Raw genomic sequence first — 72,089 nt, 5'->3', positions numbered from 1 at the left:
GCAACACTGCCTCTGTTGGTCATTCAATATATTCTGCAGATGAAAGGCTGATGAACTTTTTTTTTTGTCTCAGCAACGCAGAGAAATTCTCTTCTGCAACACTGCCTCTGTTGGTCAATTCAATGTATCCTGCAGATGAAAGGCTGATGAACGTTTTTTTTTTTGGAACGCAGACAAATTCTCCTCTGCAACACTTTCTCTGCTGGTCATTCAATATATTCTTCAGATGAAAGGCTGATTAAAATGTTTTTTTTGTCTCGGCAAAGGAGAGAAAATCTCTTCTGCAACACTGCCTCTGTTGATCATTCAATATATTCTGCAGATGAAAGGCTGATTAAAATGTTTTTTTTGTCTCGGCAAAGGAGAGAAAATCTCTTCTGCAACACTGCCTCTGTTGGTCATTCAATATATTCTGCAGATGAAAGGCTGATTAAAATGTTTTTTTTGTCTCAGCAACGCAGGAAAATTCTATTCCGCAACACTGCCTCTGCTGGTCATTCAGTATATTCTGCAGATGGAAAAGTCCACTGGTAGTACATTATAAGAACTTGAATATTTCCAAAATAATGCAACAAAATAAAAAACTTATTTTTACCAAGCATTATTAATTAGGACTATGGAGTCTATAATATTGTGAAAGTTTACAGCTCAAAAAAAATTCAAATCTCAATTTTTTTTCAACCTAGCATACTTCTCTCAATCCGGTCTTATTTGCTACCAATCTCGACACAACTCAAGCACCTATATTAGGACGTAGATAAAAAGATCTCATGGCCAGCCAACTGACATCATACCCTTCTCTCTGCAATTCTTATAGGTTATGGTACACCACTAGCAATTAAGTAAGCTGAAAAGTTGAGGGAGGAAGTTTCATGCTACAGTTATTGGGAATATTGAAAACTATGAATAACAGATTCTAACATCTTCATTTTAGCACATCCCTATCAGCTAACCCTATAGAGAAGGCAAGAATATTATGATCAACCACACCTTCAAAAAAATGTATAAGCCTCAAATAATGCCAGAGTTTCTTTCATCTCAACATCTCAGTCTTCATCTGGGTGTCCTGTCTACCCTGCTACCCATTTCAATATGATGATAAATAGATCCCATTGCTTGCTAGGCAATTGATTGGCCCTCATGTCAGATGGCATCCTCCTGTAGCTTTATCATGTTAGGGCACCACCTGACCAATCGCTCTGGGGGACTATTACACAAGAGGACGAGACATCAGCAATTACTCACTGGGTAATTCTCTGTAATTAACAATGCAAGAAAGTAGGCGGTGTAAGGGGAATGTACTTTGTACCATTGCAACCATCGGGCTCCTTTTCAATGTTGGCTGGAGTTACAAGAACAGACTATTCTAAATAGTAATACATCTTGAGTATCAGAGTCCCACAAACAGAGTGCAGGGAAACCGGTTAAATGAGCTTTCTTTCATGTCAAAGTCAATCACTCTAACTTAAGAAAACTCATTCCAGCCTCAAAGAGTAATTTCCTCTGAGGGAATATTGCTAGCAAAAGTATCTAAAGAAAGATTTGTCAGCCTTGTAGACGGCCAAAGTCTTTGATAAACTATCAAGACACTCATAGCATCATACACATTGCTACCGTCTTGACAAATTATATTGACGCGTAAGACCCCACTAAAAGGTACGGGGAGATGTCAGATGCTATGAACTTCTTTTAATGAGAAGCAAAATGATTAAATGCGAGTTGGACTTACCATATAAATGGATGAAGTGCAGCAGGCTCATGAATTTTTTTTTTTTGTTTCTCTCAGCATCGTAGAGAAATTCTCTTCTGCAACACTGCCTCTGTTGGTCAATTCAATGTATCCTGCAGATGAAAGGCTGATGAACTTTTTTTTTTTTTTTGAACGCAGACAAATTCTCCTCCGCAACACTTACTCTGCTGGTCATTCAATATATTCTTCAGATGAAAGGCTGATTAAAGTGTTTTTTTTGTCTCAGCAAAGGAGAGAAATTCTCTTCTGCAACACTGCCTCTGTTGGTCATTCAATATATTCTGCAGATGAAAGGCTGATGAACTTTTTTTTTTGTCTCAGCAACGCAGAGAAATTCTCTTCTGCAACACTGCCTCTGTTGGTCAATTCAATGTATCCTGCAGATGAAAGGCTGATGAACTTTTTTTTTTTTTTTGAACGCAGACAAATTCTCCTCCGCAACACTTACTCTGCTGGTCATTCAATATATTCTTCAGATGAAAGGCTGATTAAAGTGTTTTTTTTGTCTCAGCAAAGGAGAGAAATTCTCTTCTGCAACACTGCCTCTGTTGGTCATTCAATATATTCTGCAGATGAAAGGCTGGTGAACTTTTTTTTTTTGTCTCAGCAACGCAGAAAAATTCTATTCCGCAACACTGCCTCTGCTGGTCATTCAGTATATTCTGCAGATGGAAAAGTCCACTGTTAGTACATTATAAGAACTTGAATATTTCCAAAATAATGCAACAAAATAAAAAACTTATTTTTACCAAGCATTATTAATTAGGACTATGGAGTCTATAATATTGTGAAAGTTTACAGCTCAAAAAAAATTCAAATCTCAATTTTTTTTCAACCTAGCATACTTCTCTCAATCCGGTCTTATTTGCTACCAATCTCGACACAACTCAAGCACCTATATTAGGACTTAGATAAAAAGATCTCATGGCCAGCCAACTGACATCATACCCTTCTCTCTGCAATTCTTATAGGTTATGGTACACCACTAGCAATTAAGTAAGCTGAAAAGTTGAGGGAGGAAGTTTCATGCTACAGTTATTGGGAATATTGAAAACTATGAATAACAGATTCTAACATCTTCATTTTAGCACATCCCTATCAGCTAACCCTATAGAGAAGGCAAGAATATTATGATCAACCACACCTTCAAAAAATGTATAAGCCTCAAATAATGCCAGAGTTTCTTTCATCTCAACATCTCAGTCTTCATCTGGGTGTCCTGTCTACCCTGCTACCCATTTCAATATGATGATAAATAGATCCCATTGCTTGCTAGGCAATTGATTGGCCCTCATGTCAGATGGCATCCTCCTGTAGCTTTATCATGTTAGGGCACCACCTGACCAATCGCTCTGGGGGACTATTACACAAGAGGACGAGACATCAGCAATTACTCACTGGGTAATTCTCTGTAATTAACAATGCAAGAAAGTAGGCGGTGTAAGGGGAATGTACTTTGTACCATTGCAACCATCGGGCTCCTTTTCAATGTTGGCTGGAGTTACAAGAACAGACTATTCTAAATAGTAATACATCTTGAGTATCAAGACACTCATAGCATCATACACATTGCTACCATCTTGACAAATTATATTGACGCGTAAGACCCCACTAAAAGGTACGGGGAGATGTCAGATGCTATGAACATCTTTTAATGAGAAGCAAAATGATTAAATGCGAGTTGGACTTACCATATAAATGGATGAAGTGCAGCAGGCTCATGAATTCTTTTTTTTGTTTCTCTCAGCATCGTAGAGAAATTCTCTTCTGCAACACTGCCTCTGTTGGTCAATTCAATGTATCCTGCAGATGAAAGGCTGATGAACTTTTTTTGTTTTGAACGCAGACAAATTCTCCTCCGCAACACTTACTCTGCTGGTCATTCAATATATTCTTCAGATGAAAGGCTGATTAAAGTGTTTTTTTTGTCTCAGCAAAGGAGAGAAATTCTCTTCTGCAACACTGCCTCTGTTGGTCATTCAATATATTCTGCAGATGAAAGGCTGATGAACTTTTTTTTTTGTCTCAGCAACGCAGAGAAATTCTCTTCTGCAACACTGCCTCTGTTGGTCAATTCAATGTATCCTGCAGATGAAAGGCTGATGAACGTTTTTTTTTTTGGAACGCAGACAAATTCTCCTCTGCAACACTTTCTCTGCTGGTCATTCAATATATTCTTCAGATGAAAGGCTGATTAAAATGTTTTTTTTGTCTCGGCAAAGGAGAGAAAATCTCTTCTGCAACACTGCCTCTGTTGATCATTCAATATATTCTGCAGATGAAAGGCTGATTAAAATGTTTTTTTTGTCTCGGCAAAGGAGAGAAAATCTCTTCTGCAACACTGCCTCTGTTGGTCATTCAATATATTCTGCAGATGAAAGGCTGATTAAAATGTTTTTTTTGTCTCAGCAACGCAGAAAAATTCTATTCCGCAACACTGCCTCTGCTGGTCATTCAGTATATTCTGCAGATGGAAAAGTCCACTGTTAGTACATTATAAGAACTTGAATATTTCCAAAATAATGCAACAAAATAAAAAACTTATTTTTACCAAGCATTATTAATTAGGACTATGGAGTCTATAATATTGTGAAAGTTTACAGCTCAAAAAAAATTCAAATCTCAATTTTTTTTCAACCTAGCATACTTCTCTCAATCCGGTCTTATTTGCTACCAATCTCGACACAACTCAAGCACCTATATTAGGACTTAGATAAAAAGATCTCATGGCCAGCCAACTGACATCATACCCTTCTCTCTGCAATTCTTATAGGTTATGGTACACCACTAGCAATTAAGTAAGCTGAAAAGTTGAGGGAGGAAGTTTCATGCTACAGTTATTGGGAATATTGAAAACTATGAATAACAGATTCTAACATCTTCATTTTAGCACATCCCTATCAGCTAACCCTATAGAGAAGGCAAGAATATTATGATCAACCACACCTTCAAAAAAATGTATAAGCCTCAAATAATGCCAGAGTTTCTTTCATCTCAACATCTCAGTCTTCATCTGGGTGTCCTGTCTACCCTGCTACCCATTTCAATATGATGATAAATAGATCCCATTGCTTGCTAGGCAATTGATTGGCCCTCATGTCAGATGACATCCTCCTGTAGCTTTATCATGTTAGGGCACCACCTGACCAATCGCTCTGGGGAACTATTACACAAGAGGACGAGACATCAGCAATTACTCACTGGGTAATTCTCTGTAATTAACAATGCAAGAAAGTAGGCGGTGTAAGGGGAATGTACTTTGTACCATTGCAACCATCGGGCTCCTTTTCAACGTTGGCTGGAGTTACAAGAACAGACTATTCTAAATAGTAATACATCTTGAGTATCAGAGTCCCACAAACAGAGTGCAGGGAAACCGGTTAAATGAGCTTTCTTTCATGTCAAAGTCAATCACTCTAACTTAAGAAAACTCATTCCAGCCTCAAAGAGTAATTTCCTCTGAGGGAATATTGCTAGCAAAAGTATCTAAAGAAAGATTTGTCAGCCTTGTAGACGGCCAAAGTCTTTGATAAACTATCAAGACACTCATAGCATCATACACATTGCTACCGTCTTGACAAATTATATTGACGCGTAAGACCCCACTAAAAGGTACGGGGAGATGTCAGATGCTATGAACTTCTTTTAATGAGAAGCAAAATGATTAAATGCGAGTTGGACTTACCATATAAATGGATGAAGTGCAGCAGGCTCATGAATTTCTTTTTTTTGTTTCTCTCAGCATCGTAGAGAAATTCTCTTCTGCAACACTGCCTCTGTTGGTCAATTCAATGTATCCTGCAGATGAAAGGCTGATGAACTTTTTTTTTTTTTTTTGAACGCAGACAAATTCTCCTCCGCAACACTTACTCTGCTGGTCATTCAATATATTCTTCAGATGAAAGGCTGATTAAAGTGTTTTTTTTGTCTCAGCAAAGGAGAGAAATTCTCTTCTGCAACACTGCCTCTGTTGGTCATTCAATATATTCTGCAGATGAAAGGCTGATGAACTTTTTTTTTTGTCTCAGCAACGCAGAGAAATTCTCTTCTGCAACACTGCCTCTGTTGGTCAATTCAATGTATCCTGCAGATGAAAGGCTGATGAACTTTTTTTTTTTTTTTGAACGCAGACAAATTCTCCTCCGCAACACTTACTCTGCTGGTCATTCAATATATTCTTCAGATGAAAGGCTGATTAAAGTGTTTTTTTTGTCTCAGCAAAGGAGAGAAATTCTCTTCTGCAACACTGCCTCTGTTGGTCATTCAATATATTCTGCAGATGAAAGGCTGGTGAACTTTTTTTTTTTGTCTCAGCAACGCAGAAAAATTCTATTCCGCAACACTGCCTCTGCTGGTCATTCAGTATATTCTGCAGATGGAAAAGTCCACTGTTAGTACATTATAAGAACTTGAATATTTCCAAAATAATGCAACAAAATAAAAAACTTATTTTTACCAAGCATTATTAATTAGGACTATGGAGTCTATAATATTGTGAAAGTTTACAGCTCAAAAAAAATTCAAATCTCAATTTTTTTTCAACCTAGCATACTTCTCTCAATCCGGTCTTATTTGCTACCAATCTCGACACAACTCAAGCACCTATATTAGGACTTAGATAAAAAGATCTCATGGCCAGCCAACTGACATCATACCCTTCTCTCTGCAATTCTTATAGGTTATGGTACACCACTAGCAATTAAGTAAGCTGAAAAGTTGAGGGAGGAAGTTTCATGCTACAGTTATTGGGAATATTGAAAACTATGAATAACAGATTCTAACATCTTCATTTTAGCACATCCCTATCAGCTAACCCTATAGAGAAGGCAAGAATATTATGATCAACCACACCTTCAAAAACATGTAGAAGCCTCAAATAATGCCAGAGTTTCTTTCATCTCAACATCTCAGTCTTCATCTGGGTGTCCTGTCTACCCTGCTACCCATTTCAATATGATGATAAATAGATCCCATTGCTTGCTAGGCAATTGATTGGCCCTCATGTCAGATGACATCCTCCTGTAGCTTTATCATGTTAGGGCACCACCTGACCAATCGCTCTGGGGGACTATTACACAAGAGGACGAGACATCAGCAATTACTCACTGGGTAATTCTCTGTAATTAACAATGCAAGAAAGTAGGCGGTGTAAGGGGAATGTACTTTGTACCATTGCAACCATCGGGCTCCTTTTCAACGTTGGCTGGAGTTACAAGAACAGACTATTCTAAATAGTAATACATCTTGAGTATCAGAGTCCCACAAACAGAGTGCAGGGAAACCGGTTAAATGAGCTTTCTTTCATGTCAAAGTCAATCACTTTAACTTAAGAAAACTCATTCCAGCCTCAAAGAGTAATTTCCTCTGAGGGAATATTGCTAGCAAAAGTATCTAAAGAAAGATTTGTCAGCCTTGTAGACGGCCAAAGTCTTTGATAAACTATCAAGACACTCATAGCATCATACACATTGCTACCGTCTTGACAAATTATATTGACGCGTAAGACCCCACTAAAAGGTACGGGGAGATGTCAGATGCTATGAACTTCTTTTAATGAGAAGCAAAATGATTAAATGCGAGTTGGACTTACCATATAAATGGATGAAGTGCAGCAGGCTCATGAATTTTTTTTTTTTGTTTCTCTCAGCATCGTAGAGAAATTCTCTTCTGCAACACTGCCTCTGTTGGTCAATTCAATGTATCCTGCAGATGAAAGGCTGATGAACTTTTTTTTTTTTTTTTGAACGCAGACAAATTCTCCTCCGCAACACTTACTCTGCTGGTCATTCAATATATTCTTCAGATGAAAGGCTGATTAAAGTGTTTTTTTTGTCTCAGCAAAGGAGAGAAATTCTCTTCTGCAACACTGCCTCTGTTGGTCATTCAATATATTCTGCAGATGAAAGGCTGATGAACTTTTTTTATTGTCTCAGCAACGCAGAGAAATTCTCTTCTGCAACACTGCCTCTGTTGGTCAATTCAATGTATCCTGCAGATGAAAGGCTGATGAACGTTTTTTTTTTTTTTTGGACCGTAGACAAATTCTCCTCTGCAACACTTTCTCTGCTGGTCATTCAATATATTCTTCAGATGAAAGGCTGATTAAAGTGTTTTTTTTGTCTCAGCAAAGGAGAGAAATTCTCTTCTGCAACACTGCCTCTGTTGGTCAATTCAATGTATCCTGCAGATGAAAGGCTGATGAACTTTTTTTTTTTCGAACACAGACAAATTCTCCTCCGCAACACTTCCTCTGCTGGTCATTCAATATATTCTTCAGATGAAAGGCTGATTAAAGTTTTTTTTGTCTCAGCAAAGGAGAGAAATTCTCTTCTGCAACACTGCCTCTGTTGGTCATTCAATATATTCTGCAGATGAAAGGCTGGTGAACTTTTTTTTTTGTCTCAGCAACGCAGAAAAATTCTATTCCGCAACACTGCCTCTGCTGGTCATTCAGTATATTCTGCAGATGGAAAAGTCCACTGTTAGTACATTATAAGAACTTGAATATTTCCAAAATAATGCAACAAAATAAAAAACTTATTTTTACCAAGCATTATTAATTAGGACTATGGAGTCTATAATATTGTGAAAGTTTACAGCTCAAAAAAAATTCAAATCTCAATTTTTTTTCAACCTAGCATACTTCTCTCAATCCGGTCTTATTTGCTACCAATCTCGACACAACTCAAGCACCTATATTAGGACTTAGATAAAAAGATCTCATGGCCAGCCAACTGACATCATACCCTTCTCTCTGCAATTCTTATAGGTTATGGTACACCACTAGCAATTAAGTAAGCTGAAAAGTTGAGGGAGGAAGTTTCATGCTACAGTTATTGGGAATATTGAAAACTATGAATAACAGATTCTAACATCTTCATTTTAGCACATCCCTATCAGCTAACCCTATAGAGAAGGCAAGAATATTATGATCAACCACACCTTCAAAAAAATGTATAAGCCTCAAATAATGCCAGAGTTTCTTTCATCTCAACATCTCAGTCTTCATCTGGGTGTCCTGTCTACCCTGCTACCCATTTCAATATGATGATAAATAGATCCCATTGCTTGCTAGGCAATTGATTGGCCCTCATGTCAGATGGCATCCTCCTGTAGCTTTATCATGTTAGGGCACCACCTGACCAATCGCTCTGGGGGACTATTACACAAGAGGACGAGACATCAGCAATTACTCACTGGGTAATTCTCTGTAATTAACAATGCAAGAAAGTAGGCGGTGTAAGGGGAATGTACTTTGTACCATTGCAACCATCGGGCTCCTTTTCAACGTTGGCTGGAGTTACAAGAACAGACTATTCTAAATAGTAATACATCTTGAGTATCAGAGTCCCACAAACAGAGTGCAGGGAAACCGGTTAAATGAGCTTTCTTTCATGTCAAAGTCAATCACTCTAACTTAAGAAAACTCATTCCAGCCTCAAAGAGTAATTTCCTCTGAGGGAATATTGCTAGCAAAAGTATCTAAAGAAAGATTTGTCAGCCTTGTAGACGGCCAAAGTCTTTGATAAACTATCAAGACACTCATAGCATCATACACATTGCTACCGTCTTGACAAATTATATTGACGCGTAAGACCCCACTAAAAGGTACGGGGAGATGTCAGATGCTATGAACTTCTTTTAATGAGAAGCAAAATGATTAAATGCGAGTTGGACTTACCATATAAATGGATGAAGTGCAGCAGGCTCATGAATTATTTTTTTTTGTTTCTCTCAGCATCGTAGAGAAATTCTCTTCTGCAACACTGCCTCTGTTGGTCAATTCAATGTATCCTGCAGATGAAAGGCTGATGAACTTTTTTTGTTTTGAACGCAGACAAATTCTCCTCCGCAACACTTACTCTGCTGGTCATTCAATATATTCTTCAGATGAAAGGCTGATTAAAGTGTTTTTTTTGTCTCAGCAAAGGAGAGAAATTCTCTTCTGCAACACTGCCTCTGTTGGTCATTCAATATATTCTGCAGATGAAAGGCTGATGAACTTTTTTTTTTGTCTCAGCAACGCAGAGAAATTCTCTTCTGCAACACTGCCTCTGTTGGTCAATTCAATGTATCCTGCAGATGAAAGGCTGATGAACGTTTTTTTTTTTGGAACGCAGACAAATTCTCCTCTGCAACACTTTCTCTGCTGGTCATTCAATATATTCTTCAGATGAAAGGCTGATTAAAATGTTTTTTTTGTCTCGGCAAAGGAGAGAAAATCTCTTCTGCAACACTGCCTCTGTTGATCATTCAATATATTCTGCAGATGAAAGGCTGATTAAAATGTTTTTTTTGTCTCGGCAAAGGAGAGAAAATCTCTTCTGCAACACTGCCTCTGTTGGTCATTCAATATATTCTGCAGATGAAAGGCTGATTAAAATGTTTTTTTTGTCTCAGCAACGCAGGAAAATTCTATTCCGCAACACTGCCTCTGCTGGTCATTCAGTATATTCTGCAGATGGAAAAGTCCACTGGTAGTACATTATAAGAACTTGAATATTTCCAAAATAATGCAACAAAATAAAAAACTTATTTTTACCAAGCATTATTAATTAGGACTATGGAGTCTATAATATTGTGAAAGTTTACAGCTCAAAAAAAATTCAAATCTCAATTTTTTTTCAACCTAGCATACTTCTCTCAATCCGGTCTTATTTGCTACCAATCTCGACACAACTCAAGCACCTATATTAGGACGTAGATAAAAAGATCTCATGGCCAGCCAACTGACATCATACCCTTCTCTCTGCAATTCTTATAGGTTATGGTACACCACTAGCAATTAAGTAAGCTGAAAAGTTGAGGGAGGAAGTTTCATGCTACAGTTATTGGGAATATTGAAAACTATGAATAACAGATTCTAACATCTTCATTTTAGCACATCCCTATCAGCTAACCCTATAGAGAAGGCAAGAATATTATGATCAACCACACCTTCAAAAAAATGTATAAGCCTCAAATAATGCCAGAGTTTCTTTCATCTCAACATCTCAGTCTTCATCTGGGTGTCCTGTCTACCCTGCTACCCATTTCAATATGATGATAAATAGATCCCATTGCTTGCTAGGCAATTGATTGGCCCTCATGTCAGATGGCATCCTCCTGTAGCTTTATCATGTTAGGGCACCACCTGACCAATCGCTCTGGGGGACTATTACACAAGAGGACGAGACATCAGCAATTACTCACTGGGTAATTCTCTGTAATTAACAATGCAAGAAAGTAGGCGGTGTAAGGGGAATGTACTTTGTACCATTGCAACCATCGGGCTCCTTTTCAATGTTGGCTGGAGTTACAAGAACAGACTATTCTAAATAGTAATACATCTTGAGTATCAGAGTCCCACAAACAGAGTGCAGGGAAACCGGTTAAATGAGCTTTCTTTCATGTCAAAGTCAATCACTCTAACTTAAGAAAACTCATTCCAGCCTCAAAGAGTAATTTCCTCTGAGGGAATATTGCTAGCAAAAGTATCTAAAGAAAGATTTGTCAGCCTTGTAGACGGCCAAAGTCTTTGATAAACTATCAAGACACTCACAGCATCATACACATTGCTACCATCTTGACAAATTATATTGACGCGTAAGACCCCACTAAAAGGTACGGGGAGATGTCAGATGCTATGAACTTCTTTTAATGAGAAGCAAAATGATTAAATGCGAGTTGGACTTACCATATAAATGGATGAAGTGCAGCAGGCTCATGAATTCTTTTTTTTGTTTCTCTCAGCATCGTAGAGAAATTCTCTTCTGCAACACTGCCTCTGTTGGTCAATTCAATGTATCCTGCAGATGAAAGGCTGATGAACTTTTTTTGTTTTGAACGCAGACAAATTCTCCTCCGCAACACTTACTCTGCTGGTCATTCAATATATTCTTCAGATGAAAGGCTGATTAAAGTGTTTTTTTTGTCTCAGCAAAGGAGAGAAATTCTCTTCTGCAACACTGCCTCTGTTGGTCATTCAATATATTCTGCAGATGAAAGGCTGATGAACTTTTTTTTTTGTCTCAGCAACGCAGAGAAATTCTCTTCTGCAACACTGCCTCTGTTGGTCAATTGAATGTATCCTGCAGATGAAAGGCTGATGAACGTTTTTTTTTTTGGAACGCAGACAAATTCTCCTCTGCAACACTTTCTCTGCTGGTCATTCAATATATTCTTCAGATGAAAGGCTGATTAAAATGTTTTTTTTGTCTCGGCAAAGGAGAGAAAATCTCTTCTGCAACACTGCCTCTGTTGATCATTCAATATATTCTGCAGATGAAAGGCTGATTAAAATGTTTTTTTTGTCTCGGCAAAGGAGAGAAAATCTCTTCTGCAACACTGCCTCTGTTGGTCATTCAATATATTCTGCAGATGAAAGGCTGATTAAAATGTTTTTTTTGTCTCAGCAACGCAGAAAAATTCTATTCCGCAACACTGCCTCTGCTGGTCATTCAGTATATTCTGCAGATGGAAAAGTCCACTGTTAGTACATTATAAGAACTTGAATATTTCCAAAATAATGCAACAAAATAAAAAACTTATTTTTACCAAGCATTATTAATTAGGACTATGGAGTCTATAATATTGTGAAAGTTTACAGCTCAAAAAAAATTCAAATCTCAATTTTTTTTCAACCTAGCATACTTCTCTCAATCCGGTCTTATTTGCTACCAATCTCGACACAACTCAAGCACCTATATTAGGACTTAGATAAAAAGATCTCATGGCCAGCCAACTGACATCATACCCTTCTCTCTGCAATTCTTATAGGTTATGGTACACCACTAGCAATTAAGTAAGCTGAAAAGTTGAGGGAGGAAGTTTCATGCTACAGTTATTGGGAATATTGAAAACTATGAATAACAGATTCTAACATCTTCATTTTAGCACATCCCTATCAGCTAACCCTATAGAGAAGGCAAGAATATTATGATCAACCACACCTTCAAAAAAATGTATAAGCCTCAAATAATGCCAGAGTTTCTTTCATCTCAACATCTCAGTCTTCATCTGGGTGTCCTGTCTACCCTGCTACCCATTTCAATATGATGATAAATAGATCCCATTGCTTGCTAGGCAATTGATTGGCCCTCATGTCAGATGACATCCTCCTGTAGCTTTATCATGTTAGGGCACCACCTGACCAATCGCTCTGGGGAACTATTACACAAGAGGACGAGACATCAGCAATTACTCACTGGGTAATTCTCTGTAATTAACAATGCAAGAAAGTAGGCGGTGTAAGGGGAATGTACTTTGTACCATTGCAACCATCGGGCTCCTTTTCAACGTTGGCTGGAGTTACAAGAACAGACTATTCTAAATAGTAATACATCTTGAGTATCAGAGTCCCACAAACAGAGTGCAGGGAAACCGGTTAAATGAGCTTTCTTTCATGTCAAAGTCAATCACTCTAACTTAAGAAAACTCATTCCAGCCTCAAAGAGTAATTTCCTCTGAGGGAATATTGCTAGCAAAAGTATCTAAAGAAAGATTTGTCAGCCTTGTAGACGGCCAAAGTCTTTGATAAACTATCAAGACACTCATAGCATCATACACATTGCTACCGTCTTGACAAATTATATTGACGCGTAAGACCCCACTAAAAGGTACGGGGAGATGTCAGATGCTATGAACTTCTTTTAATGAGAAGCAAAATGATTAAATGCGAGTTGGACTTACCATATAAATGGATGAAGTGCAGCAGGCTCATGAATTTTTTTTTTTTGTTTCTCTCAGCATCGTAGAGAAATTCTCTTCTGCAACACTGCCTCTGTTGGTCAATTCAATGTATCCTGCAGATGAAAGGCTGATGAACTTTTTTTTTTTTTTTTGAACGCAGACAAATTCTCCTCCGCAACACTTACTCTGCTGGTCATTCAATATATTCTTCAGATGAAAGGCTGATTAAAGTGTTTTTTTTGTCTCAGCAAAGGAGAGAAATTCTCTTCTGCAACACTGCCTCTGTTGGTCATTCAATATATTCTGCAGATGAAAGGCTGATGAACTTTTTTTTTTGTCTCAGCAACGCAGAGAAATTCTCTTCTGCAACACTGCCTCTGTTGGTCAATTCAATGTATCCTGCAGATGAAAGGCTGATGAACTTTTTTTTTTTTGAACGCAGACAAATTCTCCTCCGCAACACTTACTCTGCTGGTCATTCAATATATTCTTCAGATGAAAGGCTGATTAAAGTGTTTTTTTTGTCTCAGCAAAGGAGAGAAATTCTCTTCTGCAACACTGCCTCTGTTGGTCATTCAATATATTCTGCAGATGAAAGGCTGGTGAACTTTTTTTTTTTGTCTCAGCAACGCAGAAAAATTCTATTCCGCAACACTGCCTCTGCTGGTCATTCAGTATATTCTGCAGATGGAAAAGTCCACTGTTAGTACATTATAAGAACTTGAATATTTCCAAAATAATGCAACAAAATAAAAAACTTATTTTTACCAAGCATTATTAATTAGGACTATGGAGTCTATAATATTGTGAAAGTTTACAGCTCAAAAAAAATTCAAATCTCAATTTTTTTTCAACCTAGCATACTTCTCTCAATCCGGTCTTATTTGCTACCAATCTCGACACAACTCAAGCACCTATATTAGGACTTAGATAAAAAGATCTCATGGCCAGCCAACTGACATCATACCCTTCTCTCTGCAATTCTTATAGGTTATGGTACACCACTAGCAATTAAGTAAGCTGAAAAGTTGAGGGAGGAAGTTTCATGCTACAGTTATTGGGAATATTGAAAACTATGAATAACAGATTCTAACATCTTCATTTTAGCACATCCCTATCAGCTAACCCTATAGAGAAGGCAAGAATATTATGATCAACCACACCTTCAAAAACATGTATAAGCCTCAAATAATGCCAGAGTTTCTTTCATCTCAACATCTCAGTCTTCATCTGGGTGTCCTGTCTACCCTGCTACCCATTTCAATATGATGATAAATAGATCCCATTGCTTGCTAGGCAATTGATTGGCCCTCATGTCAGATGACATCCTCCTGTAGCTTTATCATGTTAGGGCACCACCTGACCAATCGCTCTGGGGAACTATTACACAAGAGGACGAGACATCAGCAATTACTCACTGGGTAATTCTCTGTAATTAACAATGCAAGAAAGTAGGCGGTGTAAGGGGAATGTACTTTGTACCATTGCAACCATCGGGCTCCTTTTCAACGTTGGCTGGAGTTACAAGAACAGACTATTCTAAATAGTAATACATCTTGAGTATCAGAGTCCCACAAACAGAGTGCAGGGAAACCGGTTAAATGAGCTTTCTTTCATGTCAAAGTCAATCACTCTAACTTAAGAAAACTCATTCCAGCCTCAAAGAGTAATTTCCTCTGAGGGAATATTGCTAGCAAAAGTATCTAAAGAAAGATTTGTCAGCCTTGTAGACGGCCAAAGTCTTTGATAAACTATCAAGACACTCATAGCATCATACACATTGCTACCGTCTTGACAAATTATATTGACGCGTAAGACCCCACTAAAAGGTACGGGGAGATGTCAGATGCTATGAACTTCTTTTAATGAGAAGCAAAATGATTAAATGCGAGTTGGACTTACCATATAAATGGATGAAGTGCAGCAGGCTCATGAATTTTTTTTTTTTGTTTCTCTCAGCATCGTAGAGAAATTCTCTTCTGCAACACTGCCTCTGTTGGTCAATTCAATGTATCCTGCAGATGAAAGGCTGATGAACTTTTTTTTTTTTTTTTGAACGCAGACAAATTCTCCTCCGCAACACTTACTCTGCTGGTCATTCAATATATTCTTCAGATGAAAGGCTGATTAAAGTGTTTTTTTTGTCTCAGCAAAGGAGAGAAATTCTCTTCTGCAACACTGCCTCTGTTGGTCATTCAATATATTCTGCAGATGAAAGGCTGATGAACTTTTTTTTTTGTCTCAGCAACGCAGAGAAATTCTCTTCTGCAACACTGCCTCTGTTGGTCAATTCAATGTATCCTGCAGATGAAAGGCTGATGAACTTTTTTTTTTTTTTTGAACGCAGACAAATTCTCCTCCGCAACACTTACTCTGCTGGTCATTCAATATATTCTTCAGATGAAAGGCTGATTAAAGTGTTTTTTTTGTCTCAGCAAAGGAGAGAAATTCTCTTCTGCAACACTGCCTCTGTTGGTCATTCAATATATTCTGCAGATGAAAGGCTGGTGAACTTTTTTTTTTTGTCTCAGCAACGCAGAAAAATTCTATTCCGCAACACTGCCTCTGCTGGTCATTCAGTATATTCTGCAGATGGAAAAGTCCACTGTTAGTACATTATAAGAACTTGAATATTTCCAAAATAATGCAACAAAATAAAAAACTTATTTTTACCAAGCATTATTAATTAGGACTATGGAGTCTATAATATTGTGAAAGTTTACAGCTCAAAAAAAATTCAAATCTCAATTTTTTTTCAACCTAGCATACTTCTCTCAATCCGGTCTTATTTGCTACCAATCTCGACACAACTCAAGCACCTATATTAGGACTTAGATAAAAAGATCTCATGGCCAGCCAACTGACATCATACCCTTCTCTCTGCAATTCTTATAGGTTATGGTACACCACTAGCAATTAAGTAAGCTGAAAAGTTGAGGGAGGAAGTTTCATGCTACAGTTATTGGGAATATTGAAAACTATGAATAACAGATTCTAACATCTTCATTTTAGCACATCCCTATCAGCTAACCCTATAGAGAAGGCAAGAATATTATGATCAACCACACCTTCAAAAACATGTATAAGCCTCAAATAATGCCAGAGTTTCTTTCATCTCAACATCTCAGTCTTCATCTGGGTGTCCTGTCTACCCTGCTACCCATTTCAATATGATGATAAATAGATCCCATTGCTTGCTAGGCAATTGATTGGCCCTCATGTCAGATGACATCCTCCTGTAGCTTTATCATGTTAGGGCACCACCTGACCAATCGCTCTGGGGGACTATTACACAAGAGGACGAGACATCAGCAATTACTCACTGGGTAATTCTCTGTAATTAACAATGCAAGAAAGTAGGCGGTGTAAGGGGAATGTACTTTGTACCATTGCAACCATCGGGCTCCTTTTCAACGTTGGCTGGAGTTACAAGAACAGACTATTCTAAATAGTAATACATCTTGAGTATCAGAGTCCCACAAACAGAGTGCAGGGAAACCGGTTAAATGAGCTTTCTTTCATGTCAAAGTCAATCACTTTAACTTAAGAAAACTCATTCCAGCCTCAAAGAGTAATTTCCTCTGAGGGAATATTGCTAGCAAAAGTATCTAAAGAAAGATTTGTCAGCCTTGTAGACGGCCAAAGTCTTTGATAAACTATCAAGACACTCATAGCATCATACACATTGCTACCGTCTTGACAAATTATATTGACGCGTAAGACCCCACTAAAAGGTACGGGGAGATGTCAGATGCTATGAACTTCTTTTAATGAGAAGCAAAATGATTAAATGCGAGTTGGACTTACCATATAAATGGATGAAGTGCAGCAGGCTCATGAATTTTTTTTTTTTGTTTCTCTCAGCATCGTAGAGAAATTCTCTTCTGCAACACTGCCTCTGTTGGTCAATTCAATGTATCCTGCAGATGAAAGGCTGATGAACTTTTTTTTTTTTTTTTGAACGCAGACAAATTCTCCTCCGCAACACTTACTCTGCTGGTCATTCAATATATTCTTCAGATGAAAGGCTGATTAAAGTGTTTTTTTTGTCTCAGCAAAGGAGAGAAATTCTCTTCTGCAACACTGCCTCTGTTGGTCATTCAATATATTCTGCAGATGAAAGGCTGATGAACTTTTTTTATTGTCTCAGCAACGCAGAGAAATTCTCTTCTGCAACACTGCCTCTGTTGGTCAATTCAATGTATCCTGCAGATGAAAGGCTGATGAACGTTTTTTTTTTTTTGGACCGTAGACAAATTCTCCTCTGCAACACTTTCTCTGCTGGTCATTCAATATATTCTTCAGATGAAAGGCTGATTAAAGTGTTTTTTTTGTCTCAGCAAAGGAGAGAAATTCTCTTCTGCAACACTGCCTCTGTTGGTCAATTCAATGTATCCTGCAGATGAAAGGCTGATGAACTTTTTTTTTTTCGAACACAGACAAATTCTCCTCCGCAACACTTCCTCTGCTGGTCATTCAATATATTCTTCAGATGAAAGGCTGATTAAAGTTTTTTTTGTCTCAGCAAAGGAGAGAAATTCTCTTCTGCAACACTGCCTCTGTTGGTCATTCAATATATTCTGCAGATGAAAGGCTGGTGAACTTTTTTTTTTGTCTCAGCAACGCAGAAAAATTCTATTCCGCAACACTGCCTCTGCTGGTCATTCAGTATATTCTGCAGATGGAAAAGTCCACTGTTAGTACATTATAAGAACTTGAATATTTCCAAAATAATGCAACAAAATAAAACACTTATTTTTACCAAGCATTATTAATTAGGACTATGGAGTCTATAATATTGTGAAAGTTTACAGCTCAAAAAAAATTCAAATCTCAATTTTTTTTCAACCTAGCATACTTCTCTCAATCCGGTCTTATTTGCTACCAATCTCGACACAACTCAAGCACCTATATTAGGACTTAGATAAAAAGATCTCATGGCCAGCCAACTGACATCATACCCTTCTCTCTGCAATTCTTATAGGTTATGGTACACCACTAGCAATTAAGTAAGCTGAAAAGTTGAGGGAGGAAGTTTCATGCTACAGTTATTGGGAATATTGAAAACTATGAATAACAGATTCTAACATCTTCATTTTAGCACATCCCTATCAGCTAACCCTATAGAGAAGGCAAGAATATTATGATCAACCACACCTTCAAAAAAATGTATAAGCCTCAAATAATGCCAGAGTTTCTTTCATCTCAACATCTCAGTCTTCATCTGGGTGTCCTGTCTACCCTGCTACCCATTTCAATATGATGATAAATAGATCCCATTGCTTGCTAGGCAATTGATTGGCCCTCATGTCAGATGGCATCCTCCTGTAGCTTTATCATGTTAGGGCACCACCTGACCAATCGCTCTGGGGGACTATTACACAAGAGGACGAGACATCAGCAATTACTCACTGGGTAATTCTCTGTAATTAACAATGCAAGAAAGTAGGCGGTGTAAGGGGAATGTACTTTGTACCATTGCAACCATCGGGCTCCTTTTCAACGTTGGCTGGAGTTACAAGAACAGACTATTCTAAATAGTAATACATCTTGAGTATCAGAGTCCCACAAACAGAGTGCAGGGAAACCGGTTAAATGAGCTTTCTTTCATGTCAAAGTCAATCACTCTAACTTAAGAAAACTCATTCCAGCCTCAAAGAGTAATTTCCTCTGAGGGAATATTGCTAGCAAAAGTATCTAAAGAAAGATTTGTCAGCCTTGTAGACGGCCAAAGTCTTTGATAAACTATCAAGACACTCATAGCATCATACACATTGCTACCGTCTTGACAAATTATATTGACGCGTAAGACCCCACTAAAAGGTACGGGGAGATGTCAGATGCTATGAACTTCTTTTAATGAGAAGCAAAATGATTAAATGCGAGTTGGACTTACCATATAAATGGATGAAGTGCAGCAGGCTCATGAATTATTTTTTTTTGTTTCTCTCAGCATCGTAGAGAAATTCTCTTCTGCAACACTGCCTCTGTTGGTCAATTCAATGTATCCTGCTGATGAACTTTTTTTTTTTTTTTTTGAACGCAGACAAATTCTCCTCCGCAACACTTACTCTGCTGGTCATTCAATATATTCTTCAGATGAAAGGCTGATTAAAGTGTTTTTTTTGTCTCAGCAAAGGAGAGAAATTCTCTTCTGCAACACTGCCTCTGTTGGTCATTCAATATATTCTGCAGATGAAAGGCTGATGAACTTTTTTTTTTTGTCTCAGCAACGCAGAGAAATTCTCTTCTGCAACACTGCCTCTGTTGGTCAATTCAATGTATCCTGCAGATGAAAGGCTGATGAACGTTTTTTTTTTTTTTTTTGGACCGTAGACAAATTCTCCTCTGCAACACTTTCTCTGCTGGTCATTCAATATATTCTTCAGATGAAAGGCTGATTAAAGTGTTTTTTTTGTCTCAGCAAAGGAGAGAAATTCTCTTCTGCAACACTGCCTCTGTTGGTCATTCAATATATTCTGCAGATAAAAGGCTGATGAACTTTTTTTTTTTGTCTCAGCAACGCAGAAAAATTCTATTCCGCAACACTGCCTCTGCTGGTCATTCAGTATATTCTGCAGATGGAAAAGTCCACTGTTAGTACATTATAAGAACTTGAATATTTCCAAAATAATGCAACAAAATAAAAAACTTATTTTTACCAAGCATTATTAATTAGGACTATGGAGTCTATAATATTGTGAAAGTTTACAGCTCAAAAAAAATTCAAATCTCAATTTTTTTTCAACCTAGCATACTTCTCTCAATCCGGTCTTATTTGCTACCAATCTCGACACAACTCAAGCACCTATATTAGGACTTAGATAAAAAGATCTCATGGCCAGCCAACTGACATCATACCCTTCTCTCTGCAATTCTTATAGGTTATGGTACACCACTAGCAATTAAGTAAGCTGAAAAGTTGAGGGAGGAAGTTTCATGCTACAGTTATTGGGAATATTGAAAACTATGAATAACAGATTCTAACATCTTCATTTTAGCACATCCCTATCAGCTAACCCTATAGAGAAGGCAAGAATATTATGATCAACCACACCTTCAAAAAAATGTATAAGCCTCAAATAATGCCAGAGTTTCTTTCATCTCAACATCTCAGTCTTCATCTGGGTGTCCTGTCTACCCTGCTACCCATTTAAATACGATGATAAATAGATCCCATTGCTTGCTAGGCAATTGATTGGCCCTCATGTCAGATGACATCCTCCTGTAGCTTTATCATGTTAGGGCACCACCTGACCAATCGCTCTGGGGGACTATTACACAAGAGGACGAGACATCAGCAATTACTCACTGGGTAATTCTCTGTAATTAACAATGCAAGAAAGTAGGCGGTGTAAGGGGAATGTACTTTGTACCATTGCAACCATCGGGCTCCTTTTCAACGTTGGCTGGAGTTACAAGAACAGACTATTCTAAATAGTAATACATCTTGAGTATCAGAGTCCCACAAACAGAGTGCAGGGAAACCGGTTAAATGAGCTTTCTTTCATGTCAAAGTCAATCACTCTAACTTAAGAAAACTCATTCCAGCCTCAAAGAGTAATTTCCTCTGAGGGAATATTGCTAGCAAAAGTATCTAAAGAAAGATTTGTCAGCCTTGTAGACGGTTAAAGTCTTTGATAAACTATCAAGACACTCATAGCATCATACACATTGCTACCGTCTTGACAAATTATATTGACGCGTAAGACCCCACTAAAAGGTACGGGGAGATGTCAGATGCTATGAACTTCTTTTAATGAGAAGCAAAATGATTAAATGCGAGTTGTACTTACCATATAAATGGATGAAGTGCAGCAGGCTCATGAATTTTTTTTTTGTTTCTCTCAGCATCGTAGAGAAATTCTCTTCTGCAACACTGCCTCTGTTGGTCAATTCAATGTATCCTGCAGATGAAAGGCTGATGAACTTTTTTTTTTTTTTGAACGCAGACAAATTCTCCTCCGCAACACTTACTCTGCTGGTCATTCAATATATTCTTCAGATGAAAGGCTGATTAAAGTGTTTTTTTTGTCTCAGCAAAGGAGAGAAATTCTCTTCTGCAACACTGCCTCTGTTGGTCATTCAATATATTCTGCAGATGAAAGGCTGATGAACTTTTTTTTTTTGTCTCAGCAACGCAGAGAAATTCTCTTCTGCAACACTGCCTCTGTTGGTCAATTCAATGTATCCTGCAGATGAAAGGCTGATGAACGTTTTTTTTTTTTTTGGACCGTAGACAAATTCTCCTCTGCAACACTTTCTCTGCTGGTCATTCAATATATTCTTCAGATGAAAGGCTGATTAAAGTTTTTTTTGTCTCAGCAAAGGAGAGAAATTCTCTTCTGCAACACTGCCTCTGTTGGTCATTCAATATATTCTGCAGATGAAAGGCTGGTGAACTTTTTTTTTTGTCTCAGCAACGCAGAAAAATTCTATTCCGCAACACTGCCTCTGCTGGTCATTCAGTATATTCTGCAGATGGAAAAGTCCACTGTTAGTACATTATAAGAACTTGAATATTTCCAAAATAATGCAACAAAATAAAAAACTTATTTTTACCAAGCATTATTAATTAGGACTATGGAGTCTATAATATTGTGAAAGTTTACAGCTCAAAAAAAATTCAAATCTCAATTTTTTTTCAACCTAGCATACTTCTCTCAATCCGGTCTTATTTGCTACCAATCTCGACACAACTCAAGCACCTATATTAGGACTTAGATAAAAAGATCTCATGGCCAGCCAACTGACATCATACCCTTCTCTCTGCAATTCTTATAGGTTATGGTACACCACTAGCAATTAAGTAAGCTGAAAAGTTGAGGGAGGAAGTTTCATGCTACAGTTATTGGGAATATTGAAAACTATGAATAACAGATTCTAACATCTTCATTTTAGCACATCCCTATCAGCTAACCCTATAGAGAAGGCAAGAATATTATGATCAACCACACCTTCAAAAAAATGTATAAGCCTCAAATAATGCCAGAGTTTCTTTCATCTCAACATCTCAGTCTTCATCTGGGTGTCCTGTCTACCCTGCTACCCATTTCAATATGATGATAAATAGATCCCATTGCTTGCTAGGCAATTGATTGGCCCTCATGTCAGATGGCATCCTCCTGTAGCTTTATCATGTTAGAGCACCACCTGACCAATCGCTCTGGGGGACTATTACACAAGAGGACGAGACATCAGCAATTACTCACTGGGTAATTCTCTGTAATTAACAATGCAAGAAAGTAGGCGGTGTAAGGGGAATGTACTTTGTACCATTGCAACCATCGGGCTCCTTTTCAACGTTGGCTGGAGTTACAAGAACAGACTATTCTAAATAGTAATACATCTTGAGTATCAGAGTCCCACAAACAGAGTGCAGGGAAACCGGTTAAATGAGCTTTCTTTCATGTCAAAGTCAATCACTCTAACTTAAGAAAACTCATTCCAGCCTCAAAGAGTAATTTCCTCTGAGGGAATATTGCTAGCAAAAGTATCTAAAGAAAGATTTGTCAGCCTTGTAGACGGCCAAAGTCTTTGATAAACTATCAAGACACTCATAGCATCATACACATTGCTACCGTCTTGACAAATTATATTGACGCGTAAGACCCCACTAAAAGGTACGGGGAGATGTCAGATGCTATGAACTTCTTTTAATGAGAAGCAAAATGATTAAATGCGAGTTGGACTTACCATATAAATGGATGAAGTGCAGCAGGCTCATGAATTATTTTTTTTTGTTTCTCTCAGCATCGTAGAGAAATTCTCTTCTGCAACACTGCCTCTGTTGGTCAATTCAATGTATCATGCTGATGAACTTTTTTTTTTTTTTTTGAACGCAGACAAATTCTCCTCCGCAACACTTACTCTGCTGGTCATTCAATATATTCTTCAGATGAAAGGCTGATTAAAGTGTTTTTTTTGTCTCAGCAAAGGAGAGAAATTCTCTTCTGCAACACTGCCTCTGTTGGTCATTCAATATATTCTGCAGATGAAAGGCTGATGAACTTTTTTTTTTTGTCTCAGCAACGCAGAGAAATTCTCTTCTGCAACACTGCCTCTGTTGGTCAATTCAATGTATCCTGCAGATGAAAGGCTGATGAACGTTTTTTTTTTTTTTTTTGGACCGTAGACAAATTCTCCTCTGCAACACTTTCTCTGCTGGTCATTCAATATATTCTTCAGATGAAAGGCTGATTAAAGTGTTTTTTTTGTCTCAGCAAAGGAGAGAAATTCTCTTCTGCAACACTGCCTCTGTTGGTCAATTCAATGTATCCTGCAGATGAAAGGCTGATGAACTTTTTTTTTTTCGAACACAGACAAATTCTCCTCCGCAACACTTCCTCTGCTGGTCATTCAATATATTCTTCAGATGAAAGGCTGATTAAAGTGGTTTTTTTGTCTCAGCAAAGGAGAGAAATTCTCTTCTGCAACACTGCCTCTGTTGGTCATTCAATATATTCTGCAGATAAAAGGCTGATGAACTTTTTTTTTTTGTCTCAGCAACGCAGAAAAATTCTATTCCGCAACACTGCCTCTGCTGGTCATTCAGTATATTCTGCAGATGGAAAAGTCCACTGTTAGTACATTATAAGAACTTGAATATTTCCAAAATAATGCAACAAAATAAAAAACTTATTTTTACCAAGCATTATTAATTAGGACTATGGAGTCTATAATATTGTGAAAGTTTACAGCTCAAAAAAAATTCAAATCTCAATTTTTTTCAACCTAGCATACTTCTCTCAATCCGGTCTTATTTGCTACCAATCTCGACACAACTCAAGCACCTATATTAGGACTTAGATAAAAAGATCTCATGGCCAGCCAACTGACATCATACCCTTCTCTCTGCAATTCTTATAGGTTATGGTACACCACTAGCAATTAAGTAAGCTGAAAAGTTGAGGGAGGAAGTTTCATGCTACAGTTATTGGGAATATTGAAAACTATGAATAACAGATTCTAACATCTTCATTTTAGCACATCCCTATCAGCTAACCCTATAGAGAAGGCAAGAATATTATGATCAACCACACCTTCAAAAAAATGTATAAGCCTCAAATAATGCCAGAGTTTCTTTCATCTCAACATCTCAGTCTTCATCTGGGTGTCCTGTCTACCCTGCTACCCATTTCAATATGATGATAAATAGATCCCATTGCTTGCTAGGCAATTGATTGGCCCTCATGTCAGATGGCATCCTCCTGTAGCTTTATCATGTTAGGGCACCACCTGACCAATCGCTCTGGGGGACTATTACACAAGAGGACGAGACATCAGCAATTACTCACTGGGTAATTCTCTGTAATTAACAATGCAAGAAAGTAGGCGGTGTAAGGGGAATGTACTTTGTACCATTGCAACCATCGGGCTCCTTTTCAACGTTGGCTGGAGTTACAAGAACAGACTATTCTAAATAGTAATACATCTTGAGTATCAGAGTCCCACAAACAGAGTGCAGGGAAACCGGTTAAATGAGCTTTCTTTCATGTCAAAGTCAATCACTCTAACTTAAGAAAACTCATTCCAGCCTCAAAGAGTAATTTCCTCTGAGGGAATATTGCTAGCAAAAGTATCTAAAGAAAGATTTGTCAGCCTTGTAGACGGCCAAAGTCTTTGATAAACTATCAAGACACTCATAGCATCATACACATTGCTACCGTCTTGACAAATTATATTGACGCGTAAGACCCCACTAAAAGGTACGGGGAGATGTCAGATGCTATGAACTTCTTTTAATGAGAAGCAAAATGATTAAATGCGAGTTGGACTTACCATATAAATGGATGAAGTGCAGCAGGCTCATGAATTATTTTTTTTTGTTTCTCTCAGCATCGTAGAGAAATTCTCTTCTGCAACACTGCCTCTGTTGGTCAATTCAATGTATCCTGCTGATGAACTTTTTTTTTTTTTTTTTGAACGCAGACAAATTCTCCTCCGCAACACTTACTCTGCTGGTCATTCAATATATTCTTCAGATGAAAGGCTGATTAAAGTGTTTTTTTTGTCTCAGCAAAGGAGAGAAATTCTCTTCTGCAACACTGCCTCTGTTGGTCATTCAATATATTCTGCAGATGAAAGGCTGATGAACTTTTTTTTTTTGTCTCAGCAACGCAGAGAAATTCTCTTCTGCAACACTGCCTCTGTTGGTCAATTCAATGTATCCTGCAGATGAAAGGCTGATGAACTTTTTTTTTTTTTTGAACGCAGACAAATTCTCCTCCGCAACACTTACTCTGCTGGTCATTCAATATATTCTTCAGATGAAAGGCTGATTAAAGTGTTTTTTTTGTCTCAGCAAAGGAGAGAAATTCTCTTCTGCAACACTGCCTCTGTTGGTCATTCAATATATTCTGCAGATGAAAGGCTGATGAACTTTTTTTTTTTGTCTCAGCAACGCAGAGAAATTCTCTTCTGCAACACTGCCTCTGTTGGTCAATTCAATGTATCCTGCAGATGAAAGGCTGATGAACGTTTTTTTTTTTTTTGGACCGTAGACAAATTCTCCTCTGCAACACTTTCTCTGCTGGTCATTCAATATATTCTTCAGATGAAAGGCTGATTAAAGTTTTTTTTGTCTCAGCAAAGGAGAGAAATTCTCTTCTGCAACACTGCCTCTGTTGGTCATTCAATATATTCTGCAGATGAAAGGCTGGTGAACTTTTTTTTTTGTCTCAGCAACGCAGAAAAATTCTATTCCGCAACACTGCCTCTGCTGGTCATTCAGTATATTCTGCAGATGGAAAAGTCCACTGTTAGTACATTATAAGAACTTGAATATTTCCAAAATAATGCAACAAAATAAAAAACTTATTTTTACCAAGCATTATTAATTAGGACTATGGAGTCTATAATATTGTGAAAGTTTACAGCTCAAAAAAAATTCAAATCTCAATTTTTTTTCAACCTAGCATACTTCTCTCAATCCGGTCTTATTTGCTACCAATCTCGACACAACTCAAGCACCTATATTAGGACTTAGATAAAAAGATCTCATGGCCAGCCAACTGACATCATACCCTTCTCTCTGCAATTCTTATAGGTTATGGTACACCACTAGCAATTAAGTAAGCTGAAAAGTTGAGGGAGGAAGTTTCATGCTACAGTTATTGGGAATATTGAAAACTATGAATAACAGATTCTAACATCTTCATTTTAGCACATCCCTATCAGCTAACCCTATAGAGAAGGCAAGAATATTATGATCAACCACACCTTCAAAAAAATGTATAAGCCTCAAATAATGCCAGAGTTTCTTTCATCTCAACATCTCAGTCTTCATCTGGGTGTCCTGTCTACCCTGCTACCCATTTCAATATGATGATAAATAGATCCCATTGCTTGCTAGGCAATTGATTGGCCCTCATGTCAGATGGCATCCTCCTGTAGCTTTATCATGTTAGAGCACCACCTGACCAATCGCTCTGGGGGACTATTACACAAGAGGACGAGACATCAGCAATTACTCACTGGGTAATTCTCTGTAATTAACAATGCAAGAAAGTAGGCGGTGTAAGGGGAATGTACTTTGTACCATTGCAACCATCGGGCTCCTTTTCAACGTTGGCTGGAGTTACAAGAACAGACTATTCTAAATAGTAATACATCTTGAGTATCAGAGTCCCACAAACAGAGTGCAGGGAAACCGGTTAAATGAGCTTTCTTTCATGTCAAAGTCAATCACTCTAACTTAAGAAAACTCATTCCAGCCTCAAAGAGTAATTTCCTCTGAGGGAATATTGCTAGCAAAAGTATCTAAAGAAAGATTTGTCAGCCTTGTAGACGGCCAAAGTCTTTGATAAACTATCAAGACACTCATAGCATCATACACATTGCTACCGTCTTGACAAATTATATTGACGCGTAAGACCCCACTAAAAGGTACGGGGAGATGTCAGATGCTATGAACTTCTTTTAATGAGAAGCAAAATGATTAAATGCGAGTTGGACTTACCATATAAATGGATGAAGTGCAGCAGGCTCATGAATTATTTTTTTTTGTTTCTCTCAGCATCGTAGAGAAATTCTCTTCTGCAACACTGCCTCTGTTGGTCAATTCAATGTATCATGCTGATGAACTTTTTTTTTTTTTTTTTGAACGCAGACAAATTCTCCTCCGCAACACTTACTCTGCTGGTCATTCAATATATTCTTCAGATGAAAGGCTGATTAAAGTGTTTTTTTTGTCTCAGCAAAGGAGAGAAATTCTCTTCTGCAACACTGCCTCTGTTGGTCATTCAATATATTCTGCAGATGAAAGGCTGATGAACTTTTTTTTTTTGTCTCAGCAACGCAGAGAAATTCTCTTCTGCAACACTGCCTCTGTTGGTCAATTCAATGTATCCTGCAGATGAAAGGCTGATGAACGTTTTTTTTTTTTTTTTTTGGACCGTAGACAAATTCTCCTCTGCAACACTTTCTCTGCTGGTCATTCAATATATTCTTCAGATGAAAGGCTGATTAAAGTGTTTTTTTTGTCTCAGCAAAGGAGAGAAATTCTCTTCTGCAACACTGCCTCTGTTGGTCAATTCAATGTATCCTGCAGATGAAAGGCTGATGAACTTTTTTTTTTTCGAACACAGACAAATTCTCCTCCGCAACACTTCCTCTGCTGGTCATTCAATATATTCTTCAGATGAAAGGCTGATTAAAGTGGTTTTTTTGTCTCAGCAAAGGAGAGAAATTCTCTTCTGCAACACTGCCTCTGTTGGTCATTCAATATATTCTGCAGATAAAAGGCTGATGAACTTTTTTTTTTTGTCTCAGCAACGCAGAAAAATTCTATTCCGCAACACTGCCTCTGCTGGTCATTCAGTATATTCTGCAGATGGAAAAGTCCACTGTTAGTACATTATAAGAACTTGAATATTTCCAAAATAATGCAACAAAATAAAAAACTTATTTTTACCAAGCATTATTAATTAGGACTATGGAGTCTATAATATTGTGAAAGTTTACAGCTCAAAAAAAATTCAAATCTCAATTTTTTTTCAACCTAGCATACTTCTCTCAATCCGGTCTTATTTGCTACCAATCTCGACACAACTCAAGCACCTATATTAGGACTTAGATAAAAAGATCTCATGGCCAGCCAACTGACATCATACCCTTCTCTCTGCAATTCTTATAGGTTATGGTACACCACTAGCAATTAAGTAAGCTGAAAAGTTGAGGGAGGACGTTTCATGCTACAGTTATTGGGAATATTGAAAACTATGAATAACAGATTCTAACATCTTCATTTTAGCACATCCCTATCAGCTAACCCTATAGAGAAGGCAAGAATATTATGATCAACCACACCTTCAAAAAAATGTATAAGCCTCAAATAATGCCAGAGTTTCTTTCATCTCAACATCTCAGTCTTCATCTGGGTGTCCTGTCTACCCTGCTACCCATTTCAATACGATGATAAATAGATCCCATTGCTTGCTAGGCAATTGATTGGCCCTCATGTCAGATGACATCCTCCTGTAGCTTTATCATGTTAGGGCACCACCTGACCAATCGCTCTGGGGGCCTATTACACAAGAGGACGAGACATCAGCAATTACTCACTGGGTAATTCTCTGTAATTAACAATGCAAGAAAGTAGGCGGTGTAAGGGGAATGTACTTTGTACCATTGCAACCATCGGGCTCCTTTTCAACGTTGGCTGGAGTTACAAGAACAGACTATTCTAAATAGTAATACATCTTGAGTATCAGAGTCCCACAAACAGAGTGCAGGGAAACCGGTTAAATGAGCTTTCTTTCATGTCAAAGTCAATCACTCTAACTTAAGAAAACTCATTCCAGCCTCAAAGAGTAATTTCCTCTGAGGGAATATTGCTAGCAAAAGTATCTAAAGAAAGATTTGTCAGCCTTGTAGACGGCCAAAGTCTTTGATAAACTATCAAGACACTCATAGCATCATACACATTGCTACCGTCTTGACAAATTATATTGACGCGTAAGACCCCACTAAAAGGTACGGGGAGATGTCAGATGCTATGAACTTCTTTTAATGAGAAGCAAAATGATTAAATGCGAGTTGTACTTACCATATAAATGGATGAAGTGCAGCAGGCTCATGAATTTTTTTTTTTGTTTCTCTCAGCATCGTAGAGAAATTCTCTTCTGCAACACTGCCTCTGTTGGTCAATTCAATGTATCCTAAAGATGAAAGGCTGATGAACTTTTTTTTTTTTTTTGAACTCAGACAAATTCTCCTCCGCAACACTTACTCTGCTGGTCATTCAATATATTCTTCAGATGAAAGGCTGATTAAAGTGTTTTTTTTGTCTCAGCAAAGGAGAGAAATTCTCTTCTGCAACACTGCCTCTGTTGGTCATTCAATATATTCTTCAGATGAAAGGCTGATTAAAGTGTTTTTTTTGTCTCAGCAACGCAGAGAAATTCTCTTCTGCAACACTGCCTCTCTTGGTCAATTCAATGTATCCTGCAGATGAAAGGCTGGTGAACTTTTTTTTTTTTTTTTGGACCGTAGACAAATTCTCCTCTGCAACACTTTCTCTGCTGGTCATTCAATATATTCTTCAGATGAAAGGCTGATTAAAGTTTTTTTTTGTCTCAGCAAAGGAGAGAAATTCTCTTCTGCAACACTGCCTCTGTTGGTCATTCAATATATTCTGCAGATGAAAGGCTGGTGAACTTTTTTTTTTTGTCTCAGCAACGCAGAAAAATTCTATTCCGCAACACTGCCTCTGCTGGTCATTCAGTATATTCTGCAGATGGAAAAGTCCACTGTTAGTACATTATAAGAACTTGAATATTTCCAAAATAATGCAACAAAATAAAAAACTTATTTTTACCAAGCATTATTAATTAGGACTATGGAGTCTATAATATTGTGAAAGTTTACAGCTCAAAAAAAATTCAAATCTCAATTTTTTTTCAACCTAGCATACTTCTCTCAATCCGGTCTTATTTGCTACCAATCTCGACACAACTCAAGCACCTATATTAGGACTTAGATAAAAAGATCTCATGGCCAGCCAACTGACATCATACCCTTCTCTCTGCAATTCTTATAGGTTATGGTACACCACTAGCAATTAAGTAAGCTGAAAAGTTGAGGGAGGAAGTTTCATGCTACAGTTATTGGGAATATTGAAAACTATGAATAACAGATTCTAACATCTTCATTTTAGCACATCCCTATCAGCTAACCCTATAGAGAAGGCAAGAATATTATGATCAACCACACCTTCAAAAAAATGTATAAGCCTCAAATAATGCCAGAGTTTCTTTCATCTCAACATCTCAGTCTTCATCTGGGTGTCCTGTCTACCCTGCTACCCATTTCAATATGATGATAAATAGATCCCATTGCTTGCTAGGCAATTGATTGGCCCTCATGTCAGATGGCATCCTCCTGTAGCTTTATCATGTTAGGGCACCACCTGACCAATCGCTCTGGGGGACTATTACACAAGAGGACGAGACATCAGCAATTACTCACTGGGTAATTCTCTGTAATTAACAATGCAAGAAAGTAGGCGGTGTAAGGGGAATGTACTTTGTACCATTGCAACCATCGGGCTCCTTTTCAACGTTGGCTGGAGTTACAAGAACAGACTATTCTAAATAGTAATACATCTTGAGTATCAGAGTCCCACAAACAGAGTGCAGGGAAACCGGTTAAATGAGCTTTCTTTCATGTCAAAGTCAATCACTCTAACTTAAGAAAACTCATTCCAGCCTCAAAGAGTAATTTCCTCTGAGGGAATATTGCTAGCAAAAGTATCTAAAGAAAGATTTGTCAGCCTTGTAGACGGCCAAAGTCTTTGATAAACTATCAAGACACTCATAGCATCATACACATTGCTACCGTCTTGACAAATTATATTGACGCGTAAGACCCCACTAAAAGGTACGGGGAGATGTCAGATGCTATGAACTTCTTTTAATGAGAAGCAAAATGATTAAATGCGAGTTGGACTTACCATATAAATGGATGAAGTGCAGCAGGCTCATGAATTTTTTTTTTTGTTTCTCTCAGCATCGTAGAGAAATTCTCTTCTGCAACACTGCCTCTGTTGGTCAATTCAATGTATCCTACAGATGAAAGGCTGATGAACGTTTTTTTTTTTTTTTTTGAACGCAGACAAATTCTCCTCTGCAACACTTTCTCTGCTGGTCATTCAATATATTCTTCAGATGAAAGGCTGATTAAAGTGTTTTTTTTGTCTCAGCAAAGGAGAGAAATTCTCTTCTGCAACACTGCCTCTGTTGGTCAATTCAATGTATCCTGCAGATGAAAGGCTGATGAACTTTTTTTTTTTCGAACACAGACAAATTCTCCTCCGCAACACTTCCTCTGCTGGTCATTCAATATATTCTTCAGATGAAAGGCTGATTAAAGTGGTTTTTTTGTCTCAGCAAAGGAGAGAAATTCTCTTCTGCAACACTGCCTCTGTTGGTCATTCAATATATTCTTCAGATGAAAGGCTGATTAAAGTGTTTCTTTTGTCTCAGCAAAGGAGAGAAATTCTCTTCTGCAACACTGTCTCTGTTGGTCATTCAATATATTCTGCAGATGAAAGGCTGATGAACTTTTTTTTTTTGTCTCAGCAACGCAGAGAAATTCTCTTCTGCAACACTGCCTCTGTTGGTCAATTCAATGTATCCTGCAGATGAAAGGCTGATGAACGGTTTTTTTTTTTTGGACCGTAGACAAATTCTCCTCTGCAACACTTTCTCTGCTGGTCATTCAATATATTCTTCAGATGAAAGGCTGATTAAAGTGTTTTTTTTGTCTCAGCAAAGGAGAGAAATTCTCTTCTGCAACACTGCCTCTGTTGATCATTCAATATATTCTGCAGATGAAAGGCTGATTAAAATGTTTTTTTTGTCTCAGCAACGCAGAAAAATTCTATTCCGCAACACTGCCTCTGCTGGTCATTCAGTATATTCTGCAGATGGAAAAGTCCACTGTTAGTACATTATAAGAACTTGAATATTTCCAAAATAATGCAACAAAATAAAAAACTTATTTTTACCAAGCATTATTAATTAGGACTATGGAGTCTATAATATTGTGAAAGTTTACAGCTCAAAAAAAATTCAAATCTCAATTTTTTTTCAACCTAGCATACTTCTCTCAATCCGGTCTTATTTGCTACCAATCTCGACACAACTCAAGCACCTATATTAGGACTTAGATAAAAAGATCTCATGGCCAGCCAACTGACATCATACCCTTCTCTCTGCAATTCTTATAGGTTATGGTACACCACTAGCAATTAAGTAAGCTGAAAAGTTGAGGGAGGAAGTTTCATGCTACAGTTATTGGGAATATTGAAAACTATGAATAACAGATTCTAACATCTTTATTTTAGCACATCCCTATCAGCTAACCCTATAGAGAAGGCAAGAATATTATGATCAACCACACCTTCAAAAAAATGTATAAGCCTCAAATAATGCCAGAGTTTCTTTCATCTCAACATCTCAGTCTTCATCTGGGTGTCCTGTCTACCCTGCTACCCATTTCAATAAGATGATAAATAGATCCCATTGCTTGCTAGGCAATTGATTGGCCCTCATGTCAGATGACATCCTCCTGTAGCTTTATCATGTTAGGGCACCACCTGACCAATCGCTCTGGGGGACTATTACACAAGAGGACGAGACATCAGCAATTACTCACTGGGTAATTCTCTGTAATTAACAATGCAAGAAAGTAGGCGGTGTAAGGGGAATGTACTTTGTACCATTGCAACCATCGGGCTCCTTTTCAACGTTGGCTGGAGTTACAAGAACAGACTATTCTAAATAGTAATACATCTTGAGTATCAGAGTCCCACAAACAGAGTGCAGGGAAACCGGTTAAATGAGCTTTCTTTCATGTCAAAGTCAATCACTCTAACTTAAGAAAACTCATTCCAGCCTCAAAGAGTAATTTCCTCTGAGGGAATATTGCTAGCAAAAGTATCTAAAGAAAGATTTGTCAGCCTTGTAGACGGCCAAAGTCTTTGATAAACTATCAAGACACTCATAGCATCATACACATTGCTACCGTCTTGACAAATTATATTGACGCGTAAGACCCCACTAAAAGGTACGGGGAGATGTCAGATGCTATGAACTTCTTTTAATGAGAAGCAAAATGATTAAATGCGAGTTGGACTTACCATATAAATGGATGAAGTGCAGCAGGCTCATGAATTTTTTTTTTTGTTTCTCTCAGCATCGTAGAGAAATTCTCTTCTGCAACACTGCCTCTGTTGGTCAATTCAATGTATCCTACAGATGAAAGGCTGATGAACGTTTTTTTTTTTTTTTTTGAACGCAGACAAATTCTCCTCTGCAACACTTTCTCTGCTGGTCATTCAATATATTCTTCAGATGAAAGGCTGATTAAAGTGTTTTTTTTGTCTCAGCAAAGGAGAGAAATTCTCTTCTGCAACACTGCCTCTGTTGGTCAATTCAATGTATCCTGCAGATGAAAGGCTGATGAACTTTTTTTTTTTGTCTCAGCAACGCAGAGAAATTCTCTTCTGCAACACTGCCTCTGTTGGTCAATTCAATGTATCCTGCAGATGAAAGGCTGATTAAAGTGTTTTTTTTGTCTCAGCAAAGGAGAGAAATTCTCTTCTGCAACACTGCCTCTGTTGATCATTCAATATATTCTGCAGATGAAAGGCTGATTAAAATGTTTTTTTTGTCTCAGCAACGCAGAAAAATTCTATTCCGCAACACTGCCTCTGCTGGTCATTCAGTATATTCTGCAGATGGAAAAGTCCACTGTTAGTACATTATAAGAACTTGAATATTTCCAAAATAATGCAACAAAATAAAAAACTTATTTTTACCAAGCATTATTAATTAGGACTATGGAGTCTATAATATTGTGAAAGTTTACAGCTCAAAAAAAATTCAAATCTCAATTTTTTTTCAACCTAGCATACTTCTCTCAATCCGGTCTTATTTGCTACCAATCTCGACACAACTCAAGCACCTATATTAGGACTTAGATAAAAAGATCTCATGGCCAGCCAACTGACATCATACCCTTCTCTCTGCAATTCTTATAGGTTATGGTACACCACTAGCAATTAAGTAAGCTGAAAAGTTGAGTGAGGAAGTTTCATGCTACAGTTATTGGGAATATTGAAAACTATGAATAACAGATTCTAACATCTTCATTTTAGCACATCCCTATCAGCTAACCCTATAGAGAAGGCAAGAATATTATGATTAACCACACCTTCAAAAAAATGTATAAGCCTCAAATAATGCCAGAGTTTCTTTCATCTCAACATCTCAGTCTTCATCTGGGTGTCCTGTCTACCCTGCTACCCATTTCAATATGATGATAAATAGATCCCATTGCTTGCTATGCAATTGATTGGCCCTCATGTCAGATGACATCCTCCTGTAGCTTTATCATGTTAGGGCACCACCTGACCAATCGCTCTGGGGGACTATTACACAAGAGGACGAGACATCAGCAATTACTCACTGGGTAATTCTCTGTAATTAACAATGCAAGAAAGTAGGCGGTGTAAGGGGAATGTACTTTGTACCATTGCAACCATCGGGCTCCTTTTCAACGTTGGCTGGAGTTACAAGAACAGACTATTCTAAATAGTAATTCATCTTGAGTATCAGAGTCCCACAAACAGAGTGCAGGGAAACCGGTTAAATTAGCTTTCTTTCATGTCAAAGTCAATCACTCTAACTTAAGAAAACTCATTCCAGCCTCAAAGAGTAATTTCCTCTGAGGGAATATTGCTAGCAAAAGTATCTAAAGAAAGATTTGTCAGCCTTGTAGACGGCCAAAGTCTTTGATAAACTATCAAGACACTCATAGCATCATACACATTGCTACCGTCTTGACAAATTATATTGACGCGTAAGACCCCACTAAAAGGTACGGGGAGATGTCAGATGCTATGAACTTCTTTTAATGAGAAGCAAAATGATTAAATGCGAGTTGGACTTACCATATAAATGGATGAAGTGCAGCAGGCTCATGAATTTTTTTTTTTTGTTTCTCTCAGCATCGTAGAGAAATTCTCTTCTGCAACACTGCCTCTGTTGGTCAATTCAATGTATCCTGCAGATGAAAGGCTGATGAACTTTTTTTTTTTTTTTTTTTGAACGCAGACAAATTCTCCTCCGCAACACTTACTCTGCTGGTCATTCAATATATTCTTCAGATGAAAGGCTGATTAAAGTGTTTTTTTTGTCTCAGCAAAGGAGAGAAATTCTCTTCTGCAACACTGCCTCTGTTGGTCATTCAATATATTCTGCAGATGAAAGGCTGATGAACTTTTTTTTTGTCTCAGCAAAGGAGAGAAATTCTCTTCTGCAACACTGCCTCTGTTGGTCAATTCAATGTATCCTGCAGATGAAAGGCTGATGAACTTTTTTTTTTTCGAACACAGACAAATTCTCCTCCGCAACACTTCCTCTGCTGGTCATTCAATATATTCTTCAGATGAAAGGCTGATTAAAGTGGTTTTTTTGTCTCAGCAAAGGAGAGAAATTCTCTTCTGCAACACTGCCTCTGTTGGTCATTCAATATATTCTGCAGATAAAAGGCTGATGAATTTTTTTTTTTGTCTCAGCAACGCAGAAAAATTCTATTCCGCAACACTGCCTCTGCTGGTCATTCAGTATATTCTGCAGATGGAAAAGTCCACTGTTAGTACATTATAAGAACTTGAATATTTCCAAAATAATGCAACAAAATAAAAAACTTATTTTTACCAAGCATTATTAATTAGGACTATGGAGTCTATAATATTGTGAAAGTTTACAGCTCAAAAAAAATTCAAATCTCAATTTTTTTTCAACCTAGCATACTTCTCTCAATCCGGTCTTATTTGCTACCAATCTCGACACAACTCAAGCACCTATATTAGGACTTAGATAAAAAGATCTCATGGCCAGCCAACTGACATCATACCCTTCTCTCTGCAATTCTTATAGGTTATGGTACACCACTAGCAATTAAGTAAGCTGAAAAGTTGAGGGAGGAAGTTTCATGCTACAGTTATTGGGAATATTGAAAACTATGAATAACAGATTCTAACATCTTCATTTTAGCACATCCCTATCAGCTAACCCTATAGAGAAGGCAAGAATATTATGATCAACCACACCTTCAAAAAAATGTATAAGCCTCAAATAATGCCAGAGTTTCTTTCATCTCAACATCTCAGTCTTCATCTGGGTGTCCTGTCTACCCTGCTACCCATTTCAATATGATGATAAATAGATCCCATTGCTTGCTAGGCAATTGATTGGCCCTCATGTCAGATGGCATCCTCCTGTAGCTTTATCATGTTAGGGCACCACCTGACCAATCGCTCTGGGGGACTATTACACAAGAGGACGAGACATCAGCAATTACTCACTGGGTAATTCTCTGTAATTAACAATGCAAGAAAGTAGGCGGTGTAAGGGGAATGTACTTTGTACCATTGCAACCATCGGGCTCCTTTTCAACGTTGGCTGGAGTTACAAGAACAGACTATTCTAAATAGTAATACATCTTGAGTATCAGAGTCCCACAAACAGAGTGCAGGGAAACCGGTTAAATGAGCTTTCTTTCATGTCAAAGTCAATCACTCTAACTTAAGAAAACTCATTCCAGCCTCAAAGAGTAATTTCCTCTGAGGGAATATTGCTAGCAAAAGTATCTAAAGAAAGATTTGTCAGCCTTGTAGACGGCCAAAGTCTTTGATAAACTATCAAGACACTCATAGCATCATACACATTGCTACCGTCTTGACAAATTATATTGACGCGTAAGACCCCACTAAAAGGTACGGGGAGATGTCAGATGCTATGAACTTCTTTTAATGAGAAGCAAAATGATTAAATGCGAGTTGGACTTACCATATAAATGGATGAAGTGCAGCAGGCTCATGAATTATTTTTTTTGTTTCTCTCAGCATCGTAGAGAAATTCTCTTCTGCAACACTGCCTCTGTTGGTCAATTCAATGTATCCTAAAGATGAAAGGCTGATGAACTTTTTTTTTTTTTTTGAACTCAGACAAATTCTCCTCCGCAACACTTACTCTGCTGGTCATTCAATATATTCTTCAGATGAAAGGCTGATTAAAGTGTTTTTTTTGTCTCAGCAAAGGAGAGAAATTCTCTTCTGCAACACTGCCTCTGTTGGTCATTCAATATATTCTGCAGATGAAAGGCTGATGAACTTTTTTTTTTGTCTCAGCAACGCAGAGAAATTCTCTTCTGCAACACTGCCTCTGTTGGTCAATTCAATGTATCCTGCAGATGAAAGGCTGATGAACGTTTTTTTTTTTTTTGGACCGTAGACAAATTCTCCTCTGCAACACTTTCTCTGCTGGTCATTCAATATATTCTTCAGATGAAAGGCTGATTAAAGTTTTTTTTTGTCTCAGCAAAGGAGAGAAATTCTCTTCTGCAACACTGCCTCTGTTGGTCATTCAATATATTCTGCAGATGAAAGGCTGGTGAACTTTTTTTTTTTGTCTCAGCAACGCAGAAAAATTCTATTCCGCAACACTGCCTCTGCTGGTCATTCAGTATATTCTGCAGATGGAAAAGTCCACTGTTAGTACATTATAAGAACTTGAATATTTCCAAAATAATGCAACAAAATAAAAAACTTATTTTTACCAAGCATTATTAATTAGGACTATGGAGTCTATAATATTGTGAAAGTTTACAGCTCAAAAAAAATTCAAATCTCAATTTTTTTTCAACCTAGCATACTTCTCTCAATCCGGTCTTATTTGCTACCAATCTCGACACAACTCAAGCACCTATATTAGGACTTAGATAAAAAGATCTCATGGCCAGCCAACTGACATCATACCCTTCTCTCTGCAATTCTTATAGGTTATGGTACACCACTAGCAATTAAGTAAGCTGAAAAGTTGAGGGAGGAAGTTTCATGCTACAGTTATTGGGAATATTGAAAACTATGAATAACAGATTCTAACATCTTTATTTTAGCACATCCCTATCAGCTAACCCTATAGAGAAGGCAAGAATATTATGATCAACCACACCTTCAAAAAAATGTATAAGCCTCAAATAATGCCAGAGTTTCTTTCATCTCAACATCTCAGTCTTCATCTGGGTGTCCTGTCTACCCTGCTACCCATTTCAATAAGATGATAAATAGATCCCATTGCTTGCTAGGCAATTGATTGGCCCTCATGTCAGATGACATCCTCCTGTAGCTTTATCATGTTAGGGCACCACCTGACCAATCGCTCTGGGGGACTATTACACAAGAGGACGAGACATCAGCAATTACTCACTGGGTAATTCTCTGTAATTAACAATGCAAGAAAGTAGGCGGTGTAAGGGGAATGTACTTTGTACCATTGCAACCATCGGGCTCCTTTTCAACGTTGGCTGGAGTTACAAGAACAGACTATTCTAAATAGTAATACATCTTGAGTATCAGAGTCCCACAAACAGAGTGCAGGGAAACCGGTTAAATGAGCTTTCTTTCATGTCAAAGTCAATCACTCTAACTTAAGAAAACTCATTCCAGCCTCAAAGAGTAATTTCCTCTGAGGGAATATTGCTAGCAAAAGTATCTAAAGAAAGATTTGTCAGCCTTGTAGACGGCCAAAGTCTTTGATAAACTATCAAGACACTCATAGCATCATACACATTGCTACCGTCTTGACAAATTATATTGACGCGTAAGACCCCACTAAAAGGTACGGGGAGATGTCAGATGCTATGAACTTCTTTTAATGAGAAGCAAAATGATTAAATGCGAGTTGGACTTACCATATAAATGGATGAAGTGCAGCAGGCTCATGAATTTTTTTTTTTGTTTCTCTCAGCATCGTAGAGAAATTCTCTTCTGCAACACTGCCTCTGTTGGTCAATTCAATGTATCCTACAGATGAAAGGCTGATGAACGTTTTTTTTTTTTTTTTGAACGCAGACAAATTCTCCTCTGCAACACTTTCTCTGCTGGTCATTCAATATATTCTTCAGATGAAAGGCTGATTAAAGTGTTTTTTTTGTCTCAGCAAAGGAGAGAAATTCTCTTCTGCAACACTGCCTCTGTTGGTCAATTCAATGTATCCTGCAGATGAAAGGCTGATGAACTTTTTTTTTTTCGAACACAGACAAATTCTCCTCCGCAACACTTCCTCTGCTGGTCATTCAATATATTCTTCAGATGAAAGGCTGATTAAAGTGGTTTTTTTGTCTCAGCAAAGGAGAGAAATTCTCTTCTGCAACACTGCCTCTGTTGGTCATTCAATATATTCTGCAGATGAAAGGCTGATGAACTTTTTTTTTGTCTCAGCAAAGGAGAGAAATTCTCTTCTGCAACACTGCCTCTGTTGGTCAATTCAATGTATCCTGCAGATGAAAGGCTGATGAACTTTTTTTTTTTCGAACACAGACAAATTCTCCTCCGCAACACTTCCTCTGCTGGTCATTCAATATATTCTTCAGATGAAAGGCTGATTAAAGTGGTTTTTTTGTCTCAGCAAAGGAGAGAAATTCTCTTCTGCAACACTGCCTCTGTTGGTCATTCAATATATTCTGCAGATAAAAGGCTGATGAATTTTTTTTTTTGTCTCAGCAACGCAGGAAAATTCTATTCCGCAACACTGCCTCTGCTGGTCATTCAGTATATTCTGCAGATGGAAAAGTCCACTGTTAGTACATTATAAGAACTTGAATATTTCCAAAATAATGCAACAAAATAAAAAACTTATTTTTACCAAGCATTATTAATTAGGACTATGGAGTCTATAATATTGTGAAAGTTTACAGCTCAAAAAAAATTCAAATCTCAATTTTTTTTCAACCTAGCATACTTCTCTCAATCCGGTCTTATTTGCTACCAATCTCGACACAACTCAAGCACCTATATTAGGACTTAGATAAAAAGATCTCATGGCCAGCCAACTGACATCATACCCTTCTCTCTGCAATTCTTATAGGTTATGGTACACCACTAGCAATTAAGTAAGCTGAAAAGTTGAGTGAGGAAGTTTCATGCTACAGTTATTGGGAATATTGAAAACTATGAATAACAGATTCTAACATCTTCATTTTAGCACATCCCTATCAGCTAACCCTATAGAGAAGGCAAGAATATTATGATTAACCACACCTTCAAAAAAATGTATAAGCCTCAAATAATGCCAGAGTTTCTTTCATCTCAACATCTCAGTCTTCATCTGGGTGTCCTGTCTACCCTGCTACCCATTTCAATATGATGATAAATAGATCCCATTGCTTGCTATGCAATTGATTGGCCCTCATGTCAGATGACATCCTCCTGTAGCTTTATCATGTTAGGGCACCACCTGACCAATCGCTCTGGGGGACTATTACACAAGAGGACGAGACATCAGCAATTACTCACTGGGTAATTCTCTGTAATTAACAATGCAAGAAAGTAGGCGGTGTAAGGGGAATGTACTTTGTACCATTGCAACCATCGGGCTCCTTTTCAACGTTGGCTGGAGTTACAAGAACAGACTATTCTAAATAGTAATTCATCTTGAGTATCAGAGTCCCACAAACAGAGTGCAGGGAAACCGGTTAAATTAGCTTTCTTTCATGTCAAAGTCAATCACTCTAACTTAAGAAAACTCATTCCAGCCTCAAAGAGTAATTTCCTCTGAGGGAATATTGCTAGCAAAAGTATCTAAAGAAAGATTTGTCAGCCTTGTAGACGGCCAAAGTCTTTGATAAACTATCAAGACACTCATAGCATCATACACATTGCTACCGTCTTGACAAATTATATTGACGCGTAAGACCCCACTAAAAGGTACGGGGAGATGTCAGATGCTATGAACTTCTTTTAATGAGAAGCAAAATGATTAAATGCGAGTTGGACTTACCATATAAATGGATGAAGTGCAGCAGGCTCATGAATTTTTTTTTTTTGTTTCTCTCAGCATCGTAGAGAAATTCTCTTCTGCAACACTGCCTCTGTTGGTCAATTCAATGTATCCTGCAGATGAAAGGCTGATGAACTTTTTTTTTTTTTTTTTTTGAACGCAGACAAATTCTCCTCCGCAACACTTACTCTGCTGGTCATTCAATATATTCTTCAGATGAAAGGCTGATTAAAGTGTTTTTTTTGTCTCAGCAAAGGAGAGAAATTCTCTTCTGCAACACTGCCTCTGTTGGTCATTCAATATATTCTGCAGATGAAAGGCTGATGAACTTTTTTTTTGTCTCAGCAAAGGAGAGAAATTCTCTTCTGCAACACTGCCTCTGTTGGTCAATTCAATGTATCCTGCAGATGAAAGGCTGATGAACTTTTTTTTTTTCGAACACAGACAAATTCTCCTCCGCAACACTTCCTCTGCTGGTCATTCAATATATTCTTCAGATGAAAGGCTGATTAAAGTGGTTTTTTTGTCTCAGCAAAGGAGAGAAATTCTCTTCTGCAACACTGCCTCTGTTGGTCATTCAATATATTCTGCAGATAAAAGGCTGATGAATTTTTTTTTTTGTCTCAGCAACGCAGAAAAATTCTATTCCGCAACACTGCCTCTGCTGGTCATTCAGTATATTCTGCAGATGGAAAAGTCCACTGTTAGTACATTATAAGAACTTGAATATTTCCAAAATAATGCAACAAAATAAAAAACTTATTTTTACCAAGCATTATTAATTAGGACTATGGAGTCTATAATATTGTGAAAGTTTACAGCTCAAAAAAAATTCAAATCTCAATTTTTTTTCAACCTAGCATACTTCTCTCAATCCGGTCTTATTTGCTACCAATCTCGACACAACTCAAGCACCTATATTAGGACTTAGATAAAAAGATCTCATGGCCAGCCAACTGACATCATACCCTTCTCTCTGCAATTCTTATAGGTTATGGTACACCACTAGCAATTAAGTAAGCTGAAAAGTTGAGGGAGGAAGTTTCATGCTACAGTTATTGGGAATATTGAAAACTATGAATAACAGATTCTAACATCTTCATTTTAGCACATCCCTATCAGCTAACCCTATAGAGAAGGCAAGAATATTATGATCAACCACACCTTCAAAAAAATGTATAAGCCTCAAATAATGCCAGAGTTTCTTTCATCTCAACATCTCAGTCTTCATCTGGGTGTCCTGTCTACCCTGCTACCCATTTCAATATGATGATAAATAGATCCCATTGCTTGCTAGGCAATTGATTGGCCCTCATGTCAGATGGCATCCTCCTGTAGCTTTATCATGTTAGGGCACCACCTGACCAATCGCTCTGGGGGACTATTACACAAGAGGACGAGACATCAGCAATTACTCACTGGGTAATTCTCTGTAATTAACAATGCAAGAAAGTAGGCGGTGTAAGGGGAATGTACTTTGTACCATTGCAACCATCGGGCTCCTTTTCAACGTTGGCTGGAGTTACAAGAACAGACTATTCTAAATAGTAATACATCTTGAGTATCAGAGTCCCACAAACAGAGTGCAGGGAAACCGGTTAAATGAGCTTTCTTTCATGTCAAAGTCAATCACTCTAACTTAAGAAAACTCATTCCAGCCTCAAAGAGTAATTTCCTCTGAGGGAATATTGCTAGCAAAAGTATCTAAAGAAAGATTTGTCAGCCTTGTAGACGGCCAAAGTCTTTGATAAACTATCAAGACACTCATAGCATCATACACATTGCTACCGTCTTGACAAATTATATTGACGCGTAAGACCCCACTAAAAGGTACGGGGAGATGTCAGATGCTATGAACTTCTTTTAATGAGAAGCAAAATGATTAAATGCGAGTTGGACTTACCATATAAATGGATGAAGTGCAGCAGGCTCATGAATTATTTTTTTTGTTTCTCTCAGCATCGTAGAGAAATTCTCTTCTGCAACACTGCCTCTGTTGGTCAATTCAATGTATCCTAAAGATGAAAGGCTGATGAACTTTTTTTTTTTTTTTGAACTCAGACAAATTCTCCTCCGCAACACTTACTCTGCTGGTCATTCAATATATTCTTCAGATGAAAGGCTGATTAAAGTGTTTTTTTTGTCTCAGCAAAGGAGAGAAATTCTCTTCTGCAACACTGCCTCTGTTGGTCATTCAATATATTCTGCAGATGAAAGGCTGATGAACTTTTTTTTTTGTCTCAGCAACGCAGAGAAATTCTCTTCTGCAACACTGCCTCTGTTGGTCAATTCAATGTATCCTGCAGATGAAAGGCTGATGAACGTTTTTTTTTTTTTTGGACCGTAGACAAATTCTCCTCTGCAACACTTTCTCTGCTGGTCATTCAATATATTCTTCAGATGAAAGGCTGATTAAAGTTTTTTTTTGTCTCAGCAAAGGAGAGAAATTCTCTTCTGCAACACTGCCTCTGTTGGTCATTCAATATATTCTGCAGATGAAAGGCTGGTGAACTTTTTTTTTTTGTCTCAGCAACGCAGAAAAATTCTATTCCGCAACACTGCCTCTGCTGGTCATTCAGTATATTCTGCAGATGGAAAAGTCCACTGTTAGTACATTATAAGAACTTGAATATTTCCAAAATAATGCAACAAAATAAAAAACTTATTTTTACCAAGCATTATTAATTAGGACTATGGAGTCTATAATATTGTGAAAGTTTACAGCTCAAAAAAAATTCAAATCTCAATTTTTTTTCAACCTAGCATACTTCTCTCAATCCGGTCTTATTTGCTACCAATCTCGACACAACTCAAGCACCTATATTAGGACTTAGATAAAAAGATCTCATGGCCAGCCAACTGACATCATACCCTTCTCTCTGCAATTCTTATAGGTTATGGTACACCACTAGCAATTAAGTAAGCTGAAAAGTTGAGGGAGGAAGTTTCATGCTACAGTTATTGGGAATATTGAAAACTATGAATAACAGATTCTAACATCTTTATTTTAGCACATCCCTATCAGCTAACCCTATAGAGAAGGCAAGAATATTATGATCAACCACACCTTCAAAAAAATGTATAAGCCTCAAATAATGCCAGAGTTTCTTTCATCTCAACATCTCAGTCTTCATCTGGGTGTCCTGTCTACCCTGCTACCCATTTCAATAAGATGATAAATAGATCCCATTGCTTGCTAGGCAATTGATTGGCCCTCATGTCAGATGACATCCTCCTGTAGCTTTATCATGTTAGGGCACCACCTGACCAATCGCTCTGGGGGACTATTACACAAGAGGACGAGACATCAGCAATTACTCACTGGGTAATTCTCTGTAATTAACAATGCAAGAAAGTAGGCGGTGTAAGGGGAATGTACTTTGTACCATTGCAACCATCGGGCTCCTTTTCAACGTTGGCTGGAGTTACAAGAACAGACTATTCTAAATAGTAATACATCTTGAGTATCAGAGTCCCACAAACAGAGTGCAGGGAAACCGGTTAAATGAGCTTTCTTTCATGTCAAAGTCAATCACTCTAACTTAAGAAAACTCATTCCAGCCTCAAAGAGTAATTTCCTCTGAGGGAATATTGCTAGCAAAAGTATCTAAAGAAAGATTTGTCAGCCTTGTAGACGGCCAAAGTCTTTGATAAACTATCAAGACACTCATAGCATCATACACATTGCTACCGTCTTGACAAATTATATTGACGCGTAAGACCCCACTAAAAGGTACGGGGAGATGTCAGATGCTATGAACTTCTTTTAATGAGAAGCAAAATGATTAAATGCGAGTTGGACTTACCATATAAATGGATGAAGTGCAGCAGGCTCATGAATTTTTTTTTTTGTTTCTCTCAGCATCGTAGAGAAATTCTCTTCTGCAACACTGCCTCTGTTGGTCAATTCAATGTATCCTACAGATGAAAGGCTGATGAACGTTTTTTTTTTTTTTTTTGAACGCAGACAAATTCTCCTCTGCAACACTTTCTCTGCTGGTCATTCAATATATTCTTCAGATGAAAGGCTGATTAAAGTGTTTTTTTTGTCTCAGCAAAGGAGAGAAATTCTCTTCTGCAACACTGCCTCTGTTGGTCAATTCAATGTATCCTGCAGATGAAAGGCTGATGAACTTTTTTTTTTTCGAACACAGACAAATTCTCCTCCGCAACACTTCCTCTGCTGGTCATTCAATATATTCTTCAGATGAAAGGCTGATTAAAGTGGTTTTTTTGTCTCAGCAAAGGAGAGAAATTCTCTTCTGCAACACTGCCTCTGTTGGTCATTCAATATATTCTGCAGATGAAAGGCTGATGAACTTTTTTTTTGTCTCAGCAAAGGAGAGAAATTCTCTTCTGCAACACTGCCTCTGTTGGTCAATTCAATGTATCCTGCAGATGAAAGGCTGATGAACTTTTTTTTTTTCGAACACAGACAAATTCTCCTCCGCAACACTTCCTCTGCTGGTCATTCAATATATTCTTCAGATGAAAGGCTGATTAAAGTGGTTTTTTTGTCTCAGCAAAGGAGAGAAATTCTCTTCTGCAACACTGCCTCTGTTGGTCATTCAATATATTCTGCAGATAAAAGGCTGATGAATTTTTTTTTTTGTCTCAGCAACGCAGGAAAATTCTATTCCGCAACACTGCCTCTGCTGGTCATTCAGTATATTCTGCAGATGGAAAAGTCCACTGTTAGTACATTATAAGAACTTGAATATTTCCAAAATAATGCAACAAAATAAAAAACTTATTTTTACCAAGCATTATTAATTAGGACTATGGAGTCTATAATATTGTGAAAGTTTACAGCTCAAAAAAAATTCAAATCTCAATTTTTTTTCAACCTAGCATACTTCTCTCAATCCGGTCTTATTTGCTACCAATCTCGACACAACTCAAGCACCTATATTAGGACTTAGATAAAAAGATCTCATGGCCAGCCAACTGACATCATACCCTTCTCTCTGCAATTCTTATAGGTTATGGTACACCACTAGCAATTAAGTAAGCTGAAAAGTTGAGGGAGGAAGTTTCATGCTACAGTTATTGGGAATATTGAAAACTATGAATAACAGATTCTAACATCTTCATTTTAGCACATCCCTATCAGCTAACCCTATAGAGAAGGCAAGAATATTATGATCAACCACACCTTCAAAAAAATGTATAAGCCTCAAATAATGCCAGAGTTTCTTTCATCTCAACATCTCAGTCTTCATCTGGGTGTCCTGTCTACCCTGCTACCCATTTCAATATGATGATAAATAGATCCCATTGCTTGCTAGGCAATTGATTGGCCCTCATGTCAGATGGCATCCTCCTGTAGCTTTATCATGTTAGGGCACCACCTGACCAATCGCTCTGGGGGACTATTACACAAGAGGACGAGACATCAGCAATTACTCACTGGGTAATTCTCTGTAATTAACAATGCAAGAAAGTAGGCGGTGTAAGGGGAATGTACTTTGTACCATTGCAACCATCGGGCTCCTTTTCAACGTTGGCTGGAGTTACAAGAACAGACTATTCTAAATAGTAATACATCTTGAGTATCAGAGTCCCACAAACAGAGTGCAGGGAAACCGGTTAAATGAGCTTTCTTTCATGTCAAAGTCAATCACTCTAACTTAAGAAAACACATTCCAGCCTCAAAGAGTAATTTCCTCTGAGGGAATATTGCTAGCAAAAGTATCTAAAGAAAGATTTGTCAGCCTTGTAGACGGCCAAAGTCTTTGATAAACTATCAAGACACTCATAGCATCATACACATTGCTACCGTCTTGACAAATTATATTGACGCGCAAGACCCCACTAAAAGGTACGGGGAGATGTCAGATGCTATGAACTTCTTTTAATGAGAAGCAAAATGATTAAATGCGAGTTGGACTTACCATATAAATGGATGAAGTGCAGCAGGCTCATGAATTATTTTTTTTTGTTTCTCTCAGCATCGTAGAGAAATTCTCTTCTGCAACACTGCCTCTGTTGGTCAATTCAATGTATCCTGCTGATGAACTTTTTTTTTTTTTTTTGAACGCAGACAAATTCTCCTCCGCAACACTTACTCTGCTGGTCATTCAATATATTCTTCAGATGAAAGGCTGATTAAAGTGTTTTTTTTGTCTCAGCAAAGGAGAGAAATTCTCTTCTGCAACACTGCCTCTGTTGGTCATTCAATATATTCTGCAGATGAAAGGCTGATGAACTTTTTTTTTTTGTCTCAGCAACGCAGAGAAATTCTCTTCTGCAACACTGCCTCTGTTGGTCAATTCAATGTATCCTGCAGATGAAAGGCTGATGAACGTTTTTTTTTTTTTTTTTTGGACCGTAGACAAATTCTCCTCTGCAACACTTTCTCTGCTGGTCATTCAATATATTCTTCAGATGAAAGGCTGATTAAAGTGTTTTTTTTGTCTCAGCAAAGGAGAGAAATTCTCTTCTGCAACACTGCCTCTGTTGGTCAATTCAATGTATCCTGCAGATGAAAGGCTGATGAACTTTTTTTTTTTCGAACACAGACAAATTCTCCTCCGCAACACTTCCTCTGCTGGTCATTCAATATATTCTTCAGATGAAAGGCTGATTAAAGTGGTTTTTTTGTCTCAGCAAAGGAGAGAAATTCTCTTCTGCAACACTGCCTCTGTTGGTCATTCAATATATTCTGCAGATAAAAGGCTGATGAACTTTTTTTTTTTGTCTCAGCAACGCAGAAAAATTCTATTCCGCAACACTGCCTCTGCTGGTCATTCAGTATATTCTGCAGATGGAAAAGTCCACTGTTAGTACATTATAAGAACTTGAATATTTCCAAAATAATGCAACAAAATAAAAAACTTATTTTTACCAAGCATTATTAATTAGGACTATGGAGTCTATAATATTGTGAAAGTTTACAGCTCAAAAAAAATTCAAATCTCAATTTTTTTTCAACCTAGCATACTTCTCTCAATCCGGTCTTATTTGCTACCAATCTCGACACAACTCAAGCACCTATATTAGGACTTAGATAAAAAGATCTCATGGCCAGCCAACTGACATCATACCCTTCTCTCTGCAATTCTTATAGGTTATGGTACACCACTAGCAATTAAGTAAGCTGAAAAGTTGAGGGAGGAAGTTTCATGCTACAGTTATTGGGAATATTGAAAACTATGAATAACAGATTCTAACATCTTCATTTTAGCACATCCCTATCAGCTAACCCTATAGAGAAGGCAAGAATATTATGATCAACCACACCTTCAAAAAAATGTATAAGCCTCAAATAATGCCAGAGTTTCTTTCATCTCAACATCTCAGTCTTCATCTGGGTGTCCTGTCTACCCTGCTACACATTTCAATACGATGATAAATAGATCCCATTGCTTGCTAGGCAATTGATTGGCCCTCATGTCAGATGACATCCTCCTGTAGCTTTATCATGTTAGGGCACCACCTGACCAATCGCTCTGGGGGACTATTACACAAGAGGACGAGACATCAGCAATTACTCACTGGGTAATTCTCTGTAATTAACAATGCAAGAAAGTAGGCGGTGTAAGGGGAATGTACTTTGTACCATTGCAACCATCGGGCTCCTTTTCAACGTTGGCTGGAGTTACAATAACAGACTATTCTAAATAGTAATACATCTTGAGTATCAGAGTCCCACAAACAGAATGCAGGGAAACCGGTTAAATGAGCTTTCTTTCATGTCAAAATCAATCACTCTAACTTAAGAAAACTCATTCCAGCCTCAAAGAGTAATTTCCTCTGAGGGAATATTGCTAGCAAAAGTATCTAAAGAAAGATTTGTCAGCCTTGTAGACGGCCAAAGTCTTTGATAAACTATCAAGACACTCATAGCATCATACACATTGCTACCGTCTTGACAAATTATATTGATGCGTAAGACCCCACTAAAAGGTACGGGGAGATGTCAGATGCTATGAACTTCTTTTAATGAGAAGCAAAATGATTAAATGCGAGTTGTACTTACCATATAAATGGATGAAGTGCAGCAGGCTCATGAATTTTTTTTTTTGTTTCTCTCAGCATCGTAGAGAAATTCTCTTCTGCAACACTGCCTCTGTTGGTCAATTCAATGTATCCTGCAGATGAAAGGCTGATGAACTTTTTTTTTTTTTTTTGAACGCAGACAAATTCTCCTCCGCAACACTTACTCTGCTGGTCATTCAATATATTCTTCAGATGAAAGGCTGATTAAAGTGTTTTTTTTGTCTCAGCAAAGGAGAGAAATTCTCTTCTGCAACACTGCCTCTGTTGGTCATTCAATATATTCTGCAGATGAAAGGCTGATGAACTTTTTTTTTTTTGTCTCAGCAACGCAGAGAAATTCTCTTCTGTAACACTGCCTCTGTTGGTCAATTCAATGTATCCTGCAGATGAAAGGCTGATGAACGTTTTTTTTTTTTTTGGACCGTAGACAAATTCTCCTCTGCAACACTTTCTCTGCTGGTCATTCAATATATTCTTCAGATGAAAGGCTGATTAAAGTTTTTTTTTGTCTCAGCAAAGGAGAGAAATTCTCTTCTGCAACACTGCCTCTGTTGGTCATTCAATATATTCTGCAGATGAAAGGCTGGTGAACTTTTTTTTTTTGTCTCAGCAACGCAGAAAAATTCTATTCCGCAACACTGCCTCTGCTGGTCATTCAGTATATTCTGCAGATGGAAAAGTCCACTGTTAGTACATTATAAGAACTTGAATATTTCCAAAATAATGCAACAAAATAAAAAACTTATTTTTACCAAGCATTATTAATTAGGACTATGGAGTCTATAATATTGTGAAAGTTTACAGCTCAAAAAAAATTCAAATCTCAATTTTTTTTCAACCTAGCATACTTCTCTCAATCCGGTCTTATTTGCTACCAATCTCGACACAACTCAAGCACCTATATTAGGACTTAGATAAAAAGATCTCATGGCCAGCCAACTGACATCATACCCTTCTCTCTGCAATTCTTATAGGTTATGGTACACCACTAGCAATTAAGTAAGCTGAAAAGTTGAGGGAGGAAGTTTCATGCTACAGTTATTGGGAATATTGAAAACTATGAATAACAGATTCTAACATCTTCATTTTAGCACATCCCTATCAGCTAACCCTATAGAGAAGGCAAGAATATTATGATCAACCACACCTTCAAAAAAATGTATAAGCCTCAAATAATGCCAGAGTTTCTTTCATCTCAACATCTCAGTCTTCATCTGGGTGTCCTGTCTACCCTGCTACCCATTTCAATATGATGATAAATAGATCCCATTGCTTGCTATGCAATTGATTGGCCCTCATGTCAGATGACATCCTCCTGTAGCTTGGTCATGTTAGGGCACCACCTGACCAATCGCTCTGGGGGACTATTACACAAGAGGACGAGACATCAGCAATTACTCACTGGGTAATTCTCTGTAATTAACAATGCAAGAAAGTAGGCGGTGTAAGGGGAATGTACTTTGTACCATTGCAACCATCGGGCTCCTTTTCAACGTTGGCTGGAGTTACAAGAACAGACTATTCTAAATAGTAATACATCTTGAGTATCAGAGTCCCACAAACAGAGTGCAGGGAAACCGGTTAAATGAGCTTTCTTTCATGTCAAAGTCAATCACTCTAACTTAAGAAAACTCATTCCAGCCTCAAAGAGTAATTTCCTCTGAGGGAATATTGCTAGCAAAAGTATCTAAAGAAAGATTTGTCAGCCTTGTAGACGGCCAAAGTCTTTGATAAACTATCAAGACACTCATAGCATCATACACATTGCTACCGTCTTGACAAATTATATTGACGCGTAAGACCCCACTAAAAGGTACGGGGAGATGTCAGATGCTATGAACTTCTTTTAATGAGAAGCAAAATGATTAAATGCGAGTTGTACTTACCATATAAATGGATGAAGTGCAGCAGGCTCATGAATTTTTTTTTTTGTTTCTCTCAGCATCGTAGAGAAATTCTCTTCTGCAACACTGCCTCTGTTGGTCAATTCAATGTATCCTGCAGATGAAAGGCTGATGAACTTTTTTTTTTTTTTTGAACGCAGACAAATTCTCCTCCGCAACACTTACTCTGCTGGTCATTCAATATATTCTTCAGATGAAAGGCTGATTAAAGTGTTTTTTTTGTCTCAGCAAAAGAGAGAAATTCTCTTCTGCAACACTGCCTCTGTTGGTCATTCAATATATTCTGCAGATGAAAGGCTGATGAACTTTTTTTTTTTGTCTCAGCAACGCAGAGAAATTCTCTTCTGCAACACTGCCTCTGTTGGTCAATTCAATGTATCCTGCAGATGAAAGGCTGATGAACGTTTTTTTTTTTTTTTGGACCGTAGACAAATTCTCCTCTGCAACACTTTCTCTGCTGGTCATTCAATATATTCTTCAGATGAAAGGCTGATTAAAGTTTTTTTTTGTCTCAGCAAAGGAGAGAAATTCTCTTCTGCAACACTGCCTCTGTTGGTCATTCAATATATTCTGCAGATAAAAGGCTGATGAACTTTTTTTTTTTGTCTCAGCAACGCAGAAAAATTCTATTCCGCAACACTGCCTCTGCTGGTCATTCAGTATATTCTTCAGATGGAAAAGTCCACTGTTAGTACATTATAAGAACTTGAATATTTCCAAAATAATGCAACAAAATAAAAAACTTATTTTTACCAAGCATTATTAATTAGGACTATGGAGTCTATAATATTGTGAAAGTTTACAGCTCAAAAAAAATTCAAATCTCAATTTTTTTTCAACCTAGCATACTTCTCTCAATCCGGTCTTATTTGCTACCAATCTCGACACAACTCAAGCACCTATATTAGGACTTAGATAAAAAGATCTCATGGCCAGCCAACTGACATCATACCCTTCTCTCTGCAATTCTTATAGGTTATGGTACACCACTAGCAATTAAGTAAGCTGAAAAGTTGAGGGAGGAAGTTTCATGCTACAGTTATTGGGAATATTGAAAACTATGAATAACAGATTCTAACATCTTCATTTTAGCACATCCCTATCAGCTAACCCTATAGAGAAGGCAAGAATATTATGATCAACCACACCTTCAAAAAAATTTATAAGCCTCAAATAATGCCAGAGTTTCTTTCATCTCAACATCTCAGTCTTCATCTGGGTGTCCTGTCTACCCTGCTACCCATTTCAATACGATGATAAATAGATCCCATTGCTTGCTAGGCAATTGATTGGCCCTCATGTCAGATGACATCCTCCTGTAGCTTTATCATGTTAGGGCACCACCTGACCAATCGCTCTGGGGGACTATTACACAAGAGGACGAGACATCAGCAATTACTCACTGGGTAATTCTCTGTAATTAACAATGCAAGAAAGTAGGCGGTGTAAGGGGAATGTACTTTGTACCATTGCAACCATCGGGCTCCTTTTCAACGTTGGCTGGAGTTACAAGAACAGACTATTCTAAATAGTAATACATCTTGAGTATCAGAGTCCCACAAACAGAATGCAGGGAAACCGGTTAAATGAGCTTTCTTTCATGTCAAAGTCAATCACTCTAACTTAAGAAAACTCATTCCAGCCTCAAAGAGTAATTTCCTCTGAGGGAATATTGCTAGCAAAAGTATCTAAAGAAAGATTTGTCAGCCTTGTAGACGGCCAAAGTCTTTGATAAACTATCAAGACACTCATAGCATCATACACATTGCTACCGTCTTGACAAATTATATTGATGCGTAAGACCCCACTAAAAGGTACGGGGAGATGTCAGATGCTATGAACTTCTTTTAATGAGAAGCAAAATGATTAAATGCGAGTTGTACTTACCATATAAATGGATGAAGTGCAGCAGGCTCATGAATTTTTTTTTTTGTTTCTCTCAGCATCGTAGAGAAATTCTCTTCTGCAACACTGCCTCTGTTGGTCAATTCAATGTATCCTGCAGATGAAAGGCTGATGAACTTTTTTTTTTTTTTTGAACGCAGACAAATTCTCCTCCGCAACACTTACTCTGATGGTCATTCAATATATTCTTCAGATGAAAGGCTGATTAAAGTGTTTTTTTTGTCTCAGCAAAGGAGAGAAATTCTCTTCTGCAACACTGCCTCTGTTGGTCAATTCAATGTATCCTGCAGATGAAAGGCTGATGAACTTTTTTTTTTTCGAACACAGACAAATTCTCCTCCGCAACACTTCCTCTGCTGGTCATTCAATATATTCTTCAGATGAAAGGCTGATTAAAGTGGTTTTTTTGTCTCAGCAAAGGAGAGAAATTCTCTTCTGCAACACTGCCTCTGTTGGTCATTCAATATATTCTTCAGATGAAAGGCTGATTAAAGTGTTTCTTTTGTCTCAGCAAAGGAGAGAAATTCTCTTCTGCAACACTGCCTCTGTTGGTCATTCAATATATTCTGCAGATGAAAGGCTGATGAACTTTTTTTTTTTGTCTCAGCAACGCAGAGAAATTCTCTTCTGCAACACTGCCTCTGTTGGTCAATTCAATGTATCCTGCAGATGAAAGGCTGATGAACGTTTTTTTTTTTTTTGGACCGTAGACAAATTCTCCTCTGCAACACTTTCTCTGCTGGTCATTCAATATATTCTTCAGATGAAAGGCTGATTAAAGTTTTTTTTGTCTCAGCAAAGGAGAGAAATTCTCTTCTGCAACACTGCCTCTGTTGGTCATTCAATATATTCTGCAGATGAAAGGCTGGTGAACTTTTTTTTTTGTCTCAGCAACGCAGAAAAATTCTATTCCGCAACACTGCCTCTGCTGGTCATTCAGTATATTCTGCAGATGGAAAAGTCCACTGTTAGTACATTATAAGAACTTGAATATTTCCAAAATAATGCAACAAAATAAAAAACTTATTTTTACCAAGCATTATTAATTAGGACTATGGAGTCTATAATATTGTGAAAGTTTACAGCTCAAAAAAAATTCAAATCTCAATTTTTTTTCAACCTAGCATACTTCTCTCAATCCGGTCTTATTTGCTACCAATCTCGACACAACTCAAGCACCTATATTAGGACTTAGATAAAAAGATCTCATGGCCAGCCAACTGACATCATACCCTTCTCTCTGCAATTCTTATAGGTTATGGTACACCACTAGCAATTAAGTAAGCTGAAAAGTTGAGGGAGGAAGTTTCATGCTACAGTTATTGGGAATATTGAAAACTATGAATAACAGATTCTAACATCTTCATTTTAGCACATCCCTATCAGCTAACCCTATAGAGAAGGCAAGAATATTATGATCAACCACACCTTCAAAAAAATGTATAAGCCTCAAATAATGCCAGAGTTTCTTTCATCTCAACATCTCAGTCTTCATCTGGGTGTCCTGTCTACCCTGCTACCCATTTCAATATGATGATAAATAGATCCCATTGCTTGCTAGGCAATTGATTGGCCCTCATGTCAGATGGCATCCTCCTGTAGCTTTATCATGTTAGAGCACCACCTGACCAATCGCTCTGGGGGACTATTACACAAGAGGACGAGACATCAGCAATTACTCACTGGGTAATTCTCTGTAATTAACAATGCAAGAAAGTAGGCGGTGTAAGGGGAATGTACTTTGTACCATTGCAACCATCGGGCTCCTTTTCAACGTTGGCTGGAGTTACAAGAACAGACTATTCTAAATAGTAATACATCTTGAGTATCAGAGTCCCACAAACAGAGTGCAGGGAAACCGGTTAAATGAGCTTTCTTTCATGTCAAAGTCAATCACTCTAACTTAAGAAAACTCATTCCAGCCTCAAAGAGTAATTTCCTCTGAGGGAATATTGCTAGCAAAAGTATCTAAAGAAAGATTTGTCAGCCTTGTAGACGGCCAAAGTCTTTGATAAACTATCAAGACACTCATAGCATCATACACATTGCTACCGTCTTGACAAATTATATTGACGCGTAAGACCCCACTAAAAGGTACGGGGAGATGTCAGATGCTATGAACTTCTTTTAATGAGAAGCAAAATGATTAAATGCGAGTTGGACTTACCATATAAATGGATGAAGTGCAGCAGGCTCATGAATTATTTTTTTTTGTTTCTCTCAGCATCGTAGAGAAATTCTCTTCTGCAACACTGCCTCTGTTGGTCAATTCAATGTATCCTGCTGATGAACTTTTTTTTTTTTTTTGAACGCAGACAAATTCTCCTCCGCAACACTTACTCTGCTGGTCATTCAATATATTCTTCAGATGAAAGGCTGATTAAAGTGTTTTTTTTGTCTCAGCAAAGGAGAGAAATTCTCTTCGGCAACACTGCCTCTGTTGGTCATTCAATATATTCTGCAGATGAAAGGCTGATGAACTTTTTTTTTTTGTCTCAGCAACGCAGAGAAATTCTCTTCTGCAACACTGCCTCTGTTGGTCAATTCAATGTATCCTGCAGATGAAAGGCTGATGAACGTTTTTTTTTTTTTTTTTTGGACCGTAGACAAATTCTCCTCTGCAACACTTTCTCTGCTGGTCATTCAATATATTCTTCAGATGAAAGGCTGATTAAAGTGTTTTTTTTGTCTCAGCAAAGGAGAGAAATTCTCTTCTGCAACACTGCCTCTGTTGGTCAATTCAATGTATCCTGCAGATGAAAGGCTGATGAACTTTTTTTTTTTCGAACACAGACAAATTCTCCTCCGCAACACTTCCTCTGCTGGTCATTCAATATATTCTTCAGATGAAAGGCTGATTAAAGTGGTTTTTTTGTCTCAGCAAAGGAGAGAAATTCTCTTCTGCAACACTGCCTCTGTTGGTCATTCAATATATTCTGCAGATAAAAGGCTGATGAACTTTTTTTTTTTGTCTCAGCAACGCAGAAAAATTCTATTCCGCAACACTGCCTCTGCTGGTCATTCAGTATATTCTGCAGATGGAAAAGTCCACTGTTAGTACATTATAAGAACTTGAATATTTCCAAAATAATGCAACAAAATAAAAAACTTATTTTTACCAAGCATTATTAATTAGGACTATGGAGTCTATAATATTGTGAAAGTTTACAGCTCAAAAAAAATTCAAATCTCAATTTTTTTTCAACCTAGCATACTTCTCTCAATCCGGTCTTATTTGCTACCAATCTCGACACAACTCAAGCACCTATATTAGGACTTAGATAAAAAGATCTCATGGCCAGCCAACTGACATCATACCCTTCTCTCTGCAATTCTTATAGGTTATGGTACACCACTAGCAATTAAGTAAGCTGAAAAGTTGAGGGAGGAAGTTTCATGCTACAGTTATTGGGAATATTGAAAACTATGAATAACAGATTCTAACATCTTCATTTTAGCACATCCCTATCAGCTAACCCTATAGAGAAGGCAAGAATATTATGATCAACCACACCTTCAAAAAAATGTATAAGCCTCAAATAATGCCAGAGTTTCTTTCATCTCAACATCTCAGTCTTCATCTGGGTGTCCTGTCTACCCTGCTACCCATTTCAATACGATGATAAATAGATCCCATTGCTTGCTAGGCAATTGATTGGCCCTCATGTCAGATGACATCCTCCTGTAGCTTTATCATGTTAGGGCACCACCTGACCAATCGCTCTGGGGGACTATTACACAAGAGGACGAGACATCAGCAATTACTCACTGGGTAATTCTCTGTAATTAACAATGCAAGAAAGTAGGCGGTGTAAGGGGAATGTACTTTGTACCATTGCAACCATCGGGCTCCTTTTCAACGTTGGCTGGAGTTACAATAACAGACTATTCTAAATAGTAATACATCTTGAGTATCAGAGTCCCACAAACAGAATGCAGGGAAACCGGTTAAATGAGCTTTCTTTCATGTCAAAGTCAATCACTCTAACTTAAGAAAACTCATTCCAGCCTCAAAGAGTAATTTCCTCTGAGGGAATATTGCTAGCAAAAGTATCTAAAGAAAGATTTGTCAGCCTTGTAGACGGCCAAAGTCTTTGATAAACTATCAAGACACTCATAGCATCATACACATTGCTACCGTCTTGACAAATTATATTGATGCGTAAGACCCCACTAAAAGGTACGGGGAGATGTCAGATGCTATGAACTTCTTTTAATGAGAAGCAAAATGATTAAATGCGAGTTGGACTTACCATATAAATGGATGAAGTGCAGCAGGCTCATGAATTATTTTTTTTTGTTTCTCTCAGCATCGTAGAGAAATTCTCTTCTGCAACACTGCCTCTGTTGGTCAATTCAATGTATCCTGCTGATGAACTTTTTTTTTTTTTTTGAACGCAGACAAATTCTCCTCCGCAACACTTACTCTGCTGGTCATTCAATATATTCTTCAGATGAAAGGCTGATTAAAGTGTTTTTTTTGTCTCAGCAAAGGAGAGAAATTCTCTTCTGCAACACTGCCTCTGTTGGTCATTCAATATATTCTGCAGATGAAAGGCTGATGAACTTTTTTTTTTTGTCTCAGCAACGCAGAGAAATTCTCTTCTGCAACACTGCCTCTGTTGGTCAATTCAATGTATCCTGCAGATGAAAGGCTGATGAACGTTTTTTTTTTTTTTTTTTGGACCGTAGACAAATTCTCCTCTGCAACACTTTCTCTGCTGGTCATTCAATATATTCTTCAGATGAAAGGCTGATTAAAGTGTTTTTTTTGTCTCAGCAAAGGAGAGAAATTCTCTTCTGCAACACTGCCTCTGTTGGTCAATTCAATGTATCCTGCAGATGAAAGGCTGATGAACTTTTTTTTTTTCGAACACAGACAAATTCTCCTCCGCAACACTTCCTCTGCTGGTCATTCAATATATTCTTCAGATGAAAGGCTGATTAAAGTGGTTTTTTTGTCTCAGCAAAGGAGAGAAATTCTCTTCTGCAACACTGCCTCTGTTGGTCATTCAATATATTCTGCAGATAAAAGGCTGATGAACTTTTTTTTTTTGTCTCAGCAACGCAGAAAAATTCTATTCTGCAACACTGCCTCTGCTGGTCATTCAGTATATTCTGCAGATGGAAAAGTCCACTGTTAGTACATTATAAGAACTTGAATATTTCCAAAATAATGCAACAAAATAAAAAACTTATTTTTACCAAGCATTATTAATTAGGACTATGGAGTCTATAATATTGTGAAAGTTTACAGCTCAAAAAAAATTCAAATCTCAATTTGTTTTCAACCTAGCATACTTCTCTCAATCCGGTCTTATTTGCTACCAATCTCGACACAACTCAAGCACCTATATTAGGACTTAGATAAAAAGATCTCATGGCCAGCCAACTGACATCATACCCTTCTCTCTGCAATTCTTATAGGTTATGGTACACCACTAGCAATTAAGTAAGCTGAAAAGTTGAGGGAGGAAGTTTCATGCTACAGTTATTGGGAATATTGAAAACTATGAATAACAGATTCTAACATCTTCATTTTAGCACATCCCTATCAGCTAACCCTATAGAGAAGGCAAGAATATTATGATCAACCACACCTTCAAAAAAATGTATAAGCCTCAAATAATGCCAGAGTTTCTTTCATCTCAACATCTCAGTCTTCATCTGGGTGTCCTGTCTACCCTGCTACCCATTTCAATATGATGATAAATAGATCCCATTGCTTGCTAGGCAATTGATTGGCCCTCATGTCAGATGGCATCCTCCTGTAGCTTTATCATGTTAGAGCACCACCTGACCAATCGCTCTGGGGGACTATTACACAAGAGGACGAGACATCAGCAATTACTCACTGGGTAATTCTCTGTAATTAACAATGCAAGAAAGTAGGCGGTGTAAGGGGAATGTACTTTGTACCATTGCAACCATCGGGCTCCTTTTCAACGTTGGCTGGAGTTACAAGAACAGACTATTCTAAATAGTAATACATCTTGAGTATCAGAGTCCCACAAACAGAGTGCAGGGAAACCGGTTAAATGAGCTTTCTTTCATGTCAAAGTCAATCACTCTAACTTAAGAAAACTCATTCCAGCCTCAAAGAGTAATTTCCTCTGAGGGAATATTGCTAGCAAAAGTATCTAAAGAAAGATTTGTCAGCCTTGTAGACGGCCAAAGTCTTTGATAAACTATCAAGACACTCATAGCATCATACACATTGCTACCGTCTTGACAAATTATATTGACGCGTAAGACCCCACTAAAAGGTACGGGGAGATGTCAGATGCTATGAACTTCTTTTAATGAGAAGCAAAATGATTAAATGCGAGTTGGACTTACCATATAAATGGATGAAGTGCAGCAGGCTCATGAATTATTTTTTTTTGTTTCTCTCAGCATCGTAGAGAAATTCTCTTCTGCAACACTGCCTCTGTTGGTCAATTCAATGTATCCTGCTGATGAACTTTTTTTTTTTTTTTGAACGCAGACAAATTCTCCTCCGCAACACTTACTCTGCTGGTCATTCAATATATTCTTCAGATGAAAGGCTGATTAAAGTGTTTTTTTTGTCTCAGCAAAGGAGAGAAATTCTCTTCGGCAACACTGCCTCTGTTGGTCATTCAATATATTCTGCAGATGAAAGGCTGATGAACTTTTTTTTTTTGTCTCAGCAACGCAGAGAAATTCTCTTCTGCAACACTGCCTCTGTTGGTCAATTCAATGTATCCTGCAGATGAAAGGCTGATGAACGTTTTTTTTTTTTTTTTTTGGACCGTAGACAAATTCTCCTCTGCAACACTTTCTCTGCTGGTCATTCAATATATTCTTCAGATGAAAGGCTGATTAAAGTGTTTTTTTTGTCTCAGCAAAGGAGAGAAATTCTCTTCTGCAACACTGCCTCTGTTGGTCAATTCAATGTATCCTGCAGATGAAAGGCTGATGAACTTTTTTTTTTTCGAACACAGACAAATTCTCCTCCGCAACACTTCCTCTGCTGGTCATTCAATATATTCTTCAGATGAAAGGCTGATTAAAGTGGTTTTTTTGTCTCAGCAAAGGAGAGAAATTCTCTTCTGCAACACTGCCTCTGTTGGTCATTCAATATATTCTGCAGATAAAAGGCTGATGAACTTTTTTTTTTTGTCTCAGCAACGCAGAAAAATTCTATTCCGCAACACTGCCTCTGCTGGTCATTCAGTATATTCTGCAGATGGAAAAGTCCACTGTTAGTACATTATAAGAACTTGAATATTTCCAAAATAATGCAACAAAATAAAAAACTTATTTTTACCAAGCATTATTAATTAGGACTATGGAGTCTATAATATTGTGAAAGTTTACAGCTCAAAAAAAATTCAAATCTCAATTTTTTTTCAACCTAGCATACTTCTCTCAATCCGGTCTTATTTGCTACCAATCTCGACACAACTCAAGCACCTATATTAGGACTTAGATAAAAAGATCTCATGGCCAGCCAACTGACATCATACCCTTCTCTCTGCAATTCTTATAGGTTATGGTACACCACTAGCAATTAAGTAAGCTGAAAAGTTGAGGGAGGAAGTTTCATGCTACAGTTATTGGGAATATTGAAAACTATGAATAACAGATTCTAACATCTTCATTTTAGCACATCCCTATCAGCTAACCCTATAGAGAAGGCAAGAATATTATGATCAACCACACCTTCAAAAAAATGTATAAGCCTCAAATAATGCCAGAGTTTCTTTCATCTCAACATCTCAGTCTTCATCTGGGTGTCCTGTCTACCCTGCTACCCATTTCAATACGATGATAAATAGATCCCATTGCTTGCTAGGCAATTGATTGGCCCTCATGTCAGATGACATCCTCCTGTAGCTTTATCATGTTAGGGCACCACCTGACCAATCGCTCTGGGGGACTATTACACAAGAGGACGAGACATCAGCAATTACTCACTGGGTAATTCTCTGTAATTAACAATGCAAGAAAGTAGGCGGTGTAAGGGGAATGTACTTTGTACCATTGCAACCATCGGGCTCCTTTTCAACGTTGGCTGGAGTTACAATAACAGACTATTCTAAATAGTAATACATCTTGAGTATCAGAGTCCCACAAACAGAATGCAGGGAAACCGGTTAAATGAGCTTTCTTTCATGTCAAAGTCAATCACTCTAACTTAAGAAAACTCATTCCAGCCTCAAAGAGTAATTTCCTCTGAGGGAATATTGCTAGCAAAAGTATCTAAAGAAAGATTTGTCAGCCTTGTAGACGGCCAAAGTCTTTGATAAACTATCAAGACACTCATAGCATCATACACATTGCTACCGTCTTGACAAATTATATTGATGCGTAAGACCCCACTAAAAGGTACGGGGAGATGTCAGATGCTATGAACTTCTTTTAATGAGAAGCAAAATGATTAAATGCGAGTTGGACTTACCATATAAATGGATGAAGTGCAGCAGGCTCATGAATTATTTTTTTTTGTTTCTCTCAGCATCGTAGAGAAATTCTCTTCTGCAACACTGCCTCTGTTGGTCAATTCAATGTATCCTGCTGATGAACTTTTTTTTTTTTTTTGAACGCAGACAAATTCTCCTCCGCAACACTTACTCTGCTGGTCATTCAATATATTCTTCAGATGAAAGGCTGATTAAAGTGTTTTTTTTGTCTCAGCAAAGGAGAGAAATTCTCTTCTGCAACACTGCCTCTGTTGGTCATTCAATATATTCTGCAGATGAAAGGCTGATGAACTTTTTTTTTTTGTCTCAGCAACGCAGAGAAATTCTCTTCTGCAACACTGCCTCTGTTGGTCAATTCAATGTATCCTGCAGATGAAAGGCTGATGAACGTTTTTTTTTTTTTTTTTTGGACCGTAGACAAATTCTCCTCTGCAACACTTTCTCTGCTGGTCATTCAATATATTCTTCAGATGAAAGGCTGATTAAAGTGTTTTTTTTGTCTCAGCAAAGGAGAGAAATTCTCTTCTGCAACACTGCCTCTGTTGGTCAATTCAATGTATCCTGCAGATGAAAGGCTGATGAACTTTTTTTTTTTCGAACACAGACAAATTCTCCTCCGCAACACTTCCTCTGCTGGTCATTCAATATATTCTTCAGATGAAAGGCTGATTAAAGTGGTTTTTTTGTCTCAGCAAAGGAGAGAAATTCTCTTCTGCAACACTGCCTCTGTTGGTCATTCAATATATTCTGCAGATAAAAGGCTGATGAACTTTTTTTTTTTGTCTCAGCAACGCAGAAAAATTCTATTCTGCAACACTGCCTCTGCTGGTCATTCAGTATATTCTGCAGATGGAAAAGTCCACTGTTAGTACATTATAAGAACTTGAATATTTCCAAAATAATGCAACAAAATAAAAAACTTATTTTTACCAAGCATTATTAATTAGGACTATGGAGTCTATAATATTGTGAAAGTTTACAGCTCAAAAAAAATTCAAATCTCAATTTTTTTTCAACCTAGCATACTTCTCTCAATCCGGTCTTATTTGCTACCAATCTCGACACAACTCAAGCACCTATATTAGGACTTAGATAAAAAGATCTCATGGCCAGCCAACTGACATCATACCCTTCTCTCTGCAATTCTTATAGGTTATGGTACACCACTAGCAATTAAGTAAGCTGAAAAGTTGAGGGAGGAAGTTTCATGCTACAGTTATTGGGAATATTGAAAACTATGAATAACAGATTCTAACATCTTCATTTTAGCACATCCCTATCAGCTAACCCTATAGAGAAGGCAAGAATATTATGATCAACCACACCTTCAAAAAAATGTATAAGCCTCAAATAATGCCAGAGTTTCTTTCATCTCAACATCTCAGTCTTCATCTGGGTGTCCTGTCTACCCTGCTACCCATTTCAATACGATGATAAATAGATCCCATTGCTTGCTAGGCAATTGATTGGCCCTCATGTCAGATGACATCCTCCTGTAGCTTTATCATGTTAGGGCACCACCTGACCAATCGCTCTGGGGGACTATTACACAAGAGGACGAGACATCAGCAATTACTCACTGGGTAATTCTCTGTAATTAACAATGCAAGAAAGTAGGCGGTGTAAGGGGAATGTACTTTGTACCATTGCAACCATCGGGCTCCTTTTCAACGTTGGCTGGAGTTACAATAACAGACTATTCTAAATAGTAATACATCTTGAGTATCAGAGTCCCACAAACAGAATGCAGGGAAACCGGTTAAATGAGCTTTCTTTCATGTCAAAGTCAATCACTCTAACTTAAGAAAACTCATTCCAGCCTCAAAGAGTAATTTCCTCTGAGGGAATATTGCTAGCAAAAGTATCTAAAGAAAGATTTGTCAGCCTTGTAGACGGCCAAAGTCTTTGATAAACTATCAAGACACTCATAGCATCATACACATTGCTACCGTCTTGACAAATTATATTGATGCGTAAGACCCCACTAAAAGGTACGGGGAGATGTCAGATGCTATGAACTTCTTTTAATGAGAAGCAAAATGATTAAATGCGAGTTGTACTTACCATATAAATGGATGAAGTGCAGCAGGCTCATGAATTTTTTTTTTTGTTTCTCTCAGCATCGTAGAGAAATTCTCTTCTGCAACACTGCCTCTGTTGGTCAATTCAATGTATCCTGCAGATGAAAGGCTGATGAACTTTTTTTTTTTTTTTGAACGCAGACAAATTCTCCTCCGCAACACTTACTCTGATGGTCATTCAATATATTCTTCAGATGAAAGGCTGATTAAAGTGTTTTTTTTGTCTCAGCAAAGGAGAGAAATTCTCTTCTGCAACACTGCCTCTGTTGGTCATTCAATATATTCTGCAGATGAAAGGCTGATGAACTTTTTTTTTTTGTCTCAGCAACGCAGAGAAATTCTCTTCTGCAACACTGCCTCTGTTGGTCAATTCAATGTATCCTGCAGATGAAAGGCTGATGAACGTTTTTTTTTTTTTTTGGACCGTAGACAAATTCTCCTCTGCAACACTTTCTCTGCTGGTCATTCAATATATTCTTCAGATGAAAGGCTGATTAAAGTTTTTTTTTGTCTCAGCAAAGGAGAGAAATTCTCTTCTGCAACACTGCCTCTGTTGGTCATTCAATATATTCTGCAGATGAAAGGCTGGTGAACTTTTTTTTTTTGTCTCAGCAACGCAGAAAAATTCTATTCCGCAACACTGCCTCTGCTGGTCATTCAGTATATTCTGCAGATGGAAAAGTCCACTGTTAGTACATTATAAGAACTTGAATATTTCCAAAATAATGCAACAAAATAAAAAACTTATTTTTACCAAGCATTATTAATTAGGACTATGGAGTCTATAATATTGTGAAAGTTTACAGCTCAAAAAAAATTCAAATCTCAATTTTTTTTCAACCTAGCATACTTCTCTCAATCCGGTCTTATTTGCTACCAATCTCGACACAACTCAAGCACCTATATTAGGACTTAGATAAAAAGATCTCATGGCCAGCCAACTGACATCATACCCTTCTCTCTGCAATTCTTATAGGTTATGGTACACCACTAGCAATTAAGTAAGCTGAAAAGTTGAGGGAGGAAGTTTCATGCTACAGTTATTGGGAATATTGAAAACTATGAATAACAGATTCTAACATCTTTATTTTAGCACATCCCTATCAGCTAACCCTATAGAGAAGGCAAGAATATTATGATCAACCACACCTTCAAAAAAATGTATAAGCCTCAAATAATGCCAGAGTTTCTTTCATCTCAACATCTCAGTCTTCATCTGGGTGTCCTGTCTACCCTGCTACCCATTTCAATAAGATGATAAATAGATCCCATTGCTTGCTAGGCAATTGATTGGCCCTCATGTCAGATGACATCCTCCTGTAGCTTTATCATGTTAGGGCACCACCTGACCAATCGCTCTGGGGGACTATTACACAAGAGGACGAGACATCAGCAATTACTCACTGGGTAATTCTCTGTAATTAACAATGCAAGAAAGTAGGCGGTGTAAGGGGAATGTACTTTGTACCATTTCAACCATCGGGCTCCTTTTCAACGTTGGCTGGAGTTACAAGAACAGACTATTCTAAATAGTAATACATCTTGAGTATCAGAGTCCCACAAACAGAGTGCAGGGAAACCGGTTAAATGAGCTTTCTTTCATGTCAAAGTCAATCACTCTAACTTAAGAAAACTCATTCCAGCCTCAAAGAGTAATTTCCTCCGAGGGAATATTGCTAGCAAAAGTATCTAAAGAAAGATTTGTCAGCCTTGTAGACGGCCAAAGTCTTTGATAAACTATCAAGACACTCATAGCATCATACACATTGCTACCGTCTTGACAAATTATATTTACGCGTAAGACCCCACTAAAAGGTACGGGGAGATGTCAGATGCTATGAACTTCTTTTAATGAGAAGCAAAATGATTAAATGCGAGTTGGACTTACCATATAAATGGATGAAGTGCAGCAGGCTCATGAATTTCTTTTTTTGTTTCTCTCAGCATCGTAGAGAAATTCTCTTCTGCAACACTGCCTCTGTTGGTCAATTCAATGTATCCTGCAGATGAAAGGCTGATGAACGTTTTTTTTTTTTTTTTTGAACGCAGACAAATTCTCCTCTGCAACACTTTCTCTGCTGGTCATTCAATATATTCTTCAGATGAAAGGCTGATTAAAGTGTTTTTTTTGTCTCAGCAAAGGAGAGAAATTCTCTTCTGCAACACTGCCTCTGTTGGTCAATTCAATGTATCCTGCAGATGAAAGGCTGATGAACTTTTTTTTTTTCGAACACAGACAAATTCTCCTCCGCAACACTTCCTCTGCTGGTCATTCAATATATTCTTCAGATGAAAGGCTGATTAAAGTGGTTTTTTTGTCTCAGCAAAGGAGAGAAATTCTCTTCTGCAACACTGCCTCTGTTGGTCATTCAATATATTCTTCAGATGAAAGGCTGATTAAAGTGTTTCTTTTGTCTCAGCAAAGGAGAGAAATTCTCTTCTGCAACACTGCCTCTGTTGGTCATTCAATATATTCTGCAGATGAAAGGCTGATGAACTTTTTTTTTTTGTCTCAGCAACGCAGAGAAATTCTCTTCTGCAACACTGCCTCTGTTGGTCAATTCAATGTATCCTGCAGATGAAAGGCTGATGAACGGTTTTTTTTTTTTTTTTTGGACCGTAGACAAATTCTCCTCTGCAACACTTTCTCTGCTGGTCATTCAATATATTCTTCAGATGAAAGGCTGATTAAAGTGTTTTTTTTGTCTCAGCAAAGGAGAGAAATTCTCTTCTGCAACACTGCCTCTGTTGATCATTCAATATATTCTGCAGATGAAAGGCTGATTAAAATGTTTTTTTTGTCTCAGCAACGCAGAAAAATTCTATTCCGCAACACTGCCTCTGCTGGTCATTCAGTATATTCTGCAGATGGAAAAGTCCACTGTTAGTACATTATAAGAACTTGAATATTTCCAAAATAATGCAACAAAATAAAAAACTTATTTTTACCAAGCATTATTAATTAGGACTATGGAGTCTATAATATTGTGAAAGTTTACAGCTCAAAAAAAATTCAAATCTCAATTTTTTTTCAACCTAGCATACTTCTCTCAATCCGGTCTTATTTGCTACCAATCTCGACACAACTCAAGCACCTATATTAGGACTTAGATAAAAAGATCTCATGGCCAGCCAACTGACATCATACCCTTCTCTCTGCAATTCTTATAGGTTATGGTACACCACTAGCAATTAAGTAAGCTGAAAAGTTGAGGGAGGAAGTTTCATGCTACAGTTATTGGGAATATTGAAAACTATGAATAACAGATTCTAACATCTTCATTTTAGCACATCCCTATCAGCTAACCCTATAGAGAAGGCAAGAATATTATGATCAACCACACCTTCAAAAAAATGTATAAGCCTCAAATAATGCCAGAGTTTCTTTCATCTCAACATCTCAGTCTTCATCTGGGTGTCCTGTCTACCCTGCTACCCATTTCAATATGATGATAAATAGATCCCATTGCTTGCTATGCAATTGATTGGCCCTCATGTCAGATGACATCCTCCTGTAGCTTGGTCATGTTAGGGCACCACCTGACCAATCGCTCTGGGGGACTATTACACAAGAGGACGAGACATCAGCAATTACTCACTGGGTAATTCTCTGTAATTAACAATGCAAGAAAGTAGGCGGTGTAAGGGGAATGTACTTTGTACCATTGCAACCATCGGGCTCCTTTTCAACGTTGGCTGGAGTTACAAGAACAGACTATTCTAAATAGTAATACATCTTGAGTATCAGAGTCCCACAAACAGAGTGCAGGGAAACCGGTTAAATGAGCTTTCTTTCATGTCAAAGTCAATCACTCTAACTTAAGAAAACTCATTCCAGCCTCAAAGAGTAATTTCCTCTGAGGGAATATTGCTAGCAAAAGTATCTAAAGAAAGATTTGTCAGCCTTGTAGACGGCCAAAGTCTTTGATAAACTATCAAGACACTCATAGCATCATACACATTGCTACCGTCTTGACAAATTATATTGACGCGTAAGACCCCACTAAAAGGTACGGGGAGATGTCAGATGCTATGAACTTCTTTTAATGAGAAGCAAAATGATTAAATGCGAGTTGTACTTACCATATAAATGGATGAAGTGCAGCAGGCTCATGAATTTTTTTTTTTGTTTCTCTCAGCATCGTAGAGAAATTCTCTTCTGCAACACTGCCTCTGTTGGTCAATTCAATGTATCCTGCAGATGAAAGGCTGATGAACTTTTTTTTTTTTTTTGAACGCAGACAAATTCTCCTCCGCAACACTTACTCTGCTGGTCATTCAATATATTCTTCAGATGAAAGGCTGATTAAAGTGTTTTTTTGTCTCAGCAAAAGAGAGAAATTCTCTTCTGCAACACTGCCTCTGTTGGTCATTCAATATATTCTGCAGATGAAAGGCTGATGAACTTTTTTTTTTTGTCTCAGCAACGCAGAGAAATTCTCTTCTGCAACACTGCCTCTGTTGGTCAATTCAATGTATCCTGCAGATGAAAGGCTGATGAACGTTTTTTTTTTTTTTTGGACCGTAGACAAATTCTCCTCTGCAACACTTTCTCTGCTGGTCATTCAAAATATTTTTCAGATGAAAGGCTGATTAAAGTTTTTTTTTGTCTCAGCAAAGGAGAGAAATTCTCTTCTGCAACACTGCCTCTGTTGGTCATTCAATATATTCTGCAGATAAAAGGCTGATGAACTTTTTTTTTTGTCTCAGCAACGCAGAAAAATTCTATTCCGCAACACTGCCTCTGCTGGTCATTCAGTATATTCTTCAGATGGAAAAGTCCACTGTTAGTACATTATAAGAACTTGAATATTTCCAAAATAATGCAACAAAATAAAAAACTTATTTTTACCAAGCATTATTAATTAGGACTATGGAGTCTATAATATTGTGAAAGTTTACAGCTCAAAAAAAATTCAAATCTCAATTTTTTTTCAACCTAGCATACTTCTCTCAATCCGGTCTTATTTGCTACCAATCTCGACACAACTCAAGCACCTATATTAGGACTTAGATAAAAAGATCTCATGGCCAGCCAACTGACATCATACCCTTCTCTCTGCAATTCTTATAGGTTATGGTACACCACTAGCAATTAAGTAAGCTGAAAAGTTGAGGGAGGAAGTTTCATGCTACAGTTATTGGGAATATTGAAAACTATGAATAACAGATTCTAACATCTTCATTTTAGCACATCCCTATCAGCTAACCCTATAGAGAAGGCAAGAATATTATGATCAACCACACCTTCAAAAAAATTTATAAGCCTCAAATAATGCCAGAGTTTCTTTCATCTCAACATCTCAGTCTTCATCTGGGTGTCCTGTCTACCCTGCTACCCATTTCAATACGATGATAAATAGATCCCATTGCTTGCTAGGCAATTGATTGGCCCTCATGTCAGATGACATCCTCCTGTAGCTTTATCATGTTAGGGCACCACCTGACCAATCGCTCTGGGGGACTATTACACAAGAGGACGAGACATCAGCAATTACTCACTGGGTAATTCTCTGTAATTAACAATGCAAGAAAGTAGGCGGTGTAAGGGGAATGTACTTTGTACCATTTCAACCATCGGGCTCCTTTTCAACGTTGGCTGGAGTTACAAGAACAGACTATTCTAAATAGTAATACATCTTGAGTATCAGAGTCCCACAAACAGAGTGCAGGGAAACCGGTTAAATGAGCTTTCTTTCATGTCAAAGTCAATCACTCTAACTTAAGAAAACTCATTCCAGCCTCAAAGAGTAATTTCCTCCGAGGGAATATTGCTAGCAAAAGTATCTAAAGAAAGATTTGTCAGCCTTGTAGACGGCCAAAGTCTTTGATAAACTATCAAGACACTCATAGCATCATACACATTGCTACCGTCTTGACAAATTATATTTACGCGTAAGACCCCACTAAAAGGTACGGGGAGATGTCAGATGCTATGAACTTCTTTTAATGAGAAGCAAAATGATTAAATGCGAGTTGGACTTACCATATAAATGGATGAAGTGCAGCAGGCTCATGAATTTTTTTTTTTGTTTCTCTCAGCATCGTAGAGAAATTCTCTTCTGCAACACTGCCTCTGTTGGTCAATTCAATGTATCCTGCAGATGAAAGGCTGATGAACGTTTTTTTTTTTTTTTTTGAACGCAGACAAATTCTCCTCTGCAACACTTTCTCTGCTGGTCATTCAATATATTCTTCAGATGAAAGGCTGATTAAAGTGTTTTTTTTGTCTCAGCAAAGGAGAGAAATTCTCTTCTGCAACACTGCCTCTGTTGGTCAATTCAATGTATCCTGCAGATGAAAGGCTGATGAACTTTTTTTTTTCGAACACAGACAAATTCTCCTCCGCAACACTTCCTCTGCTGGTCATTCAATATATTCTTCAGATGAAAGGCTGATTAAAGTGGTTTTTTTGTCTCAGCAAAGGAGAGAAATTCTCTTCTGCAACACTGCCTCTGTTGGTCATTCAATATATTCTTCAGATGAAAGGCTGATTAAAGTGTTTCTTTTGTCTCAGCAAAGGAGAGAAATTCTCTTCTGCAACACTGCCTCTGTTGGTCATTCAATATATTCTGCAGATGAAAGGCTGATGAACTTTTTTTTTTTGTCTCAGCAACGCAGAGAAATTCTCTTCTGCAACACTGCCTCTGTTGGTCAATTCAATGTATCCTGCAGATGAAAGGCTGATGAACGGTTTTTTTTTTTTTTTTTGGACCGTAGACAAATTCTCCTCTGCAACACTTTCTCTGCTGGTCATTCAATATATTCTTCAGATGAAAGGCTGATTAAAGTGTTTTTTTTGTCTCAGCAAAGGAGAGAAATTCTCTTCTGCAACACTGCCTCTGTTGATCATTCAATATATTCTGCAGATGAAAGGCTGATTAAAATGTTTTTTTTGTCTCAGCAACGCAGAAAAATTCTATTCCGCAACACTGCCTCTGCTGGTCATTCAGTATATTCTGCAGATGGAAAAGTCCACTGTTAGTACATTATAAGAACTTGAATATTTCCAAAATAATGCAACAAAATAAAAAACTTATTTTTACCAAGCATTATTAATTAGGACTATGGAGTCTATAATATTGTGAAAGTTTACAGCTCAAAAAAAATTCAAATCTCAATTTTTTTTCAACCTAGCATACTTCTCTCAATCCGGTCTTATTTGCTACCAATCTCGACACAACTCAAGCACCTATATTAGGACTTAGATAAAAAGATCTCATGGCCAGCCAACTGACATCATACCCTTCTCTCTGCAATTCTTATAGGTTATGGTACACCACTAGCAATTAAGTAAGCTGAAAAGTTGAGGGAGGAAGTTTCATGCTACAGTTATTGGGAATATTGAAAACTATGAATAACAGATTCTAACATCTTCATTTTAGCACATCCCTATCAGCTAACCCTATAGAGAAGGCAAGAATATTATGATCAACCACACCTTCAAAAAAATGTATAAGCCTCAAATAATGCCAGAGTTTCTTTCATCTCAACATCTCAGTCTTCATCTGGGTGTCCTGTCTACCCTGCTACCCATTTCAATATGATGATAAATAGATCCCATTGCTTGCTATGCAATTGATTGGCCCTCATGTCAGATGACATCCTCCTGTAGCTTGGTCATGTTAGGGCACCACCTGACCAATCGCTCTGGGGGACTATTACACAAGAGGACGAGACATCAGCAATTACTCACTGGGTAATTCTCTGTAATTAACAATGCAAGAAAGTAGGCGGTGTAAGGGGAATGTACTTTGTACCATTGCAACCATCGGGCTCCTTTTCAACGTTGGCTGGAGTTACAAGAACAGACTATTCTAAATAGTAATACATCTTGAGTATCAGAGTCCCACAAACAGAGTGCAGGGAAACCGGTTAAATGAGCTTTCTTTCATGTCAAAGTCAATCACTCTAACTTAAGAAAACTCATTCCAGCCTCAAAGAGTAATTTCCTCTGAGGGAATATTGCTAGCAAAAGTATCTAAAGAAAGATTTGTCAGCCTTGTAGACGGCCAAAGTCTTTGATAAACTATCAAGACACTCATAGCATCATACACATTGCTACCGTCTTGACAAATTATATTGACGCGTAAGACCCCACTAAAAGGTACGGGGAGATGTCAGATGCTATGAACTTCTTTTAATGAGAAGCAAAATGATTAAATGCGAGTTGTACTTACCATATAAATGGATGAAGTGCAGCAGGCTCATGAATTTTTTTTTTTGTTTCTCTCAGCATCGTAGAGAAATTCTCTTCTGCAACACTGCCTCTGTTGGTCAATTCAATGTATCCTGCAGATGAAAGGCTGATGAACTTTTTTTTTTTTTTTGAACGCAGACAAATTCTCCTCCGCAACACTTACTCTGCTGGTCATTCAATATATTCTTCAGATGAAAGGCTGATTAAAGTGTTTTTTTTGTCTCAGCAAAAGAGAGAAATTCTCTTCTGCAACACTGCCTCTGTTGGTCATTCAATATAT

The sequence above is a fragment of the Triturus cristatus genome, chromosome 10, assembly GCF_964204655.1.
Source record: "Triturus cristatus chromosome 10, aTriCri1.1, whole genome shotgun sequence".
NCBI lineage: Eukaryota > Metazoa > Chordata > Amphibia > Caudata > Salamandridae > Triturus > Triturus cristatus.
The sequence above is the reverse complement of the archived record's forward strand: the minus strand, read 5'-3'. Positions refer to the sequence as shown.